This window comes from Cryptomeria japonica, chromosome 7 (genome assembly GCF_030272615.1).
Source record: "Cryptomeria japonica chromosome 7, Sugi_1.0, whole genome shotgun sequence".
In the NCBI taxonomy this organism is placed as follows: Eukaryota; Viridiplantae; Streptophyta; class Pinopsida; order Cupressales; family Cupressaceae; genus Cryptomeria; species Cryptomeria japonica.
Window position 1 is genome coordinate 72474426 of NC_081411.1, and position 72089 is coordinate 72546514.

Sequence of the window (72089 nt, forward strand, 5' to 3'; positions counted from 1 at the left end):
CTAAGGAACCTAGTCGGTAAACCCTGAGGTTATCGTTGTCGGTTAATGAAGGCAGAATGTCTATCGAGTGAAGTTTAGTATTCACCGAGTTACAACCAAGCTATAACAGAATGCATTAAACGTTTACATTTGATATTTAATGAAAGAAGCTGATGAGCTAGAGCGGATCAATGATTGGTAAGCCATGGAAGAAGTTTGTTAATGAATCTAAGGAAATGGAAAGTCGGCATGAAGATCTACAGCTCAGATTGAACCGCATTACCCTAACACAAGTTCCAAGGTGAATGTGCAAGTTCCAAGGCGGGGTAAAATGTTTTCAAATTGAAAGATACAATGAACCTGGACAAGATTAAAGATCTGATGGCTATGATTGATCATGGGAAATGTGATCAAGGAGATTAAGAGGTTAGAAGATTGTTTATAAATAGGAAACTATTGTTAAACAATGTATGCACAGGGATGCTACATAGTGATTACCGAGCACAGAAGCGTGAAGACCTGTTAGTATAACAGAGTATTGATGCCCAATAGATAGACAAGATTAGTTCTATGTCTAGATTGTATTGAACAAATAGGAATCTACTTTAGCATTTTAGATGTGAAGTTGTAGATAGATTTTTATTACTGTTATTTTGTGAAAGTGACAGGAAATCTCTTAACCGAGTGGACTTAACAGTCTTATATGTAAATCCTCTAGCAAGGTGACATTCTGATTGAGTGTTTGAAATCCTTTGACAAGGTCACTTCTAACAAAGTGAAGATCCTAACAAATCTGAGGGAAATCCCTTAACCGGGTCACATCTAGCAATGTGTTTGTAATCTTTAACAGGATTTGCTTTTAACTGAGCATACTCTAGAAGAGTATATTTCTTAGTGGGTCTGAAATCCCACAGTGGTTTTTCCCTATTTGGGTTTCCACGTTAAATTTGGTGTTATGAGGTTTATATTGTTCATATGCTTTTGAGTTTGCATGTTTGACAGTTTTTTTTTGGTTATATGACTGATATATATGTTACCGAGGTTGAATCTAATGTTTTTATGGATGATTAAGTTTGTATGATTCACCCCCCCCCCCTCTCATCTTGTTGGCTATTGGATTTGTACTTATATTAAGTATCAGAACTATCAGCTGTAAGATTATTTCTTGCCTATGCTACTTATAAAAACTACAAAGGTTATCAGATGGATGCTAAATATGCATTATTAAATGGGGATATTGATGAGGAATTTTATATTGAGAAACCTGATGGTTTTTCACTATCAGATGATACTAATATGGTTTGCAAGTTAAGGAAAGCTTTATATGGATTGAAACAAGCACCTAGAGCTTTGTATGCAAGGCTGGATAAATATCTTTTGAAGCTTGGCTTTTCTAAGGGTAGTGCTAATAGTAACTTACATTATAAAATCACTGATGATGATATACTGATTGTTGAAGTATTGGTTGATGACATTATTTTTGGAGGTGAAGACAAATTATGCTTAAAATTTTCTAAGAATATGGAAAAAGAATTTGAGATGTCTATGATTGGTGAGATGAAATTTTTCTTAGGTTTGTAGATTAGGCATTTTTATTTGTCGAACTAAATATCCTAAGGAATTATTGAAGAAATTTGGTATGGGAGATTCTAAACTGGTAAGTACACCTATGGTTACAAGTGAGAAATTGACAAGAAAAGATGTTTCTGCATCGGTAAATCCTACAAGATACAAATCTATGATTGGAGGTCTACTCTATTTGACTCAAACTAAACCTAACATTATGAATGTTGTTTGTATTGTTTCAAGATTTTAGAGTGATCCTAGAGAAAATCATGAGATGTCGATGAAAAGGATTTTTAGATACTTGCAAGGTACATCAGAATATGGTTTATGGTACCCTAAGGATGATAAATTCACTTTATGTGTATATACAGATGTTGATTGGGCTGGAGATGTTGATGAATGGAAAAGTACTTCCGGTGGAGCTTTCTTTCTTGGAAAGAAGTTGGTTTCATGGATCAGGAAGAAATAGTCATGTACTTCTCTATCTCCCGATGAAGCTGAGTATGTTGTTGCTACTACCAACTGTACACAAGTTTTATGGATGAAGCAAATGTGATATAAAAGTGGATTGTGATGCACTGGTAGTTATTCACTGTGATAACTCTACTACTATTGGTATATCAAAGAATCTGATATTTCATTCTAAGAGAAAGCACATATCTAGCAAGTATAACTTTTTGAAGGAGAAGGTGGAAGAAAATAAAGTCAAACTGGTTTATGGGAACACTAAAGAGAAGATTGTAGATATTTTCACTAAACCTTTATCCAAGGAATCATTTGAGTACCTGAGAGACAAATTAGGGGTTTGTGCCCCTCTGACAGAGACTTGATTGATGTGGTTTGGCATCAGTTTGGTATGCATTATCAAAGATACTATTCATTCTAGCACTGATGTGGGATGCTACAACTCAGGGGGAGTAGTAAGCTTTTGAGATTCAGAGGTTTATAGTTTTGCTTTGATATTTCTGTTAGATTTCTAGCATTGATGTCAAAGGAGGAGAGATAGTGATGTGAAAAAGATAAAGATAAATTCAGAGCTTTACAGAGATATTATTCAAAGGGGGAGAGATATTGATATTCAGATCTATCTACGGGAGATGATTGTTGGTTGTCTTCCACAGGGGGAGACTTGTTTGGCATTTCTTGGTACTTAGATGTTTTTCACATCTAGTGTTGCCATCAATGCCAAAGGGGGAGATTGTTGGCCATTTGGAGGAATTTATTATGTATTGCATTGATGTTTTATCATTGATGTCAACACTATATGTTTGGATGCTTTACTGGCACCCTTCTAGTCCTAGTAGGTTGAGTGGGTTTTTGGTTAACTTGGATCAGGCATGATCCGCTAGACTCTGGTATAATCTAGAGATGGAATTGGCTTGTTCATGATACTTATATTCATATCTAGTCATTTGGTTTTCATCTGGTGATTGGATGTTGACCTGCTTGCTTAGAAGCTTGGTTTCTAGTTCCAGCGAGGGTTTCACCGACAGAGCTTTTGGTGGAGATCTTTGATGAATTGCTTAAGTGGTGTTGGTGCAGCTTTTGATGAAGTTTCAAGATGTTGTTGGTGATCATGTTCGAGACTTGGCATTTGGAGATCATTGCTGAAGCATGCGGACCTATACTTGGTCCCAGTTGATCTAGGTTATGGACCGACATTGATGTAACGTGTGGATAGGACCTATTGTTGTATTTTTGGGATGCCTTATGTGTTTGTTATTATTTGTTTGGCCTAAGGTTGACATGGTTTGTAATTATGTAATTGGTTTATTGTCTGGTGGCTGACCTAATTGTTTATGGTCGAGGGTTTGTATATATGGATGTAAGATCTCATTGTAGATCATCATGGTTAATGTAAGAGGTCATGGTCAAGGAATGTAATGTGCAAATAATGTAATATCATTCAAGTAAAGGAGCTGGGAGATCATTGGAGATCAAATTGGGTGTATGAGGATTTAGTCCTCTAGTATTGAGCTTTAACTAGAACCATACTCTAGCATAGGAGATTCTATCTTTCACAGTTCAACTCTTCTCTAGATTGTAGTCTAGATTTGTATGTAGTCAGTGCGACTCCTTTTGTGATGAGCAATGTGCTCTAGGTTGTTGGCCTTCCTGCAAGTGCATGCCCCTTCATTGTAATTAACATACTTATTGCAGAAGTATTATCTGACTATGGGTAAGCTTCCCACCGTGGTTTTTCCCTTTACCGGGTTTTCCATGTACAAATCTTGGTGTTGTGTGAATGGATTTTATTCTGTGATTATTGTTTATGCTTAATTGGATTAACTGATATTCTGGTATTATTATTTTTAGTTCCTGTATTAATGTTTAAATTACTTAATACTTCCAGTAATCTATGACAACTGATTCAACCCTCCCCCCTCTAATTTGCCTTCCGATTACCAGAATTGTCTAATAATCAGTAGATAGAAAAATGACTAGACTTTAACCAATCTTTGAAACAACCTCTCAAGTCAAACTCAGAACTAACTGGTTCAAACACTGAACTGTCAAATGTAATATCACTATCAAGTAAACCAGTTGACTGTCATAACAGAATAATAGTAAAACTACTCTGAAACTCTCAAAAAAATTTAACCAAAACATTCAAATACTTTACTAACAAAAGTAAAATCACATTTCAGATTGTTGTTGATCATCATATCATACCTAAGTGGATTTAGTAGTTAAGCAATTTAACCATAGCAAACATAACCATAGAACATTCGCCACTTGACACAATGATTTTGACGTGGAAACCCAAATCGGAAAAACCATGGTGGGGATGAATACCCACAAGTATTCTGAACTCTTCTGAAGTTTGCCCTAGTAGGAGCCAAACCTGTTAAAGCTTTTACAAAAGTCCTATTAAGAACAGATCATGTTAGGGACCACTTGGTTAAGGGATTGACTATAATGCCCTATTAGAAGAAATACTCTATTAGGAGTAACCTTGATAGAGGATTTAAAATCCAAGCTAATGGATCACCTGGTTAGAGGATTTAGATAACACTAAGCCCATTAGAGCTTACCCGGTTAGGGGATTTGAATATTGTAATTGTTAGAGAACAACAAGGGTTTGTTAATCTAGTGAATAACACTACTCTGCTTGATTAGATCCTTTTCATGCTCCTATCTACCTTTTCACATATTGTAGATACATCATCAAGTTCGGAAACCACTCACTCTTACACTTAACCAAAATTGCCAACACTACAACAAAACAACTCATCGACCTTATAAACAAAACAATAGGTCGATAACACATCACAAACCTAAGATCTCATAGAGATTACCAAAAAACTAGTTCAAGTATGACCATTGGACTACATAGAAATCATTGCACAGCATTCAAGACAACCTCGACCGCTCCTTGATCACCACTTCATCAAACTCTATAAGTCATCACATGATTTCCACTTCATGCAATGAACTTGCTCATTCCCAAGATAAAACTATTATCTCTATGCATCAAAAACCATTTGAAACTCTTCTCATACAATATACATATGTGGCATAATCATTATTATTCATCATTTGATCATAAACCACGACAACTGATTCACCAAGCTCCATCGGTTAGGGTTTGGCACATCAACAGGTAGGATTACTGATTGATCTCACTATTTCTTAGGTAATACCGGCTTCCTTCACAAGATCACCTACTAGTTGCAGTTCCCTTCACTAGCTCTTCCTACTAGTTGCAAACAACATCATAACAATATCATTACCGGTTATAATTCACATCAATGACAACACAAAAGTTCATCAATGCAATCTCCATGCAAATGCCAACATGCTCTTCTCTTGCATACTTGGATGATCCAAAGAATTAAAAAAGTATGGAGAAATCTATAGTTTCTAGGGGGTTCTTATTTCTCTCTTTCCAATTGAAATTTTTTTAGAGCTTCCTGGAGACATTTGGAACTTACCATTAAGTTCAGAGAAGTTGAGAAAGTCAAGTTTGGCTTTCATTTCATCCAATTTGAAGATTTTTTGAAATAGTTGCAGATCAAAGGTTTTAAGCTCATATCCAGTGTAGTTTTTTTTTTTTTGGGGTGTTTTCATGGAAAATAGACTTCACCATTGAGTCCAAAAGACCTCAAAAGCCCCATTTTCATATAAAGATTATCCATATTTGGACATCAGAGCCTCACAGTTTTTTTTTTTTAATTTTTGTTTTCTTCTGGAGGGGCATTTTAATCTTCACAACATTATTTTCAATCATTTTTTGGTGTATTATTGTTGGTTGTAGCCTCAAATGGCTGCCCCATATCCCTCCTATGACCCAGGGATCTTTTTGCTAGTTTTATTGACTGTTTTTGGCTTATATAAGGCACTATAATATGGTGTTTTTTTGTCTAAGCATGAATATTTGAGGTTTTATTTGCCCTCTTTTCACGTGTAGAAGATGAAGAGTGAGTCCTGAGTTGGTAGGAGACCAATTCCCCCTGACACAAATCACACCATTGGAATCTATATTATGTTAATATTCAAATGAGTGGTTGGAAGACCATTTTTGTTACTAGCAAAATGGAATTTTTATTGATTAAAATGTTGATGTATTAAAATAGACCATTTTATGAGAATTTGTTTTAGTTCTAACTTTTGATCAATAACTTGGAATTGAATGTTATATTTTGTAAAAGTGCATATTTTTTCATTTCCCATCTAATGGTCCTATTTTTAATTATAAATGCACTAACTTATAAAGTGTTAAATTTGGGGGTAGGGGGATCTTTGATTGAGTTAAAAGGGGGGTCTCTTGGTGTGATAGTGCTTGTGCTTTGCTTTTTTCTCATACTCTCCTTTCATTTCACAAATGGGTAATGTTAAGTTTTCATTTCTAATGCCATACAAATATAACACATGGCAACAAAATGCATGAAACTTCTTAATGCCACAAGGTTATATACCATAACAAAATATAAGTGAACCCACATGTGCAAAGGATAAAATACTTTGGATGATTAAATAAACAAAAGGTCTAGGTTTTCATAGGAGTTTATTGTCCCTTGATATAATGTTTCAACTTGATGGTTGTAATAATTCACGTGATGCATGGGACAAATTAAAAACTTTGTATGGGACAATTGATGAAGTTAGGGGATCTCAACTTGATAATCAACTAATGACACTTGGTTCTAAGTTTTTTGACAACATCCAGGATTTTGTAACAAAAGTTAATCATTTGAGAGCACAATGAAAACCCTGTGACATAGAAAAAAGGGACATTCAACATGGCTTGAGTACTCTTAATTAGTTTAGACCTAAATATGTTGCTTTTGTTTCTAGTTTTCATACTCATAGATTGAATATGGGTGCTACTTATACAATGTCTTCATTTACTTCATTTTTTGAATTGTTGCAAGAATAAGATAAAATTTTGTCCATGGGGCTCCTGAAGTCATCTCAGTCTTAGGCATTGTTGGCTAGCCAATAAAAGGGACAGAAAGAGTCAAGAAAAGCTAACAAGAAATAGAAGAAGTCTAAGAAGAAGTCACAAAAAGATCAAGCACAGTCACTATCTGCTCCAAAAGAAGACACCAACTCCTCTTCTTCAAAGGGGAATTCTCAGAAGAAGTATAAACCAACTTCTTGTTACCGTAAGGAAGTTGGTCAAGAGGAAAAATTTTGTCATAAGGAGTATATCAATGAACTAAAGCATCTTCTCACAAAGGTTCAACATTAATTTGCCTTCTTTTTTTGCTTTGCAATCTAAAACAACACCTTCTTCCGAATCAAGAAAAAGGAAAGCACCTACACTTATTTTTGTACTCCAAATTCTTCTAAACAGTGGATTCTTGACTCGAGTGGATCACATCACATGGGCTCTACTAGAGAATAGTTTTACTTGTTGGAGCCTTGTTTGGTGCCCCATATTATCATTAGGGATGACTCTCCTATTGAAGTCATTAGGAAAGGTTTTGTTGATGCTATCACTGATACACTTGAGGATGTCCTCTTTGTGCCTAATTTGTCAACCAACCTTCTCTTTGTCTATCGGATTGCCCAGAGTGGTAGAAAATTTGAGTTCACTTATGATTCCATGACCATTAGGAATCTTAAAGATAATGCATTTCTAGCAGTAGTTAAGGTTGATCATGAGTTTTAGGTGTATGTTTTTTATCATTTTGTACCTGATACTCATTTTTATTATGTAAGAAATATATGAAATGAGTGGTTTGGCCATCTCAACCTACGCTATCTTTAACAACTCAACAAGTAGAATATGGTCACATGTCTTCCTCGGATTAATTTTTCATATGGAGTTTGTTCAAGTTGTGCCTTGGGAAAACATCCCGAGGATAAGTTCGACAAAGGAAAGGCTTGTAGGGCTTAAGAAGTTCTTGAGTTAGTTCATAGTGATGTGGCAGGCCCATTTCCATCCTTGTCTTTTATCAAGCCTCGCTACTTGCTCACTTTCATTAATGACTTTTGAACTAGATTCACTTGGGTCTACTTTCTTTAGAAAAAAGGAGAAGCATTCAATAGATTCAAGGAGTTCAAGGCTAATACCGAGAAGCAATATGGAAAGTGTGTCAAGATTCTCCACACAGACAATGACAGAGAATATGTGAACCGCCACTTTGAAGAATGTTTCACTCTTGAAGGGATAGATCTCAAGCATACTGTTGCCTATACACCTCAACAGAATGGTGCGGCTGAGAGGGAAAATAGATCACTCAAAGAGATGGTTGGTTGCATGATCCATGCCCCCTCCCTTGCACATGAATATTGGGAAGAAGCAATCAATTGTGCTGATCACATCCAGAATAGATTTCCACATAAGGAATTGAATGGAATCGCTCCCTTTGAAGATTGATGTGGCAGTAAACCCATTGTGCGACACTTCAAAGTTTTTGGTTGTCTTGCATTGGCTCACATTCCTTTAGAGAAGCACAAGGCCTTGAAATCATAGAGTCGGTCTTGTATCTTTGTTGGTTATCTAGATGGTGTTAAAGGGTATCGACATATGGTAGTTGAGAAAATGAGCTCTTTATTGAGTAAAGTGTGCTATTTTTAAAAAGCTCTCCTAGCTCCTCTTATCATCTTCCTTTCTCCACCATGGAATTAGATAGCAACTCAAATGATTTTATTTTAGCTACCTCTACTCATAGAGTTGATCATGAGTCTTCATCTTTCTCTTCACGAAGTTTAAATTCTAAGGAAGAGGATATTCCTCCTTCATCTTCTCACAAACCTCTCTAGGCTTGTCAAACACTTGAGTCTCCAGGCACACTTGTTAGGGATCCATCAGATAATTGAAGAAATTGGTCACAACATCATGATAGTCAACATTCCTACATTGCCACAACTTAAAATCCATAATCTTTTCATGCAACATCAAGTATTGTTGAGTGGCATTTAGCAATGGAAGACGAGTACCACTCTTTGATTCAGAACAAAACTAATTGGGATCTTGTTTCACTTCCTAAGGGAAGAAAACTAGTTTGATATAATTGGATCTATCAGACAAAATTTTTAGTGGATGGATCAATTGACAAGTAAAAATAATGAATTCTAGCTAAATGTTTCTCTTAAGTTCTTGGTGCTGACTAAATTGAGATCTTTGCCCCCATAGCCAAGATGAACTCTATGTGCCTAATACTGGCTATTGTTGCAGCTCAAGGTTGGGGTGTACATCAGATTGATATGAAGAGTGCATTTCTTTATGGGGATATACATGAGGAGATTTACATGGAGTAGCCATAGAGATTTGTTCAGGAATCTTCATTGGTTTGTAGATTGAGGAAGTCTCTGTATGGCCTCAAACAGGTCCCACAAGCTTGGCATGCCAAGATGGACTCCTTTCTTCTTTCAATTGGATTCTCCACATGCCACTTAGATCCGAATGCCTAAATCTTGAGATATGAGGATGATTTTCTTTTCTTGTCTCTCTATGTTGATGACTTGATTGTCACTAGAAGCACTTCATCTTTCATAGCAAACATCAAGTCTACTTTGCATCACATGTTTTCTATGAATGACATGGATCTCTTGCACTACTTTCTTGAGATTGAGATCACTCGGACTTCTTTTAGGATCTCCCTTGCACATCCCAAGTATGCTCTTGATCTTTTGGGCTTTTTTTCACATTATTGATTGTAAGCCTACATCGAGTCCCTTTCTGTGTGGGGTCAAGCTTGAGGCAAAGTGTTCAACACCACTTGTTGATGCCACTTTGTATGATCAAATTTTTGGTAGCCTCATTTAATTGACTCATACTCGCCTTGACATTTCATTTGTAGTTGGCATTGTTTCATGCTTCATGATGAAGCCACATGAGATTCTTTGGAAGGCTGTCAAATGCATCTTGTACTACATTCAGTGTACTCATAGGTACATGATTCACTATGAAATAGAAACATGTTCAAATTTGGTTGGCTACATGGATTTTATTTGGTTTGTTCATCTTGATGATTGAAATTCCACATCTGGCTACAACCTTCACCTTAGTTTTAGTCCCATTTGTTGGCAGAGAAAGAAGCAACATGCCATTGCTCTTTCTTCGACTGAGCTTGAGTATCGGAGGGTTGTCAATGCCACCACTGAGGTAATTTGGATTATGAATTTTCTCACTAAACTTGGCATCACTTTACAAAATTAACCAGCCATTTGCCATGAAAATCATAGTGCCATCCAGATCTCGCAAAATCTGGTCCATCTTCAGTAGACCAAACACATTGAGTGGTGTAGGAGCACCTAAGTTGCCATCAAGCCTCCATGAGGCAAATTATGAATATTTTCTATTTTAAAGAGTTAAAGTGATAAATAATGTCTTATAAGGCCAAATTTGATGTAATAAGGTCAGTAAGACAATTTAATGTTAGATTAATTCCTAGTAGGGTCATGTTATCAATATTGCTAAAAAATTGTCAAATTGTCAAAAGTTGTCATTTTATGGGAAATAGGTCTCAATGGGTCAAAATTGTTGTTTTATGGTATGTAAGGGTCTTTTTGGACTATTTGTACCTATTTGGATCAATATTGAGTAATGGGAGCCATGGATCAAGTCTAGGTGCAATTTGGAACAAAATTGTCAAAATATTGTTAACATTGTCACAAGCAACTTTTGTGTTTGTAGGGGTAATTAGTTGTTGGTTTTTTAAAAAAATTGAAAATTCAGTTATACCCATTTAACCTAATTAAAATTATGTTTAAAAACCTCCCTTGGTCTAGGTTGATGGTTGTTGAAAGGGTATGTACATTTTGAATGAGAAAGTCAATAAATCTTGGAGTTTTTCTGCACATTTCTTGTAATTCTTAGACATATAGTCTGATCTTCTTCATCTTTCATTGTGATAAATTAATCATAAACCTTTCAAACTAATTGTACATGATTTAGGGATGAATATACTTCATTTATATCTTTTTGCATTTTATTTCATTGAGATTTGGCAAAGTTACGAGTTTATGTAAAAACTGTCAAAACCCTTCCTAGGGTTAACAGTGAGCCTAAAATAATGTAATACTTTATTTGTAAGCATTTAAAAACCATCAAAATAGGTTGGAACTTGTAATATATTATGTCTTTTTATATTTTGGCGCTTGCAGGGAACCATGAGGTATTTGGCACGTGTAAGTTCATGAAGACAACACACTGAAAATATGTGTCTAAGTCTGAGAACACAGTGATACTTGGTGTTTGGAAGGTGATATAGAAGTTGGTATTTTGGATATTTTGATATGGTTTTTTCATTGATTTCAACACTTGTCAACACTTATCAACACTTGAATATTTGGTTATGTTCATCGGCAAGTCGGTGACTTATGCACAGTCACCAGTATTTGGTTCACCGGCAGGTTATATTGTTCATCGACACTTGTAATGACTTGAAGACTACATGGTTATGTCTAAGACATTGTTTGGACACTTTTTTTTGGTGATTTGTTCATTGGTTTGATTGGGTTTGCATATTTGTTGTTACCGGCAAATAGGTCTAGGTTATGCACCGACAAGCATATCTATTCCAGATCAACATGACACATCATGAAGATGATTTGTTATTATTGTAAATGCATTGAGCCAACATCATGCATTGGATATTGATTCATTTGTAATTGATTTTATTGTAATATCTCTTAGTGAGCCGACCTACTCAATTGGTCTTAGGTTATGGTATAAATGTAAGATCTCATTTGTGAGATTGATATGGTTAAGGAAAAAAGATTGTAATAAGGTATATGCGAATATAAGCAGAGCTATACAGGCATACATCGTTCAAGATTGAAGGAAGGTTTGAAGAAGGCATATTAGAGCTAAACCAGTACTGAATCCAGCATATGAAGATGTTATTTTGAGCAGTACATTATCATTGGATTTAACCATCCAATTGTAGTCAGTGTGACTCCCATTTTGTGATTGAACAGTGAGCTCTAGGTAGTTGACCTTTCTGCATGTGCAGACTCAATATTGTACACACATACTATCTGCAGTAGTATCATCTAATTGTGGGTAAGGCTTCCCATCGTGGTTTTTTCCCTTGCAGGGTTTCCACGTACAAATATTTGTTTTATGTGTTGTGGATGTTATTTTCTTTCTGTTTCATGCATTAATCTTTACTAAAACTGCAATTAACTGATAAATTGTCCACCGACACAAAGTTTGGTTTACCAGTATTAAGCATTAAGTATAGGTTAAGTTAATTTTGGTTTGAATTTATTAGACAACTGATTCACCCCCTCGTCTCAGTTGCCTCTGGGACCTAACAATTGGTATCAGAGCCTAGTCCTCTTTTTGCAGAAGTTTAACAGCTTGAGGAGATCTAATGTCTTCTAACTATTTCAGGAAGGACAGTCCTAAACTTGATGGAACTAACTATGGCATATGGAAGATCAGGATGGAGACCCATTTGAACTACATTGGAAAGGACATATGGGAGGTTACAAAGAATGGTTATGTTGCTCCTACTCAAGGTCAACCTAATCCACCAACCTTAGGTAAAGATGAGGAAAATGATTGCAAAGCAAGAGAAGCACTTTTGAGTGCATTGTCAGATCAGCAAATCATGGGATTATCAGATAGATCTAATGCTAAAGCTATTTGAGACAAATTGGAAACATTGAATGAAGGATATTCCATAGTCAAAATTGCAAAACTTGAATGATTCTGGGTCAGGTATGAAAATCTGAAAATGGAAGAAGATGAAAGGATTTCTGCTTTTATGAAAAGAGTAAATGAAATTGTTTTGGGTATACAATGTTGTGGAGGAACCTTAAGTGAAGATGAAATTCTTTCAAAAATTTTAAGAGCATTGCCACCGGCATATAAAATGAAAGTAACTGCTATAAATGAATTGAGAACATTGCCTAATACATCAGTAACTAGAGACACTTTGGTTGGAAAACTTTCAGCTTTTGAACTTGAGGAATTTGGTCTTGTTGCTACTATAAAGACAGATTTAGCTTTCAAGGCATCAACATCATCTACATCATCATCATCATTTGACAAATTTGATTGGAAAGCCTTTTATGCAAGAGAACTTGAAGAAAGCAGGAGAGAAAATAAAGAATTGGAAAAACTTGAAGCACTATTTGCAAGGAAAATGCCTAAAGGTCCAATTGGAAGTAAGTGTGAAGGTAAAGCACCCTTTAAATGTTTTAACTGCAATAAGATTGGTCATATGACGTCTAGGTGTCCTGATAGACATGCAAGATTGAAAGAAGAAGCTAAAAGAACATACAAGCCTAACCTTGAATATCAAAGATACTGATTTAAGAAGAATAGAGACAAATCTTGTTACCTTGCTGATGAAGGAGTCACTGATGATTCTAATGAGGATCCGGAAAACAATGGATGGGTTTTTTTTGCTATAATAGAAGATCAACCGACACCTACTATTCACCCGGTAGAGCAGGCCCTGACAGCTAGAATTAAAGATAAGGATGAATGGATCATTGATTCAGGATGTTCACATCATATGACTGGTGATAAAAGTAAATTCTTAACCTTTCAGGAATACAATGGAGGTCTAGTGAGATTTGGAGATGATAAAGCTTGTTTGATCAAAGAAAAAGGCACTATATCTTTTGATGGTAAGCACAATACTGATAATGTTTACTATGTTGAAGGTTTGAAGCATAATCTTTTGAGTGTTGGTCAATTAGTTGAAAAAGGATTTTAGTTACAATTCAAGAATGGTAAATGCAAAATCATGAATAGAACTAGTTTGGAAATTGCAACCGGTAATCAGATTAGAGGTAATATTTTTCATTTGAACAACAGTGAAAAGACATGCTTGATTGCACATATTGATGAAAGTTGGTTATGGCATAAGAGACTTTGTCATGTAAATTTTGATTGCATTGTGAAAATCAGTACAACTAAGGCAGTAAGAGATTTACCTAAAATTGTCAAACCTCACAATCTGGTATGTAAGGAATGTCAATTTGGAAAGCAAGTTAGAGCATCTTTTAAGAGTATTCTAGAAAAGTCCAATAATGTTCTTGACTTAATTCATACTGATTTATATGGTCTAGTAAGAACTAGAAGTTTACAAGGAGATAGGTATTTTATGCTAATCATTGATGACTATTCTAGAATGTGTTGGTTACTTTTCTCAGGGAGAAATAAAAAACACTTGGGAAATTCAAGCTATTTAAGGTGATGGTAGAAAATGAAACCAGTAAGAAAATCAAATGTCTGAGATCAGATCAAGGACATGAATTCACATCTAAGGAATTTAATACATTCTATGACGTGAATGGAATCAGAAGACAACTATCAGCACCCTGAACACCCCAGTAGATTGGAGTTGTGGAAAGGAAAAATAGAACTATTTTGGATGCAGCTAGAAGTATGTTATCAGAAGCAAATCTACCTCATGTATATTGGAGAGAAGCAGTGAGTTCAACGGTTTACACATTCAACAAAGTTAACATCAAAGGTGAAATCGGTAAGACCCATCATGAACTATGGTTTGGTATTACTCCTACTCTTAAATATTTCAGAATATTTGAAAGTAATGCTATATTAGAAGAGATGAGTATATTGGCAAATTTGATGTTAGAAGTGATGAAGGAATATTTCTTGGTTATTCATCTAAGAGCAAGGCATATAGATGTTTTTACAAGAGATTGCAGAAAATTGTTGACAGTGCAAATGTGAAGATTGATGAACAATTTAGAGGAAATTCAAGGTACATGGACTCTGAACTGGCAACAGAGATAATATCAAATGAACCTACAATGAGTACACTGGTACATAATGATGATCCAGTCACACTGGCATCATCTGAAAATTCCACAGTAACTGAGGAACAACAACAAGCCAAGACACCTCGGTATATAAGACTGAACCACTCTGAAGATCAGATAATTGGGAACAAGTATCAAGGTGTTATGACTAGAGGAAGATTGGAAAATGAAGAGGTATGTCTTATTTCTCAAATTGAACCAACATCAGTTAATGAGGCATGTGAAGATAAACACTGGATTAAAGCCATGGAAGATGAATTGGAACAAATTGAAAAAAATAACACATGGACATTAGTTCCTCGGCCTAAAGACAAAAATGTAATTGGAACTAAATGGGTATTCAAAAACAAACTTAATGAAGATGGTAAGGTAATCATAAATAAAGCAAGATTAGTGTGTGAGGGATATTCACAGAAAGAAGGAGTTGACTATAATGAAACCTTTGCACCGGTAGCTAGAATTGAGGCAGTCAGATTATTCTTGGCTTTTGCAACTCACAAGAACTATAAAGTATATCAAATGGATATTAAATGTGCATTTCTAAATGGAGATCTTGAAGAAGAAGTTTATATTGAACAACCTGATGGATTTTCATTGATAGATGACAAAGATATGGTTTGCAGGTTAAGAAAAGCTTTGTATGGGCTAAAGCAAGCTCCTAGAGCTTGGCATGCTAGATTGGATAAATATCTTTTGAAGATTGGTTTCACTAAAGGTAATGCTTACAGCAACTTATATCACAAAGTGACTAATGATGATATCTTGGTTATAGAATTTTTTGTTGATGATATAATCTTTGGAGGAGAAGATGGATTATGTAAAGACTTTTCTAATGAAATGTAACAAGAATTTGAAATGTCTATGATTGGGGAGATAAAATTCTTTTTAGGATTGTAGATTTCACATACTGATAAAGGTATATTCTTAAGTCAATCTAAGTACTTGAAGGAATTACTAAAGAAATTTGGCATGGAAAACTCTAAACCGGTAAGCACACCTATGACTACAACTGATAAATTATCATTGAAGGATGAATCAACCTGTTAATCCGACTAGATACAAGTCTATGATAGGAGGTTTACTGTATTTGACACAAACAAGACCTGATATTATGAATAAAGTATGTATTATTTTAAGATTTCAGAGTAATCCTAAAGAAAATCATGAATCAACAGTAAAAAGGATTTTCCGGTACTTGCAAGGCACTACAAATCTTGGCTTATGGTATCCTAGAGATGAAAACTTTGATTTATGTGCATACATAGATGCAAATTGGGTAGGAGATGTAGATGACAGAAAAAGCACCACTACTGGAGCATTTTTTCTTGGTAGCAGATTAATTTCTTGGTTGAGCAAGAAACAAAGTTGCACATCTTTATCAACAGCAGAATGAGAATATGTTGCAGCAACAACTAATTGCACACAGGTATTATGGATTAAGCAAATGTTGAAGGACATAAAGGTAAAATGGAAGAAACCTATAACAATTTACTATGATAGTATGACATCAATTGATATATCTAAGAATCCGGTACTTCACTCAAAAACTAAACATGTTTCTATCAAATTAAATTTTCTAAAAAGAATGTTGAAGCAAAAGAAGTGAAATTGGTTTATGTAAATACTAAAGAGCAAATTGCAGATATTTTTACTAAGCCTTTGCCTAAAGAGACTTTTGAATATCTCAGAGAGCAGCTTGGGGTTATACCCCCACTGGTAGAGACTTAGACAGTTGATGTTTGTCATAAACTAGCAGAATTAACAGAGAAATCTTTTATTCCGGCTTTGATGAAGAGAGCTACTTCTCAAGGGGAGTAGTTGGTATTTTGTATTTGAAACTGGTTTTTGTTTTTCTTCAACATTTGATGTTAAAGGGGGAGAGATTGATATGGAAAAACACATTATCTTGGAGAGATTATTGGGGAGAGATATCTTGGAAAGACTATTACTTTGGGGAGAAAATGTTACTCTTTGTATCTGTATTTTGGTTTCTGGTAAATGATCTCTTTGGGAGATTGTTGGTTTTTGATGTTTGGCATTTTTGTTTTGGCACTTTGATGGTTTTTCCATCTTGTGTTGCCATCAATGCCAAAGGGGGAGATTGTTGGTATTTTGGATATGTTGATACAGTTTTGTCATTGATGTCAACACTTGTCAATACTTATCAACACTTGAAGATCTGGTTATGTTCACTGGCACGTTAGTGACTTATGCACAGTCACCGATATTTGGTTCACCAATAGGTTATATTGTTCATCGGCACTTGGAATGACTCGAAGACTACTTGGTTATGTCTAAGACATTGTTTGGACACTTTGTTTTGGTGATTTGTTCATTGGTTTGATCGGGTTTGTATATTTGTTGTTACTGACAAATAGATCCAAGTTATGCATTGACAAGTATATCTATTCTAGATCAGCACGACGCATCATGAAGATGATTTGTTATTATTGTAAATGCATTGAGCCGACATCATGCATCGGATATTGATTCATTTGTAATTGATTTTATTGTAATATCTCCTAGTGAGCCGACCTACTCAATTGGTCTTAGGTTATGGTATAAATGTAAGATCTCATTTGTGAGATTGATATGGTTAAGGAAAAATGATTGTAATAAGGTATATGCGAATATAAGCAGAGCTATACATGCAGACATCATTCAAGATTGAAGGAAGGTTTGAAGAAGGCATATCAGAGCTGTCATGCCCAAAATTTAGGGCAAAAAATGGGATGATTTTTTTTTTTTTTAAATACTAATTAATTAACAAATTTCGCTAACCCGACATGCATTAACATGTTTGCCATATCAATATTCGAGCTAACTCTGATACTAAACTAAGTAACGAAATTAATTAAAATTTATTTGCAAAAAACTAAATGATTTAATTTATTTTCTCATCAAACATAGTCAATAGTTTAATTAAATTCAACTCATTAAAAATAGTAGATGAAGATAAATTTTATCTCCAATAAGACTATAAAGTCTAAAATCCAGTTTTAAATCAATAATTAAAATAATCGATTACAGTGTCATTTAGTTTAGATAATTAATTTACACGGGCAAAATTAATTACGGGTAGCTATTAATCGACTTTAGAAAGCTAATTAAAAATTATTTTTCTAGCATCCATTCTAACCTCAAAATGAAAGGTGCTTAAATTAATCCCTCTTAAATCCAAACTTAAAAGTAAATACTCTAATTAGATTAACTAAGGCACAATTAAGTATTTATCAAACTAAACAAATTTTAAAATATAAGGTTAGGCTTTATTCTTTAAATTTTCCCCAACTTCCTATTAAATATCATATATGGGTATTTAAATATTTGTATCTACAAATAATTACTTACCCAAATATATATATATATATATATTAGCCTTCATAAAAGATTTCCCAGCTTAATAGCAATTAAGCCCTTCAAACCTTAATTAGGGATTTTCAATTATAAAATGGCCCTAATCTAAATGAGTTACCATTTTATTTGATTTATTTATTACCCTAGCCCTACCTGGGCTAGGGTTTAATATATATATTTTTTTATTGACACTTTGAAGCAGGGCCGAAACCCATCGAGTGGTGGCCATGGTAAATTTCGCAGGTTAAAGGGGGCGACGGGAGCACCACTATGTGTCCACACAGTGGTGGCGCGGCACCACTGTGTGTCCACACAGTGGCGGCGCTGCACCACTGTGTGTCCACACAATGGAAGCCACGGCCCACACTGTGTGTTCACACAGTGGAAGTCGTGAGGCCGACCACTGTGTGTACACAGTGGGGTCCGTGGCCATACAAAAAAAACCCCCCCTTTTTTTTAAAAAAAAGTTATAAATATTTTTATTTCTTTTATATATATTTTTAAAAATATATATATATATTGATATACATCTCTTTTTTTATTTTTATATTTAGATATATTTATATTTATATATATATACAACACATTTTATTTTATTTTATTTTTCTTAAAACATAGTTATAATGATATACATGCAAACTGCCTTAATACTATATTTGTATGAATTTATAAATTCCATGAGGCATCCAATTAAAATAAATAGGCTCTAGTATTTTGATTTAGATGAAGAGGATATAGATGGGTTAATGATTTTCAAAACTTCATTCTACTATATTGCTTTTACAGGAAACAAAAATAATTAATTAATTTTTTTTTTGATATACAATATGCATGCAAATCTAGTTGATGCCTTTCCTATTTATTTTTATTTTAAATACCTAAAAATGGAATAAATTTCCTGCTAAACTATTTATCATAGCACATCGAATAAACTTTATTTCTGAACTTAGGGAATACTAATTTAGGAATACCTTATTCTTTTCTGCAATAAATATATTTACTGATTTTGCAATTTCTACAACAACTTACTAGATATTTTTATTAAAATCTAACAACAACTACAACTCATATTTTTTGCAATTAAAATGAAGACAAATTCACAAATGAAAGAAAATCACAGAATTAAATAAAACTAATTTTCATATTACAATGACTATTGCATGCAATTCAAAAGTAATTCTTTTCAAATAGAAATAGGAATATATCTAGATTTTTACAATATTAAAGATATTCTACAAAGTTTACAAGATGTTTCTTTATTTAAATACAATCACAAATCTCATGTCTATATTTCGAATTTACAATTAGCCTCTCATTCCAATGAATAAGGGTCTATTTCTCCTTTTAAAACTAATAAATACAAATGCAATTAGATTTCTGCAACAACAATCTTCTGCAACTTTTCACTTGTCCTATTCTTTTCTCTCGACAATCCTGCATAATAAATCACAAATATGACCATGGAGTGCTCGCCTCCAGCCTAGGCTAACTGGTAGCCACCCCCGAGCTCGGAGAACCAAGCCCTAGATGGGTAACAAACATGCAAACACATAGAAGACAGAAAACACACAGATTTCAAACACACTCCCAACTTGGCTACACTGCACCACACTTTGGTGATGACCTTTTCAAGGGTGGTAGTGGACCAATACCCTGAGGAGATTTGCAAGTATGGAAAACATTTAGCCACCTCATGGCACAACAAATACATCAAGAATTTCAACCCCTTATTCCTTATGCCCCCCAAGGCATTCTAGCTTTATATCCCTCCTTATGACCCCCATTGCACAAACAGGCCATGCAGCAAGGGTCACACAAAAATCCCTTGTGATCGCTCTCAAACAAGAGTCTCTCACTCGAGGGTTGTCACTGCTACCACCCACAAGATCCTCCTCTCTCCCAAGAGTAAGGGTCTTGAAAAACTCCCAAAAACATAGACAAAACATAATGCAAAATACCAAATGAAATTCCCAAAAAGGACATACAAGAAAACAGATTTCTTACACCAACATACTTTCAAACACATGCAAAAAGAAGTCATTTAAAGAAGAATGTAACCAACCTTAATCTGCCCAAAGGTAGGATAGTATTTGAGGAAGAGCTGCCCAAATCCACGGATCTTCTTCTTCTACCCTTAGCCAAATTTTCTATTCAAATCTATTCTTTTCTTTTCAAAAATTCTCTTGTCTCCCAAAAAAGGAGAGTGGGTGATTACCCTCAAATTTTCAAATTCTTGCTTAAGAAGCTCATTCTCTCAGTTCTCACAAGTTTCCAAAAACTAAAGAGGAAGGTAAGACAAAATGGGAAAGAGAACTCTCATTCGAATAGGAAAGTCTACAACTAGGTTCAAACTTCTAATTTCAATTTTCGCACAACTTAGAAAAGCCAAATTTTAGAGTGTCAAAAAGGTCACTTAGGAGTAGAAACTTGCCTAAAATTACCCCTAACCCTTAGGTATACCTTATGGACTTTAGGAAACCCTATTAAACTACCCCTAGGTGTTCATTTAACCCATTTTAAACCCCTCTGAAGTTTATTTTCGGGTCAAACATATGTTGACCTCTCCAAAGATTCTTTTCCCAAGGTATTTATGACATCACGTTACATTAATTGAAAAAGCTATAGTTGAACACTTTCCCACCAAGAGACAAAAATAAAACATTTAAATTTAAATCCACACGTGTCAAGTGACATAAATAAAACACTTTTACAATTTAAAACATGAAATTGTCTCTTGTGGAGTTTACACAATAAATTTAAATAACACTTAACACACATGCAGCATATACTATTACGAATAAAATACAACACAAATGGGGTGTTGTCTCTCCAAATAGACAACCCCTGGCTTATGAACATACATAAGTCTAGGTTTGGTTCTCCGTAATATTTCCATGGTCACATGGATAACTTCTTGCTCATCTCAATTTACATATGAGTACTTTCAAGTATCCACATATAATATAATTCAATGGAATAACAATACACATCATCACTTGCATACAATTTACATCTGCACAGATTAAATACATCTTTTATCAAGCAATTTCACATAAGCAATTTCATCCTAATTCACATAAACTTAACCATACATCATAGTTCTATTATCATAGTAAAGTCCTGCAAATTCAATAACGACATCTATCATTGCAATATCATCTTATCTAACAATCATGTAGTGTTCTATCTCATAAGGCATATAAGTAAATCATCAAAATATAGCAATGTTATCCAAATTTTGAAATCATATAAGTTCTAAGTTTCAAAATGCATCAAAATAAAATATCCATAATAGTCTAAATATAAAATCCATTGAAATGTCAGACTGAGTCAAGGTGAGGCCTCACAAGAGCTAAACCAGTACTGAATCCAACATATGAAGATGCTATTTTGAGCAGTACATTATCATTGGATTTAACCATCCAATTGTAGTAATTGTGACTCCCCTTTTGTGATTGAACAATGAGCTCTAGGTAGTTGGCCTTTCTACATGTGCAGACTCCATATTGTACACACATACTATCTGCAGTAGTATCATCTGATTGTGGGTAAGGCTTCCTACCGTGGTTTTTCCCCTTACAGGGTTTCCACGTACAAATATTTGTGTTATGTGTTGTGGATGTTATTGTCTTTCTGTTTCATGCATTAATCTTTACTGGTACTGCAATTAACTGATAAACTGTCTACCAGCACAAAGTTTGGTTTATCGGTATTAAACATTAAGTTTTGGTTAAGTTAATTTTGGTTTGAATTTATTGGACAACTAATTCACCCCCCCACCCCCCTCTCAGTTGTCTTCGGTACCTAACAATATAGAAGCAAATAGGGCTTGGGAAGGTTGGTGAAGGAGTTGAAGGGTGTGGGGAAGTGTTCCAAACATAAACCAAGTGATGGAAACCAAAAGAAGCAATCAAAATGACCATAGTTCATGATTGTCCTAAAATCCATATTGACTGTCACAATTTGGCAACACTTTGAATCATGGCACTTGGCAAGGTTGAAGAGAGGGTTGGTAGTTTTTATTGATGTTAGGAAAGAGAGTGGAAATAGTCATAATAATTTTTATAAGCACTTGGAATGTTAGGAAGGGGGGTATGACCCATATAAGTGGGATTGTCTCAAGCATACATACCTGTCATAAAAGATAGTGTTGCAACAATAGAGTATTTATGACCTTTTGGGTGGTTGGGGGAGTAGAGAACCATGGTGGTATGTGTTGCGAGGTCCTTGCAAGATTGATAGGGAGTACATTGGTTTGTGGATGTCTATTATAGGTTGTGAGTTGAGTCTTGGTGGAGATTGGAAGTCCTAAAAGGGGAGTGGTCTGGAGTGAGTAGACACAAAGGGATGCTTTGAGTGTTCTAATGTTGGAGAGTTGGGATTGGGACTTAGATATGTTAATTGGTCCTATTTGGATGTGGGTTGATGATTGGGTGATGATTGATCAATAAGGGCATGCCTTTGGGATATGAAACCTTGTGAGTACTATTTACCTTGTGAGGGGTTCTGTGGGGTTTTAGAGGGTTATCACCTAATTGGATAGGTGAGTTGGGAGAAAGATCTCCCTTATTTGGTTGAGTTGTGTATGCTTTGCATCATTGAGATCCACATGCATTATCTCTAGGAGCTGATTCAAGATCATGTTCATCAATTTGTAGCACTATCCTACAACTGAGTAGGTTGCAGATATCTTCACTAAACCTTAATTGAGAGCATGCATGTCCATCTTAGGTCTCTCTTGGGGGTGCATGAAATTTCTTCTAGGGGGGTCACTTAGGCCTTCTTGCTTCATCCTCTCATTGGGGGCACTTTTTTCGCACTAGGATTTCTTCTTCCTTTTTTGTTGAGGGGATCTTTTGTACATGGGCACCTCATTACACTTAGTTGTTGGGACTCATCTTTACCTTTTTGTCTACATTTATCCCTAAGTTGCACTTAAGGGGGAGTGTTAGTTTGAATAGGGCTATTTAGCCTTCTAGTTCTTTATTTGCTAGTTCTCCACTATAGCTCTCTTCACACTTAGTTAAACTTACTTAGGGAATTTTTCACTTTATCCTACATTAGTTGTGTTTTTAGTCTCTTGGGTGGTAAGTGTGTTGGTATTATGGATGTGTTGCATTAGTTTTGTCATTGATGTCAACACTTATCCTTCTAGAGATCTATGGTTATGTTGAACCAACACATTATTGTTCATCGACATGTTCAGTGACTTATGCACAGTCACCGGTATATTGTTCACTGACACCAAGGATGACTTGTTATCATCTGGAGATCACTTGGTTATGTCAAAGACATGGTTTGGATATTTGGTTCTGGTATTTTGGTTATTGGTCTAATTTGGTTGACATATTTGCTGTTACCGACAAATAGGTCTAGGTTATGGACCGATATGCATTATCTATTCCAGATCAGCATGACATGTTATGGAGATGATTTATTGATTGGATATTATTGTAAATGTATTGAGCCAACATGATGTATCACATCTTGACTTATTTAATTATAATATTCTTAGTGAGCCGACCTACACATTTGGTCTTAGGTTTTGGTATATATGCAAGATCTCATTTGTGAGATGAATGTAATATGTAATAGGAATGTAACGGTATATGGTATATGGTTTTATAACATGGTATGTGTGAATATTGAAGATCATCTGAGCAGACCATAGAGAAGGTTCAAGGAAGGTTTGAAGGTGATTATCAGAGCTTAATCGGTATTGAATCCAGCATTGGAGATGCTACTTTGAGCTCAGTACATTATCATTGGATTTAACCATCCAATTGTAGTCAGTGTGACTCCTATCTTGTGATTGAGCAGTGAGCTCTAGGCGATTGGCCTTTCTGCATGTGCAGACCCCATTTGTATACAGATACTATTTGCAATAGTATCATCTGATTGTGGGTAAGGTTTCCCATCGTGGTTTTTCCCCTTACAGGGTTTCCAGGTACAAATATGTGTGTTATGAGTTGTGGATATTGTTTCTCTTTTTGTTTCATGCATTAAGTTTCACCGGTATTAATATTAACTGCTAATCTGTCAACCAACATTAAGTTTGGTTTACCGGTATTATGCATCAAGTTTAATTAAGCTATATTTGGGTTGAAATTAATAGAAAACTTATTCACCCCCCTCTCAGTTACCTCTTGGGTCCTAACAAAGTGCTATATATACTCACTCATCCCTCTCATATGAGTATCTTATTTTAATTGTATGCTTTGCATTCTCTTGAGTTGAATACAATTTATTTGGCTCATTTCTAATTTCTTTATTTTCTCTCCTTCATTCATTCGCATCCTTGGGTTGAAATCTTACAATCCTTGAGTTTGTGGTTGGTATGTAAAGCGTGAAATCATTGTGGAGAGAAATAGATAAGTAGTGTGTGTTGTGTGGAGTTCATGTGAATATAGTGGTCCATAAGTGTTACATAGCAGATTTGGGTGAAAGTAGAATTAAGTGCAAGAAAGTAAAAGAAAAGATCACCTATCTAAGAATCTACTTGATGAAGGAAGAAAGGTTATTGATAATATTGAAACAAAGCTACACGATGACCTACCACCTCGATCCTGATAATTTTGCCCAATCTTTCAACAGTGGATCCCGTGCGCCTTCCTAATCCCAAAAATAACCCACTTGCTTGTCGACGAATTATAGGACCAAGACGACCTACCACCCTAGTCTTGACAATTTAATCAAAATTTTTAGCTATAGGTTCTTATCCTATTCTTCTTCTCAAATCACTATCTGTAGCTTTGTTTGACATTTGTAGCACTCTCTTATTACTGTTTTGGTTCAATTATCCATTGCTTTACCTTAAACTTTACAATTCAAATCCAATTTCAACTCAAAAAAGGAGAACAACCTACAGGTAAATTTAATTGATATCTCAACCCTTTTCCCTACTCTTTTTAATGTGTTAATTAATATGGCATGATTAGTGGTTTTATTATCTTAATTGGTGAAACCCTAATTTCCCCTTCAATACATCATCTTTAAATTTTAAATTTTTTTATATAAATTTTTATTATGAGTCTTGAATAAGAAACTAGGGGAGAGGGGCTAGAAGTGGAGAAGTGGAGCAAGGACTCAAAGTGGGAAAACCTGTGGAGGGTTATGGGCCCCATAACTGAAAAGTCAAGTTGTCAATACATGTCAAAAAAAGATGAGAATGAGTGATTAAATGGATCACACATTGTACACATAAACAAATGTTTTATAATATGAAATAATTTGTCAAAATTAAGTGGAAGTGAGTACAATTTTGCAAGTTAGACCATATTCAATTAACAACTGTCAGAACCCAAACTGCATCGACTATGGTATGGAAATGGCCACAATATCGAAATAACACCTTCATGTAAGTCAAAAAAAGGGTATAATGTGCAAGAGACACGAGCCTTAGCTGCTCAGTTTTTTAACACCTCTTAAAAATAATAGAGTAGAGTAAACAAATAATTTAAAACATATTAAAAAACAACATAATATTATTTTATCTCTATATATGTATTTTTTTAATAAAAAAATTGATGGTTTAACAACATCTCTCTAATGCTCAAATGCACATTTGACATATTTATTAATTCTAATTAAAATAATTGCACGTTGGAAAAAAAACACTCCATACAATTAAAAATTGATTAAAGAGGCTAAAGTTTTGTTAAAGGAGGTATACTTGGAGTTGTACTCCAAGCATTTTGGAAATAATATTCACCTTATACATATCCCAAAATTACAAGTACTCAATTAACTTAGAATCTTTAAACACACAATCCAATAGACAATAAGTACATTCTAAAAATTAAAATAATAAGAGATGAGATCATAGTTCTAAATTTCAATTCAATTTAGAATTTTTAAGCACACAATCCAATAGATAAGAATTACATTCTAAAAAATAAAATAATAAGAAATAAGATCATAGCTCTAAATTTCATCAAAGAATAGAATTATTTAGATGATTCAATTTAAAAATCAGATCAATCTAATTTTGTCATTGACATAATAACATTCTAAACAATAAACATTGAATAATGACTAATATCTCTTTGAAAATTTTTTTAGAGAACACTACACAAATAATTTAAAGCATATTAAAAATTAAAAAATATTTTATTATTATTTTGATTAAAAATTAGCACGTAGATTTAAATAATATTACTAATTATGAATGATTGAAAGTGTTTCTAAATACCACTTTTTTTTTTCAAGGATAAGGATAAGAAGGAATATAAAATAAAAATATAAAATAATGTTTTCTAATATACTAATATAATATACTTTTATTATCTATAATATTAATTTTGTAAATAAAAAAAATGGTTAAACAACATCTAACTAATATTAACAAATATACTTTTGACTATATTTTTTAATTAGAATTAAAGTAATTGTATTTTTCAGAAAAATATTCTATTCAATAAAAAATTGCTCAAAGGAATATACATTTGTTATTTTTGACTTTTGTTTGAGGCCGCATACCTCAATCCAATCACTCTAGGTGAATTTGAGTGAATTTGAGTTCGAATTTGAATTCTTTTATTGAATGTTAGACTTCAGAAAAATCCATGTTGTGAGCATCTAGATAATAGAGATTGGACTTAAAAGACATGGGACTTGAAATCCACGCCGACTAGATGAAGTTTGACTTCAAATCTTCTAGAATGAAAAAATAAAATAAAAGGAAATGATAGGATGGAAAAAAAGCGAATAAGTATATTTTCCACCTCATCTAATGAAAACGAAAAAATACTTTCCACGCAGGCATTAAATCTATTTCCACAATTTTTGAAGCGCACTCGGATCCCCTTTAAATGGACAGAGACTGCCTGTCTGAGTACGATAAGTTATGTTAATCGTTGCAGTGTATGTGGGTTATTTCCTGGTCTTCACAGACAAATCAGCGGCAGATCAAAATACCTCAAATGCCCTACACGGCTGTACCAGTTACAATCCCCTAAACGCTAGTGTTTACAAGGCAAATCTTGATCCAGTCTTGAATTCGCTTGCCAAAGACATCTCAACTTCTCGTTTTGGGAATAAATCGCAGGGAACCGGCGGCGATGAAGTGTATGGCCTTGCTCAGTGCAGGGCCGACTTCCCTCTCTCTCACTGTGTCCAATGTTTTCAAGAGGCACGGGACCAGCTTGCCCTGTTTTGCCCTACACAAAATGGAGGCCGAGTGTATGTCGACGGATGTTTCCTGCGCTACGCGAATGCTACATTTTTTGCCCAGCCTTACGACACCGGCTCCTCTAATTGTAGCTCTTCCTCCAACAGCAGCGCCGAGAAATTTTCAGAGAAAACGCTGAAATTGATTACCGACACCGTTGGCAGAGCTCCTGCAAATAACAGTTTTGCAATTGCTTGGACAGATGATTCGACTTCCTCCACAAATATATATGCTCTTGCTGAATGTTGGGAGTCTCTTGCTTCTGACGGCTGCCAAACATGTCTGGAGCAGGCTCAGAATCAGATAGGCAACTGTCTTCCATCCACGCAAGGTCAAGTGCTCGAAGCCGGCTGCTATTTGCGATACGACACGAATTCTTTCTTTTCTCTCAACGGGCTTGCAGGTAAAATAGCTTGTAACGAAATCTGAAAGAGGGATCATTTAATTCCATCGTTTCTTGCTCGAATTGTAACGTTTGCCTGTTAAACTTGGCAGCGACAAACACAGACCAAGGTGGAGGATCAAAATCGAAGACTGTGGGGATTAGTGTCGGAATTACAGGGGGAGCAGTTCTCGTAATAGTGGCCGCTTTCTTTGCCTATTTCAAATTCAGACAACCCACTTTTGGGAGTGAACGGCTTGACATATATCAGCCAGGTGATTTCCGTTGTCAATTCGCAGGCGAGGAATCAAATTTTGGGGAAAAAGCTGTGAGGTTTGATTACGAACAACTTAGAGAGGCAACTGACAGTTTCGATGACAAGAATAAGATTGGGGAAGGGGGATTCGGCCAGGTTTATAAGGTACCAAACCATCTTTTTGCTCTGTTAATGATAATTTAACCTGCACGTTGAAATATTTGAGAGCTACCCAACAATCTTTTGCTCTTATGATATCAATTTAACCTGAAAATTGAAATATTTGATAGTTACCCAACAATCTTTAGCTCCGATGATGTGAATTTAACCTGAAAGTTGAATTATTTGAGAGGTTACAGGGAACACTGCAGAGCGGGAGGCAGATAGCTGTAAAGAGGCTGCTTGCAAGCGAGTCGGAAAGAGTCACAAACGAATTCTGGACAGAAATTGAGGTTATCAGCAGTGTCTCTCATAGGAATCTGGTTACGTTGCTGGGATGCTGTACGCTACAAGACCAAAGGTTTCTCGTGTTAGAATACATGGCAAATCGAAGCCTCGACAAACATCTCTTTGGTATGGATCTCAGATAGCATTAAATTTAGTCTTCATGCCCCTTTTTCTTCAAAGCAGTTAGCAGGTATTAGAAATAAAAAAGTAATCACGTTTTTATGAAGTTCAACAGGCCTGCATGTTAAAATCTTGTTTCTGCTTTTATCGCCGGCATTCCAATCGGGAGGAATCTCGAGTTAACAAATAAGAATTTACTTCATATCGCAGGTAAGAGAAAAACTAGCCTAAGTTGGGAAGCACGATTCGACATCATATTGGGCACAGCGAGAGGTTTGGCTTACATCCATGAGCTCCATGAGCATTCTCATGTACGCATTGTGCACAGAGACATTAAAGCTGCCAATATTCTGTTAGATGACAAATTCCAGCCCAAAATTGCAGATTTTGGATTGGCAAGGCTCTTTCCTCACGACAGAACCCATCTCACTACAAGGGTTGGGGGAACACTGTAAGAATATTTAGTTCTTTATGACCCCTGTTTTTTTCCAGGTGATTTATATCTAATAATCTTCATTTTTTCTCAATATTCTGTATTGCAGAGGTTATACGGCTCCAGAATATGCAGTCCATGGTCAGTTAACAGAAAAAGCCGATGTGTACAGCTATGGAGTGGTCGTTCTGGAGATTATTAGCGGTCGAAAGTCTATCCAGACGGGACTTCCATGTGATACGCAGCATCTACTACCCTGGGTACACCTCTAATTATAGTTTCTTTTTTACATTAAAAGTACGAGTGTGGCCGTTCTAAAGAAATGTATTATTGCAGACGTGGAGACTATATCAAAGAAATGAAGGGTTGAGTATTGTGGATCCAAGGTTGGAAGGAAAGTTCGGTGCAGAACAGGTGTTGAAAGTAATGAATATTGCCCTTGCGTGCACGCATGACTCTCCATCAAAAAGACCGTCAATGTCAAATGTTGTATCAATGCTTGCCCCAGTGTCAGTGGAGGCAAGACCAGTAAAACCTACGTTTATGGAGATTGATAGTGATGCGCAGCACATGTTATCTGGCTCCACATCACAGTTGGGATCCTCCTCAGCAGCAGGGCCATCCAATTCCTCTGCATCTATCACCCACTCTTTACAGGCTCGCTGAAAATAGAAGTGTCAAACAGGTAAAAACATTTTTGGGGTATTCGACATCTATATATGAATTCTTGGATAGTTCATAATGCACGTTCAACAAGAAATTTAGCTGAGTGAGGTTGTTTCTTGCAGAAAACTGTGTGTAGCATCAATCTAAAAATAATATAGTTTTTTTCCAGAATGTTTTCCCTAAATTTTTAATGGAATGTCAAAACCTCTTGCCAAGTAAATGGAGAGTGAAAGCTTCATGTTTGTTAAAAAAATTAGCTGATGTAATTGTACTGTTTTCCCGTGTCTATTGAGAAATGCTGTTGAAAAACTTTCAAACCGAAGACACCCAAATCATTGTCTCCTCAAAGAGACCAGATTTTTCACATTGAGCTCGCTAGAATGTTCAGGCCTGGCACAGATTAGAATTCAATATATAGCTGATAAAAAACTTTTCTTTTTGGAATGTTGGAATGGCTTATCGTGCGTACATCTCATACAATACTAGAGGGGTTCGATACCTCCTTGCCTCCATATAATAATAACACATGTTTACGCCAATAAGCTTTCCCCTGTGAAGCGAGGCAAGCTCCTATACAATGCCAGTCTGGAATTAATGGTCTCCCTCCTAGCATGGGTATAATATGATTATCAAAATGATCTAAACCACTCATGTCAATACCAGTAACAGTGTTAACATCAAATTGCAGCAGTAGCAAGTCAGTTGTTTGTGTAGTAGTTAAGCAAGGTGGTTATGATCTCATTTTTGCCAGTTTCGATGTTTCCTTGGCTAGGGAGTGGTTTTTGGCTCCTACAGAGGATGATGACCATGGTCACAGTATTGAATTTATGGCTAGAATTGATTAGGGGATTGCCTGAAAACAACTTTTTTCTTGGCCCAAGTTCATTTTCCTTAGGGAAGCGTGCAATTATGGAGAGTGGGATTTTCCCTTTTAAAGCAGATCTGTGAATGGAAGGCAGCTCTGATTCACCTATTTTCGGCTACAAAGGTACCTTCTTCGTCTCCTACTGCTGTATGTGTCCTGTGGTGAAGTGGCTGGTCTGCAGCCTAGGCATTAATCTGGTAGTTTTTGTACTTGATGCGGAGGAGGAAGGGCTGAGTAGGGATATTCACAAGACCTTGGCTTACATGATGGGTGGAGGTATTGGTAGAGGAGAAGAAAAGGTGTCGGCACCTGTACTGCCTGTGTTTGTCAAAGGGAAGCTGCTTGGCGACCTTGATTGCCTCATGGCCATGCATATTGGTAGAAATCTTGTGCCCAGCCTTAAAGAAGCGGGGGCCTTGTGGCTCTAAAGTTTCTTCTATTCATATCTGCTTTTGGTTTTCAGTTTATGTGCTTTGTTAGGGATCTAGTTGTAAGAACCCAGAAAATCTTGTATCTTGTTATTTGAATTTCTTTTTTGGAATTCTGCTTTGATGTATTATAAGTGATAAATTCTTCACTGGTTTCTTAATTAAGAAAAGAAAAAAGAAAGAAAATGTTTTGATGGGCCTTGGGACTCTAAAAGTTTCTTCTATTCATACTCATATCTGCTTTTGGCTTTTGGTTTACGGGCTTTGTTAGGGTTCTGGTTGAAAGAACCTGGAAATCTTGTATCATGTTATTTCCTTTTTGGAATTCTGCTTTGATGTATAAGCGACATATTCTTCACTGGTTTCTTTATTAAGAAATGAAAAAAAGAAAGAAAAACAGTTTTGTTAGGGTTCTGGTTCAAAGAACCTGTATAATCTTGTGTCCTGTGTTTCTTTTTTTTGGAATTCTGTTTTGATGTATAAGCAATAAATTTTTCACTGGTTTCTTAATTGAGAAAAGAAAAAGAAACTGTTTTGGTGGTATTTTAAAATAGAATTCTGATATGTTAAATAGACGATATGATGTATGTACCCTTGAAACTCTCTAAAACGCACTCCAAACTCATTAAATAAATTTACACCTTACACGTCCCTATATTTGAACTCCTTTAATGAACAACATGAAATGATAAAATTAAAGAATAAAACTTCAAAGAAATTGAACTTGCACCTTGCACAACTGTAGCATTGAATTCCTTAAGTGAAAGTCATAAAATAGAAGAATAGAAACTTTCTAGTATTTTAGTTTGACTAGGCACTATACAACAATGTTTGAAACGTTTTCAGTCAGGACCTGACAGAAATGGAAAACCTGGGCAGTGTTTGACAGCTATATTTTTCACAGCTATTTGCATCCAGCTTCTTTAATTTCTAGAATAAAAAGTGGTTGAAATTGAATGGTGTTTTATTATGGAATGTGTAGTGTATGAGGATATCTGTATTGACTTTGTTAGGGCTCTGGTTTAAAGAACATGGGAAATCTTTTTTCCTGTTTTTTCATGTTTAGAATTTTGATGTATAAGCAACGAATTCTCCACTGGAAAGAAAATGTTTTGGTGGTATTTTGAAACAGAATTCTAATATGCTAAATAGACAATATGATGTATGTACACTCCAAACTCTGTAGAATGCACTCCAAACTCCGAAATAAATTTACACTTTACACGTTTGTATATTTTGACTCCTTCAATGAACAGCATAAAATGATAAAATTAAAGAACAATAATTTATAGAAAATGAATTTGCATCTTATGTTGAGAATGTGAAGTCGAATGATCACCTGACCTTTGGCCTTCTTCCAACTTTTCATTTGATAGCTGTATATGTAGCCTTTAATAATGAACCATGTAATAAAATAAAAGAAAAAAAATATTCAAAGAAAATGAATTTGCACATTATATATCTGTAAATTTGAATTCCTTGAGTGGAAGTCATTAAATAAAATAATAGAAACTTTCTAGTATTTTAGTTTGACTAGGCACTACAAAGCCATGTTTGAAGCGTTTTCAGTCAGGACCTGACAGAAACGGAAATCCTGGGCAGCGTTTGACAGCTATATTTTTCACAGGTATTTGGAGTCAAAGTGGGCATGCATCCCACTTCTTTAGTTTTTAGAATAAAAGATGGTTGAAATTGAATGGCATTTTATTATAGAATGTGTAGTGTATGAGAATATCTGTATTCAGTATGAAAACATTTGAAAATAGACAATCTAAAAATAAATTGTTTGAAGAGACAAGAATCATAAAAAACTAATTTCTTGATCAAGATTCATGATAGAAAAATTTACGTTAAATTTTTTTTAAGATGTCACTCAATCTTTTCGACTATTTATCTTCTGAACATCATTAAAATTCTTCCATTACATTTCATATTACATTTCATTTTACACTGATACCCTGTGAATGGACGAACTCAGCCCACCCCCATACAATCAATTATATTAATTGTTGCAGTGTATGTAACTCTATTCCTGGCCTTCACAGATGAAGCAATGGCAGATCAAAATACCTTAAATGTCATCTGCAGCTGTAGCCCTTACAATTTCCTAAACGCTACTATTTTCAAAACAAATCTTGATCTAGTCATGAGGTCGCTTGCCCAAACAATCATAACCACTCATTTAGGAAAGGAATCCCAGGGAACAGGTGGGATAAAGTGTATGGCCTTCCTCAGTGCAGGACTAAATTCCCTCTCCCTCTCTCACTGTGTCCTATGCTTTCAAGAGGCACGGAACCAACATGTCCTGTTTTCTTAATTAAGAAAAGAAAAAGAAAGAAAATGTTTTGGATTTTGAAACAGAATTCTTTTGTCTTTAAAAATAAAAAAATGTTTATGATGTGTGATGCATTTATATGGCATGCTGAATTCAACCCATCTCTTTTGTTTTAATATTCATAAATTGGATAACAGAGCATTGCAAAATTCTGCAGAGCAACATTTGTGGTCCTAGCAGTGCTATTGCAGAAGAGGGCTGATCTTTTGTTTCAACTCGCAACAACATTAAAGACTGTACCACAGCTTCAGGGCCAGTACAAAGTGTACACGATTGTGTTGGTTATCAGACAGGTTGGTTTTATTCACATAACCCTTTTAGTCAATGCACCTTGTTTGTGCTTCAAATTGCTTTTCTTTATGGCCATTATTGAAAGTTATCTATTGCTTACAATGCTATTCTACTATTAAGAATAACACGCTATTTTCTTTTTCCTAGGCATGCTAAAGTGATCTTGTAATTGGAATGTCATTATGGGTTCAGAATCTGCTACCATTAAGTGTTGGTAAAACAAGTACACCTCTTTCCAGGGAATTAACTTTTCAATGGATAGATAGGTTGATTACTTCCCTGGGCTTCTAATTGAAAACTTAAATTACTTGGTCGTGCTGTTTAGCAATATCATTTAATTTGAAATTTGAAGTCATGCCTGCCTTTGGAATATGTCAGTTATTTTTGGTTAATGCATACATGATATGTTTAGGATCTTACGAATGTACTTTAATCTTTCACTTTATAAATTGGTTGCGAGTTGCATACAACGATTGCTATAGATAGGTTTTTTGAAACTGTTGAAATTATTATATTTGTAAACTGTGCCTGTTCAGTTGTATCCTAGAAAACATGAAGAAATCTTGGCCGATTTTATTACACAATCCCATCAGAAAGGGAGAGCGGTTGCTTTCGTCATCTGCACTAAATATTTTTATGCATTTGGCGTTTCCATCTGATTCTGCCTGAACAAAGGTCAGACATCTTTAGAACATCTAGTTGGCTCAAAGAATCAATTTTTTTCTCCGCCCAAGTTACTTAGGAACTAGCTTAGAGAATCAATTGTTGCAACTTATATTTTGATAGTTTTGTGAGGGTTACTTCAAGATTTGTTGTAATTGTCAGATATTTTGGATTAATTATTTGATGCAGGTAACTGAAAAGTTAAACATGTACAAAAAAATAATACATTAAAGGCTAGGTCAAATATAATGACCGAAATAGTATCATCTAAGTTCTTCTTATGTCATCAACTGTTAAATCCCATCTAAATGTACGTTAGTACTAATGTTAAATTAATTTTAAATAAAATGCATCATGAAATAATTATAAGTTTGATCTATACAAAAGATTGACCTTGCTCTTCTCTAGCCTTGATGGCTCTCCTATTGTTTTTTTCCTCTGATGCCTCTGCATATATTCTAGACTTTGTTGGCTTATCTTGTTAAGAGGTCATATGATGGATATCATATTTAGATGTGTTTAGGGGTGGCTTTCTAGTCTCTCCAAGAGGACCTAAACACAAATGATTGCATATAGGCAATGATGAGGCACACAATATGTGTAGACGAGGACGGTCCACCAACATCAACTGATCAACTAGGAGCATCAATCTCACGTGGTTGGGCAAATTGAGAAGTCCGTGTAATCAAATAGCTAGTCAAAGATTGTATGGAATTGAGGCTCTAAATTGTTGCATCTAAAAACATCGTTTGGGTGTGCTATTGGAGGTGGGGAAATAATAGGAGGAGGAGTATTTGGACCTTACACTTGTTGCATTGCCCCAAGTCTATCTTGAGGCATTCCTCTATCTACTCCTTGGAAATCTCTAAAGTCAGTATAGTTCACATGCTTGCCTAAAACAAGTTTTACAATAATTTGTGGATTAAATATAGAGGGACATCAAGATTGTTGTTGGGTGGTTTATCAAAAACCATCCACCAACGATCCCAAAACTTTCTTGTGATACCCTTAGGTGTGGATAAAATATACAAGGGCATCAAGATTGTTGCTGGGTGGTTTATCAAAAACCATCCACCAAGGATCTCAAAAGTTTCTTATGATATCCTAATGTGTGCACCGTTTGATGGAAAATTTGGACTTATGCACATCAATAGGTTGTTTAGTTTTGTAATTCACAAGATGTTGTGCTAATTGGGCTTGGATATTTCTAATTCTTTGACTTGATCACAAGACAAGCCATTAGAGTATTGTTGCCCCTTGGTATCTCGCCTCTTTCGAAATGACATGTTCGTTTGTGAGGGTTTTCACATAAACAATAATTCCCACTAAGGTGGGTATCATTGTAGACAATCGAGGGTGCCAATAATATACTTCAATTCAATAATGTTTCTATCAATTAGCTCTTGAATTGAAAGAGGTTTTGCTAGGGGAGGGTTTGTTTGGTCAGGTTTTTATTTATAAATTTTAGTAATTAGTTAATTTTCTCATTAATTTTTAAGTTTTCAATTCCAAATATCTTTAAATGGCATAAGTTGAAAGCCTGAATCCTCCCCTAACAAATCCTCCCTTGGCAATCCATCCCCACCAAACCCTCCTTCAATTCAAGAGTTAATTGATAGAAACATTACTGAATTGAAGAACACTGTTGAAATATACTATCAACACCCTCACGTGTCTACAATGACACCCACCTTAGTGGGAATTATTGTTCATGCGAAAACCTTCACAAGCCAACATGAGTCATTTAAGGAGTGGTGAGAATCCAAGATGCAACAATGCTCTTAGGGCTTGTCTTATGATCAAGTCAAAAAATTAAAAATATACAAAGGCCGATTAGTACAACAATTTGTGAATCCCAAAACTAGACAACTTGTTGATGTACATAAACCCAAATTTTCCATCAAATGATGTACATATGAGAGTATTACAAGAAATTTTTGGGATCATTGGTGGATGGTGTTGTGATGTATTCACACATCGCCCCATTGCAAATGGGGACCCCCACTTTTTTCTGCTTTCTAGGATAGTGTTAGAGTCCTTAGCTATTAGCCTCTGCATTGGAGGGATATAATTGGTTAAGAGGCCAAGAGTCAAGAGGATAACCCTTTTTGTGAGGGCTAAAATGAAGTGATTTTGAGGGAAAAAGAGGTTTGACATAGGAGCTCTCAAAGAACAAGTTTAATCAATAATGCAAACACTTCTTTCATCATTCGAGTAACTTATATGTATCCGAATGAGAGATGATCTTTAGGAGCGAAATGGACTTCTTGATCAACATTTGAGGGAAATGTGTGAGTTGATAAGTCTTTAATAACATTTTGATCATAGAGGAAGTGAAGTCTATCATGAATTCAACCAAGGAGTGAAGAGGGATTGCTAGTAAGGGTTACTTCAAGTGCTCCTCTTTTGGATTTGGAGCGAAATTCACTTCAAGTGCCCCTCTTAGAGCGAGTTTCACTTCTATTGCCCCAGATTGAAGGCGAAGTCACATTCAATGTGAGTTTTAAAGACTTTTGATGTATAGAGGCATAAACTAAGGCATGAAGTGATAAGATTCAACTCAAAAGTGCATTTTCAAGCTACTTCGAGTGCTCAAGGTTGAGAGCGAAATTCACTTCAAGTGCATCCCTTGTAGAGCGAACTTCACGAGCTCAAGGCTCAGAGCGAAATTCCTCCTAAGACGTCATGTTGAGCATGCTATGACATATTGAAGTTGGGAAAGCGAGTGTAAGTGAGCAAAGGGGAGGTAGAGTGTTGATTTTAAATGAACTTCAAGTGCTCCTTCTTTGGAGCGAATTTCACTTCATGTGCTCTTTGATATGAGCGAAATTTCCTTTTAGGCATTCCATGAGGTGAGTTTGACATGTTTTCATGAATGAATGTTTAAAAAACCCAAGGTTTGAGTTGATGAAGCAAGTAAAATGATTGAGAGCAAGTTTATTTTGATTTGAAATTCACTTCAAGTGCATAAGATTTGGAGCGAACTTCAAGTGCATCCACTTTGGAGTTCATGTGCATCCACTCTGGAGCAAACTTCATATGCATCCACTCTGGAGTGAACTTCATGTGCATCCACTCAGGAGTGAACTTCAAGTGCACAGCCTCAGGAGAAAACTTCATGTGCACACCTTCAAGAGTGAGCTTCATGTGCATCCCACTTGAAGCGAATTTTACTTCATGTGCTCCACTCTCAAAGAGAAATTCCTCTAGAGGTCTTCCCTAAGGTTAGTTCGTCATGTTTTCATTAATAAGTGGTTGAAAGACTCAATGTTAGAATCCATAGAATGAAGGGAAATGAGTGAAAGCAAGTTCAATGATAAATTTGAAGATCACTTCAAGTGCATCAAGATTGGAGCGAACTTCAAGTGCTCCCTAGTTGGAGCGAAATTTACTTCATGCACCCAAGATCAGGAGCGAAAATGCTTGTAGATCCGTCTTCCAAGTTAATTTGACACCTCCACTTGCATGAATGACAAAGTATTCAAACCTGATGTGATTAGGGGTAAAATTGGACTAGGTTTGAGAGAACTTCCATTGCCCACCCTTAGGAGCAACCTCCTCTTATTAAACTTGCAAATCACATATCATATCAAATTAAGAGATTATAGAGGCTATATATCATGTATGTTTGGAGGAGGATCAAAACAAGTGTTCTAAGGAGGAAATTTCAATGTTAGGGTCAAGAAGACATCATCAAGAGAAAAAATTCAACAACAAATTAAAAAAAAACATCAATTATGGTGATTGCAAGCAAAAGGGGGAAGATTGTAAGATCTACACCACTATGCAAAGGAGAAAACTTCATTGACAAGCACAAAATGCCCAAGAGGAATCTCAACTCTCATTGCACCATGGAGACATGAAGAGATCAAAGGAGTGCGGAGGAGAAATCATACGATCACCCCAAGGCAAGCAAGCAAGGATGAAGGAATGAATCGACTACATCAATACTTCCCATCATCATCATATTGAGCAAGTGATTAATGTTGAGTATCAAGAGATATCTCTCAACATCCGTTCATGATAATCTACCAAGTACGAGAGCAAGTTGAGGTGGCATCCTAGTCACTACCTCCACCAATAAAAAAAGTTCCACATCAACATGTCTAGATGCAAAGTACCTGACTCGTCCATGATGATACAAACTCCGAGGCACCTACCCCTATTATCTATTGGTCGAATATTCCAGAGATGACATGTGTCAAAATGTTGAAATTATTTCATTGGCCAAAATTGAGTTTGTTGTAACAAACCCTAATTAGGGTTTTCATTGTAAAATCTTGGCCATTGATGGAGATGTGATCCTAGTTGTTCATTGAAATGAGCTCTTTATATAAAGCCCAAGCTCTTCATTTGTAAAGATTAATAGATAGTTTTAGAAGAGAATAGAAATAGAATAGAGGAATAGAATAACGAATAGTAATGAGAATAGAAGTCAGATTAGGAGAAGGCAAAGATTGTTGCCAAACGTTGTTGTAAAGAACAATTGATTTCATTGAAGTTATGGTGAATTTGATTTGTTACTTCAACAACTTGCATGGTCTTTACTTCTCAACTTACTTTCATGTTGATTAGATGGAGTGGAAGAAATTGTTGAATACATTTGTGTGAAATCAGTTTAGTCCATACCTCTAGCCTCTTGCTGATTGTAAGTGTGCCTTGTGCGGTCAACTGGAATGATATGAACTTAACTTCGAATTGTTATACGTCCATTGTTTGTGCATTAACTTGAATGGTAATCAATGTTTGATGGTAATGATTTGAATATTTTTAAATTATCCCTTAGACGATTGCACTGAGCTTGTATCAAATTGTTCAAGTTGATGGGGAGACCTCACCCAGTAGGATTCCATCGAATCATTCACCCATTTTCTTGCATTCTTAAGATTAGAATAGGCTTCTTAAACCCTTTCCTTTTGTCCTTTTTTTCAACTCAAGCTAGTTTAGGATAAAAATCATCAAAAGATTGCAACATCAGATGATCAAGTTCCAATGATTCAAGCATTCAACAATTCAACGTAAGTCCCCTGTGTGATTCCAGTATAATCACATCAAACCATTGATCTTATCCACATGTCGTGACCCGACATACCAAAACCTTGGAGTTATCTCAAGTGACCCTTAAGCTAATCTTCAGCATTTGAGTAACTTTGTTCAAGAGAGGATAATATACTTTTTGGTAAATTTCATTTTGTGTTCGCATGTGCCTAAAAAACACATCAACATATGGTTTTTGATAAATGACCCAACAACAATCTTGACACTCCTCTATATTTTATCCTCAAATTATATGTAGAGTTTGTTTTAAGCAAGCATGTGAACTATTTTGACTCTAGAGCTTTCAAAGAAATAGGTAGAGAAATGCATCAAGATAGACCTGGGGCAATGTGGAAAGTGCAAGGTCCATATATTCCCCTTCCTATTCCTTCCCTACCTCTAATATCATACCTAGATGTTACAAATGCAACAATTCAGAGCCTCAATGCCATACACTCTTTGATTGGCCATTTGATTAGCCATTTGATTACACAAACTTCTTAATTGCCTAGCTACATGAGATTGATGCTCCTGGTCAATTGGTTGATGATGGTGGACCCTCTTTGCCTACACATATTTGTATGCTTTATCATTCCACTGTGTAATCATTTGTATTTAGGTCCTCTCACAGAGACTAGTGAGCCACTCCTAAACAAAGACATAAGAGGTGTGAACATATGCAGAGACATCATAGGTAAGAACACAAAAAGAGCCATCAAGGGTTAGAGAAGAGGAGCTAGGTCAATCTTTTGTACAAGTAGAACTTATAGTTATTTCATAGTGCATTCCATTTAAAATTAATATAATAGATATTAGTACTAATGCAAGAACTTAGAGAAGTTCATCATGGTACTATTTTAGCGATTGAATTAGATCTGTAAAGGAGTTGGTCCTTATAGGGACTCAAAAAAGTAAAGCAATTAGACCAGCATCACAACATATTTTATCTTTGAGCCTAACTGCAATAAGTGAGGGTATGTTGGAGACACTTTTCTAGTAACTGCCACAAATAGTATCTTTATTTCCTAACTCCAATTACGATTTATGGACATAAAGTTTACTTCAGATATGAGATTCCCTCTTGTAGAATGCTCTGTGCATTTCACATTTAAATTTCAAATAAACTAGGTGTTTATTTTGATCTATACGTTAAAACTTATTAACATCAATGGTAGAGAACTTGCTCTGAACAAACAAAGTTGCGGGTATCTTTATTTGGTGCCTGAGTCAGAATTTAGATTGTTATTAGCAGTGGGTATGTTAAGTACCATAATTTGGTGACATATAAAATATTTTAATCATAAATAGGTTTGATGACCTAAGAAAGTGGAAAATAGGAAAAACAAACTTTGTGGTTTGTTGATTACTCTCTATAGACTTTGCGTGTGATTTTAGGCTTTTGATAACAATATGTTTTCAATTATTTGACTATAAAAATTACATTTTGAACACATGGAGGCCAACACAATTATATTGAAGAAGGTAATTTCTGATTGGAAGAGTGTCTGAAGGCTTTGTCCAATTGAGGATTTGAAGAAAACCCTTTAAGTCTTTAAGATCAAAATTATATAGTAATATATTTTTGCTAGGCAATTTTTTTTCTCCTTTTAGAAATGAGAGCACTTTAGTATGGACGGATTTACGATAGTGATGGCATGTTCTAGAATCATTTCTTTTAAGTTTACTCAACATTTAACTTTTATATTAGTCTTTAATAGCATCAACATGCTTTGCAGAGTGAAGAGGGAGATGCTAAACTGGAAAATTCTGTGAAAGTCTGCTAACAAATGTTGCAACACAATTTTGGGATGTTTCTCATGTACAACTGCATGCACTAAGGTAATGTTGAGACCTTTTCACACATCGCCCCATTGCTAACAGGGACCCCCTCTTTTCTGGCTTTCTGCGTTGTTAGGTTAGGGTTTTGGCTACTTAGTGGGAAATTTTGCATTTCCCGTGCTCGAGTCTCAGAGTTTTGATCATGCCTAGTGCCATGTAGGGTTTTTGAAGTTATAGGATCAAGTTGCTAAGTTTGATATTTTAATGATCCTAAATTTTGCTTAAGTGTTGACCTTTTGAGCGTTAACGTGTTTTTAAACACGTGCATTAGTGATTTTAAAGTGCCAAGGTATTTCAAGACCTTTTGGAGTTGTTTTCTCGCTCCTAAGGTATTATTTAAATTGATTTCGCACTTTATTCCAATATTTTCCTAGCGTTTCGCTCATATTTTTGGAAAATTTGCCTAAGTCCAGTCTAAATTTAAAGTTTCGAAGTGATTTTGAGTGGTTAAAATGATAAAATCCTAAGGGAAATCCATATTCCAAGGGTTAGAGGGTCAGATTCCATGCTAGAGGTGCTTTTCCCCTCATATTCTAGACTACCCAACCCATTCCCCCACTCAAAATCCATACTACACATGGGTTTCCCCTGAAATCCATACTGGCTATTATTTTCCACCATTGTTTATCCATACCTGGGTCGTTTTCCCCCCGGAAGTGCTAAAATTTGGCTAAGTGTCAGGATTTATCCAGACTGCCATCAATTTTCCACCAAGAGTGCGGACTATAGTGTAGACAACGTTGAGGATGATTCCATGCTTGGGTCGATTTTCCACTAGGATGTTTTGTGACAAGTTAGTGCGGACTTTTGTCTGGATTTTCATCCAGACAGAGGTCGATTTTCCACTGAGACCATTTTAATGAATTTTGAGTCTGGGTTTTCAATCCACACTGAGGTCGATTTTCCACCAAGGAGTGATTTTTGCAAGTGAAGTGAGTTTGGAGTGTGGATTTTCAATCCAGACTGCCATCAATTTTCCCTTATGGGAATTTTTCGACAACTTTAATGATTTTTAAAGAGATTTTTTAATCCCAACCCCAGTCGATTTTCCCCTCGAGGCTTAATTTGGATTTAAATTGCAATATTTTAATAAGTAAGCCCCATTTTAATTGCTTTTAAATAATTATTAATGAATATTTAAAATTAAAAAAATACAATTAAATAACTTGCAATAAACATTTAATATTTAAACCTTCTAGAAGCAAGTTAGTTTTTTACCAAATAAGTATTTAAGCAAGTGTTTTATCCCACGTTGCTTGTGTGGTGAAAGTGAGGTAAAAACAAGTATAAGAGAGGAGCCTTAGCATTATTTTATTATTAAATCTGCCAAGTGTCTCCATAAAACGCAGTTTTTCTCCAAGTTGTGTGAATTTTAGCATGTGATTGAAGTGAAGTGTTGGGTTGAAGATTATTTCCTCCTCCATTTTTCCCAGCTTGCCAATCCATTCCCCTTGCTGCCATTGAAGACCATTTCCAGATTTTCGATTTTCCAAGTTTGTCGATTTTTTGCAAATTTGGTGATTTTTGGTGAAGGGTGGCGATTTTGTGTTTGGAGACTTGGGCGATATTTTCCTCCATTTTTTGGCTTGTTGTTCTAGACCTCCATTGTTGCAGATCCGGGCTGCCATTGATGATATTTTTAGAATTTTAGTTTGGCGCCATAGTTGGGAAAATTTCGATTTTGTTTGGAGAAGAGGTTTGGTGCCACATTTTGGTGATTTTCATGCATATTTGGTGGCTGCCATTGTTCCCAGCTTGCTGATTCGCTTCAGATCTGAGGTTTGCTTCAGATTTGACCTCCATTAATGGCTGCCCATTAATTTTTAGACTTCAATTTTAGTTGTCCAACCAATTCTAACGTAGGCGATTTGCATTTGGAAGTGTTTTATGGAGTTTTCTGTGCATTTTCAAACCACCTTATCGCTGTTGTAGGTCTGAAAACTCCATTGTTAGGCGGTTGTATTCAGAAATTTTCAGTTCCAACCTCCTAACCACTTTGGCGATTTTGTTTGGAGCTGATTCTTTAGCTATTTTCCACCACTTTCAGGGATTTTTAACTACTTTGCAAGGTGCTGATAAGTCTGAAGTAATCAATTTTCAGACTTGTCCTCATAAATTTATTTTTTACCAGCCACACTTACATTCCTGAATATGAAAACTAATTTTTATCGAGTTTATACACATTTTTGAAGATTACAACATGTTTTAAAAGTCTGATTTTTAGGTTGTCTTCAGAATTGTTGATTGCGAAAGGTGTCTTCAGACATACTTTGTGAAAACACAACCTTTCACACCTTTCCTTAGTCATCATTAATTCGATATACTCCTTTGCATTTTATCTTGCATATTTTCTAAGCATAAGGAGGTATTAATGAATTTATAGAGGGTTTCCATGCCTTAGTGTTGTCACACTTTGAACTTAATTGCTAAAATTTACCAAGTGTATGGATTATTTTCTTGACTCCATGCTCTAATTAGCTAAGATTTTTAGAAAGTCAGGAATTTTATTAAGAGCATTATTTATTTTCCTAAGTCTAACTTCGAGCTTCGTATAGGTGCAATGTCAATGTCTGGATATAAGGAAAGAAAAGAACTATTGAAGATGCTGGAGATTGGATTTTATCCAGAGCTCAAGATTTCATCGAGATGGAAGGAGATCACGGATACAAACATGCATTTCTTAGACTTTGACCAAATGCATCGTCAGATGTTCGGAGTTGGAGATCAAGTTCCTTCCCCAGCATATGCGAATATTATGAAGAGTGGCATTTTCCATGCTGCTAGATTTCCACAGTCCATACAGTGAGCTTATCCTGGAGTGTGCATAATTTTACGATCTACTCACAATAATGATCAAGACTCCTAAGGGCATTGTCATTGCCTACCTTCTTGAGGATGCTATTACAGAAGTGTTCAAAATTCCACGCGGAACAAACATGAAGGATGTGACCAAGGATGAATATGGAGAAAGAAACACAAAGAAGATGGGTGTATGCAAGAATTTGATTAACAAAGAGTGGATGATTGAGCCTAGGTCTCATCATTCCAAGGCTCCCAAGACACTCATGTGTGTAGACTTCAAGGAGGAGTTTAGTGATTTGATATTCCTAATCAACAGAGTGATGGGGATGCCGCAGGGAGCAATATTCGATGGATGGATGTTCTATTTGATCTTGGATTGTCTTAGAGGAACATTAGTAAATTGGTCCAAGATTATAAGTGACAATCTAGACTTTCAACTAAGGAATGTAGAGTGTAGAGTGGTCTAAGTCATTTGCCGAGACTTCTTACTTGGTATACCTACTTGCACGATTTGTTTCATACAAAAGATTAATATGTAATGGTGAAATTGGGAATGGGCAAGGACAATTCTGGAGTCATGAGTGCTACCCCCAACTGAGCATGTATAGAATTGAGGACTATAATAGAGTGAATGATGCATTCACTATGTATCACACCGATGCTGCAAGGCGGAATCCACAAAAGATTGTCCAAGGAGGCAACAAAGTTGTATGCAGGAAAAGCGGTTCAATGAAGCTCAATATGTGAAAATATTCAAAAGACTTGCCCACACACCCATGGGACTCTTGGTGCAAGTTATGGAGTCATGAGGAATGACTCAACTTCCCAAGGTGGGTTCCATGGTTCTCTATCTCACAAGTTCCCTCAAGCCAATGCCTTTGCTCTCAGATCACTGAGAAAAGTGACTTAGGGATGATGAATGCAAGAACAAGGGATGCTTTAGATTAATTTTAACATGAATGCATCCTATTTATGCATGATTCTACAAATGAATTAAACTAGATTATAAGATGACAAGATTAGTAATAATACTATCCTAACATGATATACTAGTTATATGATTTAAGCTAATGATAATAGAAATGCTCTAAAATGCTTATTAGATCAATTCCTATTACAAAGAGAGGCTAGATGCATGCTAAAATTGAGCATAAGTGTGATGCTAAAAACTTGGATCTCTCAAAATGGAGGAATGAGAGCTATATTTATAGGGAAAATAGGGCAATGGATGGTCAGGATTGAAGGATATAATCAAAGGCCAGGATTGAAAGTTATCAATCCATGTTTACAATTTCCACCAATGAAATGGTGACAATTGTCAATATAAGACTGCTTGAGAGGAGAGGTAAGAAGCATTAAATGCTTGAGAAGACCTCATGGTTACCTTAGAAGGTAAGGGTTAAGGTTAGGTTAGGGTTATCCAATGGATAAAGCTTTTACCCAAGGGGTAAACTCTTGTGCAAAGGTTAAAGGGATAACCATGGTCAAAGCAATGAATGCTTGATAAGACCCTTGGGTTAGAAAAGGGTTGAGTTAGACAAAAAGTCTCTAACCAGGCCACTAAGGGTTAGTTAACCATTAATGGTTTGAAGACTTTGGGGACAAATTTGTAAGAGTCCTTCCAAATTTGGGGGTTTTCAACAAGTTAGCTTGTTGAAGGCATAAAGGCTTTAATGCTTTTGGAAGACTTTCCCCCAACTTTGAGAAGTGACATCCTCAAATTTAGGGAAAGGGGATAATTGAAGGGTTTAGGCTAATTGATTAGGATTAGATGGGCTCTAGAAGAATTTAGGAAGAGGGTTAGGAGGCAAGTGAGAGATGTAGGATTTTGCAAGTGGATGAGGGATAATAGGATTTAATTGCTTTATTTCAATTTGGTTGCAAGTTGGGGATTTAAGTAAATTAGATTTATTTAATTGGGGTAAACTAATTAATTAAAAAGTAGAGAGAAGGGATTTAATTAAATAAAATGATTTATTCAATTAAATGATATAACGGACTTAAGTGAATTTAAATAAATAAATAGAATAATTTATTTAATTAAATAGAAGAATGTGGATGATTTAATTAAATTAGATTTAACTAAATAGATGAATGAGAATAAAATGAACATTAAATATTCATTTAGGAATATGGTCATTTTTATAGGTCTACAAGAGTTAATAGAGAGATATGGATCGTGGTATATTCAGTTTCCCACTTTCACATACCTTAGGATTCATGGGTTTCAATCTAAACCCTACATACTTCCTAGGTATCCGACTGATAGAATGATCTTGTTGGAAGTGGTGAGACAACTTCTAGAGTTCGATGTTATTCAAAGAGAGAAGCACAAGACATGCATGCCATTCCCTATTTAGTTGGGAAGACATCAGAGGTTTGCCAGTCCGCCATAGCCACTAACATTGCGAGTGAGGAGCTTGCATTCTATCGATTTGCTACATATAAGAAAAGAGAAAGATTTGATCCAGACAAGAAAGTAGGAATGATCAGGGGAGAGAAGCTCATTCACAAAATTGACATAGAAGATTATTGGGCCACCCTGAAGGATGAGCAAGCAGCAAAAAGAAGAATGTGGTCCAGAATGTCAGTGGATTTTGTGAGGAAGTGTGGAATTTTCCTTATTTCTGATCAGGTGTTAGATGACAAAGATCGTACACATCCACAGTATGAGAGTGAAATGAAGAAGGCAATCCTATTGCCAAATTGGTTAGAGTTAGTGGAGATTGACCTGAATATATTGATGACAAAGGTCTTGAGTTTCTCTTGTGCATGGGTAGATATATAGATGAGTAAGTTAGTTGATATGGTTGTTCCCTTCACTTATAAAAGGATGAAGCTGGAAGAGTCTACTTCCAAGGATGATCAGAGGACTTTCAGTGATGTCAGGATTCATGCAGACAAAGAGAGTTAAGCTCCGAAGAGAAGGAAGAACACACCAAGAGAAGTCAAGGCCAGAGGGAAGAAGATTGAGGAGGTGAAGAATAAACATAAGATTATCATTCCTCCACTTATCATTCCTTCACCCCCTCCCAGTGTCTCATCAATCGAAGTGATTAAAGTAACATAACAAAACTAGGAGACTTAGTAGTGTTCCAACACAGTGATACTACTAGGGAATACTCAGGAATCTCACACCACAACAACATCTGCACCTCCGAATGAGAATGATGATCAACCGAGATCCCTTCCTCTCTTTTTGGAAGTTAGTTTGAGAAATAAGGTATATGATTGGACCAGGAATAATCTTGATGATAATGATGATGTTATCTCGGTATTGAGAGGACTTGATCGAGAAATATGTCTCGATGATGGTATGGAGATGGCCGCTATTCCTAAATGGTTGATGAAAAGTATGGAGAAAAGGAAACAAATGATAGAGGTATGGCCTATTAACGATATTGATGACTACCTAGCTAGGAGTGCTAAGGAGAAAGAGCCCAAGAGAGCGGAGATTTTGTCGCACATAGCTAGAGATGAGACCGGAATGTGGATTGCACAGATTGTTGTTCCTATTGCAGGCGTGACAACATATATTGCTACTCTTATGGATTTATAGATCACTTCAGTTGCCCTTGGTCGTACATCTAGAAAGCAAGAATTTCAGAAGGTTGGTGAAAACCTCAAGGTAATCAATGCAAGGTTAGACAGAGAGATTGCAAAGAAAGAAAGGTACAGAGAAGAGAATATCAGACTTAGAGAGTATATTGTAGGGATAAGGCGTGAAGATCCCACCCTTATTTCCCCTATTGCAATTGAAAATGGAATGCATTCACACTGTGAGGCAACGAGAGGCACACTCTCGGAGGTGGAAAAATGGATTGAGAGCACAAGAAAGCAGGCAGATGACTTCCTTACTCAGTTTATCCATGCATATGATAGGACAACATGGCTCACATTTAGAATCTAGTATTTGGAGGGAGTTTGAGAAGAATTTCGGCCTATTCAAGACAAGACTATTCCACACCTCCAAGCTTTGAAGAAGATTCCTAATTCCACCTTGGTCAGCAAGAATATTGTGCACAATGGAGACATATATGATTTCCATGGCTGGTATTGTTCATTAGCTGTGAAGAAATCAACTAATGAGAATGCCCAATCGAGTTGTATGGAGATGGAAGGATTAATTCAGGACATTCAGATGAAGATCCTTTCCTCGATTGAGGAATTATTGGGTGTTGATGTTAGTGATGCTAGTGGTTTACACTTAGGCGATTTAAGAGACAAGATGAAATTTATGTATTTTTTGCCAGTTGGACTCTTTGAAGAAGAGTCAAATAGACGACTTGGTCTCTTTGTTGATTTATGTTTATAGTTCGCTGAAGCTCATGCCAGAATGGGAGAACATTTTGGATGCTTGCTCAGATTCACTGGACTTGATTGATTTACAACATGATAGCTTGCCTATCATTTCCATGGAGGAGTTAGTTTCAGTATTGGCTAGATTCTTGGAGTATGCTAGGAGAGAGAGAGATGTAGGGAGGAATCTTCTGGAAGATTCCCTATTTGATGACTAGGTATATTTTTATTGGGCGATATGTTGGTGGCACCATTTTGATGTAAACCTAATTAGGGCAATTCTAGGGTTTTGTTGGCATGATCTCGATTGTTGATCTTGGATCAATCTTGGCCATGCATTTTGTAAGAGACTCTATATATGCCTCCTTGTCTCTTATTTGTAAGAGAGTTTTTGTAGAATTTTTGGTATATGCTGCAGCTATTTGAATCATAATCATTGTTCAATTGTTGGTGATTTTGCTCTTCAAGTGTTGTATTTGCATTCATGGTTCTCAATTCCTCCAAGTTAGATTAGATTTTAGTTTAGAATTTATTTTCATGTATGTTAAATTGAGTGGAAGATTTGTTGAGTATATTTGTGTGGAATCCTTAATCCATACCACTAGCCTCTTGCCGCTGGTAAGTGTGCCTTGTGTGGTCAACTGAAATTTGAGTAATCTTAACTTCAACTATTACGCGTCCCTTGACAAGCATCAACTTGGATGGTGATAGCCTGTAATTGTTTAAATATACCTTAGATGATTGCACTAAGCTTGTGTCAATACCTGATTGTGAGACCTTGCCTGGTTTGATTCCACTAAATCTATTCATCATTTCCTACATTCCTAGGCTTAGAATAGATTTACGGAACCCTATTCCTTTTGCCCATTTTTTAGTAAGAAGTAAAATCCAGAGCCATATTGATAAATCTTAGGTCGTCATCACACCTATTCTGCATCAGTCATGATAATCCAAACATTTGCGTAGGTCCCCAAGTGAAACACAAAAATTCACATCTACCGTTGAGTTACCCACTCGTCAAGACCTGACATGTAGAAACCTTGGAATCATTTTAGTTGATCTTATTCTTAGCATCTGAGGTGATTTTGTTCAAGAGGGTAAAATATCTTGGTAATTTATTTTGTAATGTTCTGTGCATAAAAAATACATCAACAAAGAATTGGCGCTAGAAGGAGGGCATGATCGCGATATATGTTTGAACAACTAATCCTATCAATCCACAAGGAGTTATCCAGGACTTTTTGTCCCTCCTCTCGCGCTCAAAAAAGAATTGGCGTTAGGAGGGAATGATCGCAATATATGTTTGAACAACTAATCCTATCAATCCGCAAGGAGTTATCCAAGACTTTTTGTCCCTACTCCCGCGCTCAACAAAGAATTGGCGCTAGAAGGAGGGCTTGAGCATTAAGATGCTTAGCATTATCATGCTATGAGCAACTGGACTGCAGATACTATCAATTCATATTTCAAAGGAGTTTTCGCGCTCAACGTGATTTGTAGTCATTCGAAGATTATGTTCCGGAATGGTGTTGTCTAAAGAAGAACTTATCCAAGGTGAACAAAGAGATATCATTTCACAATTCAACACTCTTGCTTGGAGGAACCAAAGTAGTCACACTGAATTCAGACAAGTGAGAAAAATGATAGACAAAGAAGAGCAGTTGGGAAACTTGCCTCCGATTATCATTGTTCCTGGAGTAGTTGATCGTGAGAACCATTCTACCAATCAACCTGGAAGAAATTGAACTTGTTGAAGATTTCAAGTTAGTATGAAATACAATGGTGCTTCCTGATCTTGATAGAATGAACGAGCTTGAATCGAACGAACTTGAGTTCAAGCAACCGAACTTGGGAGACGAAAGAAAGATTATATCCAGTTTGAACAACTTTGCTTGGGAAGTGAAAACAAGTGCACCACAATACATCGAAGTTTCTTTTGTCTTGGACGAAGAAGAAGAGATAGCTGAATTAATTGATGAACAAATTGAGGAGCAGATTGAAAGAGATTTACTTGCTCAAAGATTACAACAAGTCCAGATTGATCCTAGATAGATCACGCTGGATCACATCAATTCCTTTTCACCCGAGAGACTTCAGAGAATTCTAACATCTACTCCTGGAGAACGAAGACATTGCGAGTTGAGGACTCCTCGCAAATCCAGATTTGGAAGGCGGGAGGCTTCACCGAGTTCAGATATAGCAGATAGAGATAGATTATTTAATCAAAGGGACGTGCTGAGAGAAGATGATACTTTTTCAGATCCTCCATATCCAAATCAAGATGAAGCTCAACAGTTTTCAACAACAAGACCAAGAGATGGCCGAGAATCAAGGACCACCTCCAAATGGTGCTACCTAGTTGGTTAGCAACCCGTCACTGCTCACTTTCGAGGATATTCATGAGATGCCGAAGAATCGAGAGAATTTTTGTTTGAAGTACAATGCTAGTGACTCAAGCCAGATGACGCAAGATCACATCAAGATGTTTGAAGATCATTTGAGAAATAGACCAATTATGTATGGAGATGTGGCTTGCAGAATTGTTTCCTATTCCTTGGGAGAAGAAGCGTATCATTGGTTCATCCATTTACCTGCAGGATCCATCACTTCATGGGAAGAATTGAAAGAGACATTGATTGGAAAGTTTGGAATCCAAATTTCCCCATTGGAGTTGCATAGACAGTTTGTTGAGTGTAAAAGACAAGAAAAATGAACCTATCAATTCATTCAACAACTGATTCCAGAAAGCTTACACAAGGTTGTAGACTCCTTATCTCATTCTAGATGCTCGAGAGATATACTATCATGCTTTAGATCCACTTACATCTATGTTTGTGCGAACTCATCCCTCTCCAGCAAATTTGAACAAAGCATATGTGAAGGCGATAGAAGTTAGTAAAATATCACATCAGAATCTTAGTGGACCTTTGCTCAATTTGGGGTCGCCCGCGACCACAAATCAAATTCAGAATTTAACCAAGCTTTGGTGCATCATACACCAATAATGAATCAAGTTCCACAGTCAATGTATCTAGTTGCTCAGCCATCAAATCAGTTGGTACTCCATCCTGGAGCACCCATTTCTCAAGCTCCGCAGATGCATCCAGTGTACCTGCAAAATCCTGTGACATCCACAAGGACACTGGAGGAGAAAGAAGAAATGAAAGAGTTAATAGACCAAGTAAAGAAATTATCTACAAAGGTTACTCATTTGAGGAACCAGAACAATCAGCTCTATAGTATGCATAGAAATTATCAAGTTGGTAATCAAAACAACAATCAAGGTTACCAAAGTAACAATCAGAATTATCAAAACAACAATCGGAATAACCAAGGATATCGTGGCAATAATTAGAACTATCAGAAGAGAACGTGGAGTATTGCGCCCAACAATAGAAATGTGCCATCACCTCTTGACAATCCGCCAGCTTCGGAAAGTCAACCGATTGACAGAGTCTTCCTCGCAGAGGCTACCTTATCAAATTGGTGCAGATTACACAACACTAGTCAACATTCAGAATTGCATTATCCCGAATTCAAGGTTGCTACTGACATTTTTCAGCAGGCAGTGCAAAATAATGAAGTATTAGAAAGCATTCCAACAACGAGATATGAATTGTCCCGACTACAAGATATTACCAAGCATTAATCATTGAGGATTTCAAGTTTCCTCTAGTTTATGAAGAAAGTCTAATGTGCGAACAAGGTGGAAGATTCCCTCCAGAGTCGGCAAATGGACCTATGGCTCTGCCTAATTCACAGTTCCCACCTGCTTCAGCCAATGGACCTATTGAAGATCCAGACTACTATTTCCCACCATTGAATAACAATGTTTTAGTTGAAGGAATTAAAGAAGTGTTTCATCAGTTGTCAGGAAACACTGGACCAAGAGTTTATCAAAGGAATCAGGAGCCTTTAACTACTTCCGTTCCTTCGAACAATTTTGCTACGCCACCAAATCCAAGTGCTAGCAATACACCAAACTATCCACAAGATTCACCTGAGTATAGATAGAAGTACATCCCCCCTGCAAGAGAGGAGTTGAAGTGGCTGAGTCTGTGTGTGTTAGAAGAATTCAAGAAAGTCAAGGTAAGCCTACCATTGTTTGAACTAATGAAGGTACCTGATATCAGAGATACATTAATGCATGGACTAAATGAGAATACTGCCTAGAGAGCATCAAATCAAACTAGTTCCAACATTCAGAGAGGTTCAAGTGTTCCTCAAGTGAGCATAAATGTTGTTCAAGATGAACCACATAGTCAACAGTCATCAGAAGAGGCATGTGCAGTTCAAGATTCATCTAATATGCCCAACAAAGAAGAATTAGTAAAGATGACAAATGTGCTTCTGTCGAAAGTGCGGTTAAAAAAGATGAAATTTCCAAAGAAAGTTTGAAATCAGAAGAGAGCTTGCAAGTCCATAGGAATAAGCCAGCAGTGAATTATCAAGATGAGCTAGCCCAGTTCTTGCTTTCAGTAAGGATATTCGGCAAGCTATTGCATAATTGTCTAGTGGATTCCGGAGCTTCAAGTAATGTAATGCCAAAGGCTATATGCAAGAAATTGGGTCTCATTCCCATACACACTAGTAAAAGAGTTACACAATTAGAGAAGACAGAGGTACCTGTGATTGGAGAGTTGAACAATATTCATATGCAGTTGGCTGCAGATCCAAGAGTCCAACACTTCATAGATATATCATTTGTAGACATTCCAGATGGATATGACATGCTCCTGAGTCGACATTGGTCACGAAGACTGAATGGTTACTTTTCAACCGATTTCTCTCACATGTGGCTGCCATGGAGAGGTGTACCAAACCGGATCAAGATAGATAGTACCCCAAGATTAAGATTGATGGTAACAGAATATGGGGAAAACAATGAAATTCTTTCCTAGAAACGGATCTAGGAAATTAGAGACCAAAAGTTGCAGTGGTTTTGATGCTTCAAAACCCAATTGAAAAGTTAGAAGAAAGTCATGAGATTATGAATTCCACAGAAGTTGTAGTAGAAAGTGATCATGATATAGATGAGGAAATTGATTTGTTTGAAAGTTTTAGACGATTTGTATTCAAGAATATCCAGCAGGGAGTTGAGTTAGGCAACCGTGCTCGCATTCAAGATTTATTGTTGCCTAATTGGTGCCAAATTCACAATACTGCTCATTTTGAATTCTCTTGCGTGATGTGCAAGGTAGCTTTGAATCAAATACAGGAGAATTCCTGAAATTTTGACACTTGAAGAAATTAGAGAGGCCTCTCCTAGGCCAGATGAAGAAATTATAGATAAAATTAAAGAAGAAATACATGATGAAGATCAAGTTTGGACATTGAGATTTGATGGTTCAAAGTCGAAGAAAGGATCAGGAGCCGGATTTGAATTAATCAGTTCCTCAAGGGAAACTTATTTGGCCTCCCATAGATTACAATTTCCATGTACGAACAATATTGCCGAGTATGAATCCTTAGTTCATGGATTGTTGTTAGGCATTCAGAAGAAAGTGAAGATTTTACATGTGTTTGGAGATTCAGAGATTGTAGTAAGACAAGTGCGGAAGCAGTATGTCTGCCATGACAAAAGATTGACAAAATACCGCAAGAGGATATGGGATCTCATCGAGAGCTTTGACGCTTTCAATATCAAATCAATATACAGATCACATAATCAAGTGGCAAATGCGCTTGCGCAAGCTGCTAGTTCCTTGGCACCCATCGCCATGGAAGGATTAAAGAAGTTTACAGTGGAATTCGCATCAGTTCCATCCGTACCAGATAACGTCACCAATTTCCAAGTTTTTGAAGATGATAAGCTTATATTGGATTTTCTGACAAATACATATATTTTCTTTAGTCAGGTTATTGTTGAAGAGGAAGCCGAAGAAGAAAAATATGATTCAGATGGTATCCTAGATTTGAAGACAAACTTTATTCTTAAGGGAATGATAGAGCTAGAAAGAATATTTGATAGAGATAAAATGAAGATAGAAAGATTGCATGACTCAAGTGGAAGTGCCTGTGAGATGATGAATTTGGGGAATGACAAAGAAGTTAAGAATGTATTCATAGGGAAAACATGCATGCCCATTGAAAGGGAAGGCATATTGAAGAACAAGAGAGATTTTCCCGATGTGATTGCATGGGGATATGATGATTTGAAGACATATGATACAGCAATCTGTTGCTATTTACTAAGTTGTCATTAGTTTTATGCCCAAAGTCATCCTATATACACTAGTCAGTTTATGCTACCGAAAAGTCCAGTTGGTAAATACCAAGGTTATCGGTGTCGGTTACAGAAGAGAGACAAGTCACCGAGATGATATACACCGAGCTATGAACCGAGACGAATACAAAATGTTTACCGAGTAAAGTTCATATGTCTACCGAGCAGCAAAGAAAGTATACCGAGTTAATCTGAACCGAGTGGAAACGTGTTACCAGATTGAATGAACCTAGACACACATGTGAAACGTGTTACACGATTCGAGAAGATGAAACCGTTATTTCATAGGAAATTGCATTTAAATTTTTTTTATGATTTTGAGGAAGCATATCCAATGAAATAATTTCTATGTTTATTCATTCAATAAAACATGTTTGTATGATCGAAGCATGAACAGATCACTGTCTCAGAGATCTATATAAACAGAATGATTTGAGTATTTGAGACATGACATGACATGACATGACAATCAAGAGAGAAGATACGAAGTGATGATATAGTTAAGTGTAAAGAAAAAAGATTGACAAAGATATTCAGAGGTTACTGAGAAGGTTTCAGAGAACAGTTTAATGGACAAAGTATACAGAAGTGGTTACCGAGTTTATTTATCAATTACCGAGGAATGCTATGAGCAAGGTAATTTTATATTGAGCACATAGAGTCTGCTATAACATTTCAGATGTGAAGTTGCAGATATTTTGTAAAGTTTTTGATTGAATTATTAAGTTGTGTTAGAAACCTTTAACAGGGTAAAGGACTCTAATAAAGTCTAGAAATTGTAAAGCCTTTAACCAGGTACAACATTTTGTAGAAGTGTTTGTAAAATCCTTTAGCAAGGTAGATCTAAAGATCTTTATACTCCTAACAGGGTAAGCTATCAGAAATAGCTAAACATGTAGCTCTAATCGAGCAATCTTGATTACTGCAGTAGTGAAGTTGTGGGTGCCATCCCCACCGCAGTTTTTCTCTCTAACCAAGAGTTTCTGCGTGACCAAAAATCTTTGTGTTATGGAGTGAAATTTTGATGGATGTTATTTCTATGATTATGTTTCAGTATTATATATTTTTGAGATCAACAACACTTAGTTTGTGTTTATCAATAAAATTGTTTTTGAAGAAAAGTTTTGAAGTACTGATTCACCCCTCCCCTCTCAGTACATTAGCTTTCCTAGTCAGACCTAACAATTGGTATAAGAGCTTGATTCTTGGTAAAGGGACTAATAGCCTAAAGAGAAAGATCCTATCAATGGAAGGCTATAAACAATCACGCAGGATTGTGAATCTTCAAGAAGAATTGGATCATGCTAATCAAGTAATTGCAGATATGCAGAGGCAAATGCAAAGATCACTGAAAATCAGAAGAAGGTTGTTTGATGATTTATAGGACTCACAAAAGTTGGTGGAATAAATTGAGACATCATCTAAGAATAGCATATCAGAAGAATCTGAAGAAATGATTGCAGAATTGAAAGAAAAGAACAAAGCACTTAATGAACAACTAAAAGCAATGAGAAGGGAACATGAGTATTTCAGCACACAGATGACTGAAAATCTTGAAGCATTGAGAGCAGCTGAAGATAATAAGTGAAATTTAGGAGAAAAACAACAGCTAGAAGCAATGGTGTCTACAAAGAATGACGAAATATCAAGGATGATTGAAGTTCAACATAATTTGTCTGATCAATTGGATTATGCAAATCATGAAGCTACTCTAAAGGAAAATGAGATCCAAGCATTGAAACTTGAATTATCAAGATTGACCGATGAACTAGAAGCAGAAAAGAAGTCAAAAGAAACACTGAGGAAGAGCCATGAATCGTCAAGAATGTTGGATGAGAAACTAAATATGAGAACACCCAACAAAACTGTAGGACTTGGTTACAAAGGAAACAACTCTACCGAGAAAGGGATCAACACCACCGAGAAAGGAGAATCATCAAAGCAAGCTAGAAACAAAGAGAACATCAATAAGGACAAGAATCCTATTTGCAACTACTATGGAAAATGAGGACATACTGCCAACGTTTGCCGAAGTAGAAAAGGTAAGCAACCGAATGTTACTAGGTTTGATGGTTATTGTTACAAATACAATAAGTATGGTCACACATCTAAGCAATGTAGGACAAAGTCTGTTAACAATTATCAAAAGGAAAATTTTTGGGGATTTTGCAAAAATTGCAATAGATATGGACACAATACCGAGAAATGTTGGTTTAAGCAGAAAAACTATATGTGGACTCCACATCGAGCAAACACTAGAAGCTACCAAACTCACACAGATCTCAATCGACAATATACTTCAATACCATGGGATTACAATACAAGGATATGGTGTGAATGCTATTGAAGATACGGACATATAAGTGCAAACTATATGATAAGGTTTGGAATGAACAACTGGAGATCATGAAGAAATCCTGGAATGGCATGTTTTTATTGTCACAAAGTTGGACACGTGGCTAAAGACAACAAAGACCAACCTAGAGGAGTTACTGAAGAGATAAGAAGCAAATTACATAAATTTTGGAAAAAGAAGGAAAATGTGTCAACTAATGAAGGAAGCACCTTATCTACCGAGTTAGGTGCATCTACTTCGAATTAATCAATAAAGTTATGGAGGGACTGCATTCTCACAAGGTATGATCTTAACAGTTCCTATATAATCATGTACATAATTCCAAAATCTGCATAGCTAAGATGCTATATCAAGTTTGAAATTTTATCTAGTCTTTCGAATTACCAGAGAAGTCGACAAATGTATTAAACCTATCTAGTTGGTAAAAGCTAATAAGAGAGATAGTCGGTATAGTGGAACCGAGTGCATTTAATGCCTATTTTACCTAACCGCACGAAACCCGATAAGGTCAAAAAGATTTACTTAAAGTATTTTGCGCGGTCATTTTTCACTTACCAGTTTTCAAAGTGCAGAGCAAAGCGAATCGAAAGGCGATCAAACATTTCCAAGAGTGAATTCAAGGTATTTAGCATAATCTAAACTGCATTTTTAGCAGTTAACCGATCAAAGTCAAGTTGTGAATATTTGCGAAGTATTTACTAAGTTGGAAGCATTTTTTGGTTATTTGAAACCCTAAGCTATTTTCGTAAGTAGAATTTCAAGTTTGAAATGGCTCCCAAGGTACAAAAACCCGTTGTAGTAGAGAGCATTGAGAAGCCTACACTGAAATACACCTTACCTCCCAAAGTGCCATCCGAACTCGATGAGAAAACTGCATTCTCTCTTATTCTGAATAGGGTTCTGTCGATCGAAGATGTTAGATTTTATACCAAGTGCCGAGTTGATGATCTGGGTCATACTGAGATTAAGGATATGTATGACAAATTGTGCACCGATGGAAACCTAGATAGCAAGTTTGAGCATATCAAAGTTAAGGGATTGACTGAAGCCCTAACCTATCCTCGAGTCTTCAAACCCCAATGGGTCAAATTTGTCTTGAGCCGAGTGCATGATGATTTTATGTGGTTAGAGGATCAACCTTTCAAGATCACCAAGGAGATTATTCACATAATAACCAGATACCCTATATTTGACCATGTCCGAGCACAGAAGATGATTTCACAGAAGGAATTGATAACATTAACAGGTGTTGAGTCTGATAGTAGAGGTCTTAAGTTGAACAATGGGACTGATGCAAAACTAAATTTTTCTATTAGAGTTATTGGTTATTGTTTCTTCCAGTCTGCAAGAGAAAACATTGTACTGTGTGCAGCTGTAGATTTGGCTTATAAAATTGTTAAAAAGGGCATGCAAATTGATTTATGTGAAGTGTTATTGAAGAATCTTTTTGAAAATCTCAATACAATAAGGAAACCGAAGAAGAATAATACTGCAAACACACTAAAGTTTGGGTCACTCTTAGTGTATATGTTCTTCTATTTTCAGAAATTCTTTCCTTCATTTGGTAACATTGTTTGGGAATTACACCAACCTATCACCCATCAAATAAATGATTTCATCAATCAGCTAGGTGATAATTTCAATATGATAATGGATGATTACTTCAACAGATTCCAAGAAAAGATGCATAGTAGGTACATGATTCCACCTCAGCTAGTGGAAAAGTACAAGGATACTATATGTTTTGAATTGGATACTGACTACTGTTATGTCAATGCAGTAGAACCCAGGACTCAATCATTACCACCTATGGGTTATGAGATAGATTTTGACATTGCTCAACAATAGATAGATTCCTTTTTAGCACTTCCAAGGCATGCTACCGAGAAAAGATATGGCACCTATGAAGAGGTGAAAGAAAAAGTAAAAATGAGCATTGTAGTACTGAAGGCTGCCAGAAAAGCCACCAGAATGATCAAAGATTTAACTGAAAAGTTTGGAGAAGGTTCTACCTCCACACCTACTAAGCCAGCAAGAAGGAAGAGTGATCAACTTTCGATCAAGGAAGAATCTGAAGCTCAAGAAGTAGCAATTACACTAAGCATCGAGTTGCCAAAGGGCAAAGTTTTGAAAAGAAAGAAAAAGGATATAACCGAGGTGTCACTGACCAAGCCAGCAAAGCGACCGATCACTAGATCATCTGCTGCATCACCCGGTAAGAAGCAGAAGAATGTAGAAACACCTAAGGTTACAAAAACTTATAGAAAGAAGACCAGAAGACTAATTTTGGATAAAGAGGCAAGTGACACAGAGTCAGAAGATGTAAATAAATTTCAGGTTGTAAAAAGCACAAAGGAAGATGTACATAGTGTTGACAATTTTTGTGCAAAATTAAAGAAATATGGTGGATTTGGGTCGTTTAGATATGTAAAATATGATACAAGAACAGATGAAGAGAAGAGGCAAATAGAACAGACTGTAATTTGTGTACTTCTCAAGTTCCGAGTAGTTCCATTGGAAGTGGCTGGTTTTCTTCCAAAAGCATTATACTCACACATTGATAATAGATGGAAATATGCTATGGACTCGGAGAAGCAAATAAGAGAAAGAGTTTTGGTTCATCTCTTTCCAGATATGTTGGTAGATGACATAAGAGATCATTTCAAAAACTACCAGACAAATTTTCAAGTAAAACAAAGGGCCTTGAAAATGATGAATGGCCTATTTCTTGAAGTTGAAAAAGAAACTGAAGAAAAATGGAAGAAAATATTCAGGATTCAGGCTGAAGAACCAAAAGGTGAAGTAGAAATAATTGACATCACCAAGCAAGATCCTGCTTCCACTATTCAGTTAGATGAGGATGCAATGGACACTAGAGCACAAGAAGGAGAAATGATAGAAGGAAGCTCCTATGCCAAACTGATATCAAGTGAATCAGTTGTGGAATAGATTAAGTCCTATCCTCTGATCACCCAACAAGTTACAACCGAGAAACTTCAGGACACAAATCAAGGTACAGAGGATCAAAAGGTTAAACCAGATGAATCTACCTCTTAGGTCACCGACGAGCAAACTTCCCAAGTACCACCAAGCACTGAGACAATTGCCACTGAAACTCCAAACAAGGAAACACCGAAGGATACAATAGAGGCTACATGAATCGACAAAAGTGTTGCCTCTATCGAGAAACATACCGAGGAAGGACAAGCCTCAAAAGCCATTGTACCGATTCAACCAGAGAAGGCATCATCATCAAAGGAGAAGAAAGCAAAAAGACACAGTTTTAAGATAGATCTATCAAAGCCTATTGTGTTACCGAATGTTGACATTACAAAATTGAAAGGGCAAGCACTGATAGAATTTGGTGAGCTTTGTAAAGCAAAAGCAGAGCAGGAAAGACAAATAGCTATTCAACAGAAGAACCGAGTACTTCAGAAGGTCAAAACATTATTGACAGACATGATACCTGAAGCTACCATCAATAAAGATGCTACCATCCATGTGCAATTGGATGAACTACTCACTCAATTGGAGGAATTAGGAGTAGAAGCATCAGAATACCTTAGCAAATTGAAAGATAAAGAGCTAACTGCCAAGATGATTGAAGAAGTGCAGAAAGCAATTGCTATAGGTAAAATAAAGCTTATTGAATTCATTGATGAGTTGTCCCCTCAACTCAAGCAAATTATTTATTAATTCCAGAAGTTACGTACATTCTCATTCTTCATCAAAGATATCAAGAATAACACTAAAGTCATTGAAAAAGAGATTATCGATCTCTCAAATAAATTGACTACCGAGCCAGATTCTCTTCAGAATTTTTATACAAGGCTACAAACCCTTATGGCTCAATAGTTAGAACTTCGGAATGAAGAGCATAAAATAAGGATGGATATCATGACTCTTCAAACATTATTTATTCCCCATTTATCATCAATTCAAGAGCAGATCAACCGAGCTACCCAATTGTCAACTCAAGTAGAGGGAAGCACTTTAGATGGTTTGATCACACTGTCCGCTGATATTATAGCTCAGAATACAATACTGGAAAGTGTCAAGGATGCACTTACCAATGCTCTTACAGAAGCTCGTACAAAGTATAAATCTATTTTTTATCAGTTGCCCCCACCAAATGGTAACTAGTTTTGATGTTTTTCAAAAAGGGGGAGCGTACCGAGTATACAGAATTTATCATATATACCGAGTTTACAGTTGAAATTGACAGGGGGAGCATGAAACATCAAGAGCATGGAACATCAAGAGCATGGAATATAGAGTATGGAACATCAAGTTATGTATTGAATATTGATAAGGGGAGTATGTATTTCAGTTTATTTTGCAAGTATATAGATTTTGTGTTATGACTTTGAAAGGAGTTTTGTCAAACATACCAAACTAATGTCAAAAGGGGAGATTGTTGCTATTTACTAAGTTCTCCTTAGTTTTATGCCCAAAGTCATCCTATATACACTAGTCGATTTATACTACCGAAAAGTCCAGTCGGTAAATACCAAGGTTATCGGTGTCGGTTACAGAAGAGAGACAAGTCACCGAGATGATATACACCGAGCTATGAACTGAGACGAATACAGAATGTCTACCGAGTAAAGTTCATATGTCTACCGAGCAACAAAGAAGGTATACCGAGTTAATTTGAAGCGAGTGGAAACGTGTTACCAGATTCAATGAACCTGGACACACATGTGAAACGTGTGACAAGATTCGAGAAGATGAAACCGTTATTTCATAGGAAATTCCATTTAAAGATTTTGTATGATTTTGACGAAGCATATCCAATGAAATAATTTCTATGTTTATTCATTGAATAAAACATGTTTGTATGATCGAAGCATGAACTGATCACCGTCTCAGAGATCTATATAAACATAATGATTTGAGTATTTGAGACATGACATGACATGCCATGACAATCAAGAGAGAAGATACGAAGTGATGATATAGTTAAGTGTGAAGAAAGAAGATTGCTAGAACCTCTTATATATCAAGAAGTGAAGAAATTGTTATCACTAAGGATTATCTTTCCTGTGTGACACTCGAAGTGGGTCGCCAATTTGGTCCTAGTTAGAAAGAAGAGTGGAGAGATAAGGCTTTGTGTTGATTTCAGAAATTTGAATAAAGCATCAGAGAAAGATAACTACCCACTTCCATCATTGGATGAGGTTTTATAGATTGCGAATGGATCACATATGATGCCCTTTTTGGACGGATATTCAGGATACAATCAGGTGATGGTAGAATATGAAGATAGATTAAAGACCGCCTTCACCACAAAGTGGGGTACGTTTGCATACAAAAGGATGCCATTTGGCTTAATCGATGTTGAAACCACGTTCCAAAGAGCTATGGACATTGCATTTCAAGATTTGATTGGAAAATGCATCATTATTTACATAGATGACATTACAATTTTCTCAAGGAAAAGAGAAGATCATATTGAAGATTTGAGAAAAGCATTTCAAAGATGCAGAAAGTACGGGATATCTCTTAATCCCAAGAAATGCATGTTCAGGGTTACAGAAGATAAATTGTTAGGACATATTATCTCGAAGAAAGGAATCTCGATTGATCCAGAAAGAGTTGAGGCTATATCCATGATAAACCTTCCAAGCAGTAAGAAAGAATTAAAGTCCTTTGGTAAAATCAATTTTATAAGGAAATTTATCTCCAGATTTGCTGAGATAATGTGACCACTAAATGAGATGTTGAAGAAAGATGCTAAGATGGATTGGATGACAGAAGCAAAGAAAGCATTTGAAGAAATCAAGTCCACCATTGTTGAGGCTCTTGTTTTGGTCAGTCCTGATTATGCGAGACCTTTTTATGTGTATTCATTCACCTCAAAACATACTTGTGCTGCAATCCTTACACAGAAGAATGAAGATAAAGATGAACATCCCATAGCATTTATGAGCGCACCGTTGAAAGATGCGAAGCTGAGATATCCGAACGTAGAAAAACAAGCTTATGCTTTGGTGAAAGCAATAAAGAAATCCAGACATTACATTTTGAGGACAAAAGTTCATGCCATTGTCCCAGATGCTGCAGTTAAGACACTCCTTATGCAGAATGAATTAGGAGAAAGAAGAGGAAAGTGGGTCACTGTTGGCATATGCACACTCCAATGAGACATTGTAGGTGATTGAAGGTTTTGTCATTGATGGCAACTTTACAATCCTATGACACCAGCAAGGCTTTCCACCGGCACTAGCAAGATCAGACTCTACACCGACACATAGACCACCGGCACCGACAGTGAAAGGAAGCATACCAGCACAGAGACTAACATGATTTTTGTTGTAATATATTTTGTTTATTATTTGTAAAATCATTGTAAGTCGACTTGGAAATTTGTAAAATGACTCTTATATAAGAGAGATCATTGTAGAACATTTTGTGCAACGAAGAAGAAGGTAAATAGGCGAAATAAGGCAGACCTATTATGCGAATTATAGGTTAAGGGTTTATGTAAGAGGCAAAGCAGAAATCGATACTGGATCTGGCATTATAGATGCTATTTTGAAGCAGTACAAGACACTGGATTTATATAATCCATTTTGTAAGTCAGTGAGACTTCCTATTTTGTATTTGAGCAGTGAGCTCTAGGCAATTGGCCTTCCTGCATGTGCAGGCCCCTCTTGTAGTAGTAATATTCTCTTATTGGCTAGTAAGTGAATATTGTGGGTCACAAATCCCACCGAGGTTTTTCCCACATTGGGTTTCCTCGTTAAATCCTTGTGTTTTGGTGTGTTTTTCATGTGGTTGTTTTTATCTCTGTTTATTGCATTACTTTCTGCTTACTGGTACACTGTATTAATATGCTCTACATGTTTTAAGTTAAGAAAATCTATTAACCAGTTAGATACTGATTCACCCCCCCTCTCAGTATTTGTGGGAATCCTAACAATTGGTATCAAAGCTTGGTCCTCTATTTTCATAAGCCTAATAGCTTGAGGAAGATCTTGACACTGGTAGAGATGAAAAACTTGATGAAGCAATTTGAATGAGCTCTCTCAGATTATGATGCAGAAAAATTGAAAAATATCAAACTTGAAGATGATCTAAATGCTGCTTAGGATATTATTCAAGCACTTCAAGAAAATCTTACTATTTCAAGAAACAAGAGAAGAGAACTTTGTAAAAAGATGCAAAATGAGAATGATGAAAAAGAAACTCTTAATGATATGATAAACAAGCTGAAACAAGAGAACATGACAACAAAGAATGAGATGCAGGATATGACTATGAGATTTTGTAAAGAAATTGAAGATAGAAAGAAGAATGAAGAAGATTCGACTAGAAGACTAAGTGATGCTGCTAATGAGAACACAAGACTTAGCTATGAAAATGATTTGTTGAAGACAGATCTGATGCACACTCAGAATGACTCAAATGAATTGATGAGGCAGAAATAAGTCTTAGAAAGAGAACTAGATATTGCAAATCAACATAAAGAGAAATTCAAGAAACGCTCAGAAGAACTTGGAAACTTACTGAAGAATCAAAAACCTAAAGGTGACACTTGTGGAATTGGCTTTGAAGTTGGTGAAAGCTCCGGTATTGCAAACACATAGGATCATAGCAAACCGGTAAGACAACCTACTGCTTATAAATTCAATGGCAAATGCTTTAACTGTAATAAGTATGGTCATAGAGAAAATGAATGTAGATCTAGAAACTATCAAAATACCAATGCACCCACCGGTCAATGTTTAAAATGCAACAAAGTTGGTCATAACTCTGAGAATTACAGAATGAATGTGAGATGTTATGTTTGTGGAAGATTTGGACACTTATCTAATCAATGCAGAACACAAACCGACATAGGTTATGGAAAGGCTATTCAGAGAAATAATGTGACTTGTTATGCATGTAACAAAATTGGGCATATTGCTAAATTTTGTAGAAGCAAGTCCTCACCAGTAGACAACAAAGGTTCTAGTTTGAAAGGAAAAGAAAAAGTTGATGAAGTTAAGTAGGAATTCTCAAAACAATGGATCAGGAAATCAGAACTAAATGGTGTTGGGAATACTCTTCCATCGGTAGAACCAAGCAATACTCCACCGACAGAATAGAGTACCACTCTATCGGCAGGGGTCTCTTCATCAAATTGAAGAAATTTGTTTGAGGGTTTGGCAATCAATGAGACATATGCTATTATTCCCTCGGTTGATGGTAAGAAGCTGAAACTACTTCTATACTGGCAGTTATGTTAAGTAATTACTTAACCGACATGCATTAAATATGGTAGTTGGCAGATTGACATTATAAATTAATGTTTTTGGCTCCATTTCACTTCACCGAGCATTCAAACATTCGAAGAGCGTGAAATTTCCAAAGCTAAGGCATTTTGAGCAAAGAGGCAAAGCATTTTAGCGGTCAATCCTTCCAAAGGCAGAAAAATGTATTTATAATCATGGCATCCTCTTCTGTACTGGAATTCATAGCAAACCCTACTGTAGTCGAGGTAATCAAACGCCCTAGGCCCGTATTTCAGTTAGTTCCCAAGATAGCTAAAAAGGATGGCAATGTAGGTGCTTTTTCCCAAATTCCCAAAGGAGTTGTTTGTGCAGAAGACCCTAGAATTTATATCCATTGCCATATAGAAGAATTAGGAGATGAAGAAGTCAAAAACATGTACAAAACTGTCATATGTGATGACTCTGGAAATGTAAAACCTGAACACAAAATTGTTGAAACCCTAGGATTCACATAGATCCTCTGCATTCCGGAATTCCCCAAGGAAGTGATAAGGATAGTATTGAGTAGGGTACATGGAGAATTCTTTTGGCTAGATTCAATTCACAAAATTACCAAGGAAGTTGTGAAAGTTGTAATAGGGTTACCTTCCACCGGTAACAAACCAGACAAGACAAAGGTGGTCTCAAATGCCCTGGTAATAAACCTAACTGGTGCAACATCCGACAGAAGGTCTCTAAGGGTTAATGATGTGACCGACATAAATGTGAGATTTGTTAGCATGATTTTAGGTTACAAAGGAACACATGCAAACCGACTTAACTCAGTTTCCAGTTTATGCATAAAAAGTGCACATGATATGGTTAAGGATAATGTAAAAATTGATATATGTGAATGGTTAAAGGATGAATTGATTGACAATTTAGGGAAGATTAAGAAGGATAAGAAAGGAAAATTTAGATTTGGCAACTTACTTGTATGCTTAATGCTACACATAACCAAACAGGTGCCTAGTATAGGTATCAAGAACCTTGGATTTGACATACTGGTAGGGAAACAATTATCAGATTTGTTCAACAACATGGGTGAAAGCAAACAAAAGAATATTGATGAGTATTTTCAAGCACTAAAGGCCAGAATGAACAATAGAGTCAGATTGTCATAGGTAATTGTAAACAAAAACAAAGATGATATATGTTTTGTGATTAAAAAGGATGAGATCTGGATGGAAGTAGTTATCCCAGGAACAATTTGGGTTACTGAAATGGGCTATGAGATTGATGACCACATCATTGAAACATATGCTAAAACCCTTCTGGAAGCACCAAATGAACCTAAGGAAGAAATATTTGGTAGTGCTGAGACCATTGAAAGCCAAATTCAATCTAAGAAGAGAGTAAAGAAAGTAGAAGCAACAATGAGGAGAGGTTCAAGGCAGGTTAAGGCTATAAAAGAAGATGTACTGAAACAAACCGGTATCACTGAAGATGAGTTACATGCACAACAATCAGAAACTCACCTATCACCGGTAGCAACTTCTTCAGAGAATGACAAGCCAGTTGAATTTAAAAGAGTTGTAAGGAAAAGACAACCTTCACCGGTATCCACACCCTCGCCTAGAAGAACTAGACAAAAACAACATGCAGTGAGGTCTCCGGTAAAGAAGACAACCCCAAAGAAAATGCTAACACCTAAGAAGAAAAGGACTCAACATAATATTTCTCCGATTGACAGATTGTTGGATGAAATCACAGAACAAGGAAAACTCAAGAACATAGAAAAATTATATGATACACTATCAGCAGATGAGAAAGAGCAAGTTGAAAACAGTGTCATTTTACACTTGGATATCTATAAAAAGTTTTTGATGCAAGTTGTAGATGAACTACCAGATGAATTATTCAAGAGACTAGAAGCAAGAAGACAACCTGTTGTAGAACTTGACAAGAAAATCAAAATTGAAAAATTACTTACTGTCTACCCAATCAACTCTCCAAAAGAAATAGATGATCTAATTGCAAAGGCCAACCAGTCAGTATTCTCTACTGCACACCGACATATTGCACTAATGGTAGGAAGAGTAAAAGAGGTAACAAAAGAAACAAAAAATGGATGGGATATATTCCTTGTGGAGAAGGAAAAGCAGGAAGAGTACAGGAACCCCAAGCCTATCAAGGTCTATCAAAAGGACAAAGATAAGGGTAAAGGAAAGGTTGGTGGACCTCCTAGTATCAAAATAAAAGACAACTTATCCCCATCGCCTCTGATTACTCCACCGGTAACAACAATAGAAGACCAACCGACAGATGACAGTATGGATGTATCACAAGAGGATACTAATCCTAATTCAGAGATACTATACATAGTTGATGTTGATACTCAAAAGATCAACATTGTGGTAGATAAAGACACAACCGGTAAGACTGACATGGCTAGTGAGCCACCGACAACTGACAACATTGATAACACTGAAGGAAAAGTGGAAGATGATAGCATAGGGAAACAGACAAAGACTGGAACAAATCAATAGACAGAGAGATAAGCAGAGCAACAGGCTCCGGAACAAGAATAGGTTTATGTGGAAACAGTGCCACCGGCAACAAGAAAGAATCAAAAACCCTTGCTTAAGGAAATGGAAACACAGATTGACCTACCAGAGGTCACTACAAGCATGGTTAGTTCCTCCACCGACATAATTCAGAATGTTGGTTCCTCCTCAACAAATTACAAATCAACCAATGTAATTGAAGTTCTTTTAGATTCTTTGAAGAAAATAACTGATTGTAGTTCACAGACATATAAAGCTGTAGATGACACAATCCCAATTTTGAAGATGATAGCTCTTAAATGCAACATAGATAATAAGGATTCTTTGAGTCAACTTGACACTTTGTCGAAGTATATTACTAACAACATAGTGACAGTTGAACAAATAAAGGAACAAGCATTCAAAGACAGGTTGGAAATTGAAATACAAAAATTCTCTGAGGATCAAATAAAGAAGTGTACTAGGGAATTTGACACACTTCTACCAGAACTATGCAACTCATTGAAGGAATTTAAAACTCTATACAAAGATACTTGCAAGACAAACTTTTTAACAGTTGACATAGATAAGAAAATGAGCAAGGTGCAAGAAGAAATAAATAAACTTGCTGACAATTTTGTTAATTCACCTGATACATTATCAGTTTTTGAGCAAAAGATAACAGGTTTTGAGGAAGAGTTATTGAAGCTAGAGAGAGAAAAGGAGAGAATAATAAACAAGGCTAAAAATCTGAGACTAAGACTAAGTCCAAGACTGGACTATCTAGCATTCTTGAGGAAGGAAATATCTGAGGCATTAGTACAAGGACATAAAACACCGGTAGAGCATATGCAACACCTCACCGGTACAGTTCAAAGAACAAAGGCAGCAATAAAAGACAGTAAGATATTTATGGATAGCATAAATTTGGTTTTAGCGGATCTTTTTCAAATTGTAACCACCCAGTTACAAGGTTGAGACAGAAAAACTACAACTCTATTAACACCTTGACAACCTTTGTCATTGATGCCAAAGGGGGAGTAGTAGTATGAGAAAATAATCAATAAAAGACTTATTTGCTCAGGGGGGAGCTCATATATTTTTGGATTACAAGTTTTGGATACACTTTTGGAATTTTCTCATGAGTGTTGCCATCAATGCCAAAGGGGGAGATTGTTGGCATATGCACACTCCAATGAGACATTGTAGGTGATTGAAGGTTTTGTCATTGATGGAAACCTTACAATCCTATGACACGAGCAATGCATTCCACCGACACTAGCAAGATCAGACTCTACACCGGCACACAGACCACCGGCACCGATAGTGAAAGGAAGCATACCAACACAGAGGCCGACAAGATTTTTGTTGTAATATATTTTGTTTATTATTTGTAAAATCATTGTAAGCCGACTTGGCAAGTTGTAAAATGACTCTTATATAAGAGAGATCATTGTAGAACATTTTGTGTAACGAAGAAGAAGGTAATTAGGTGAAATAAGACAGACCTATTATGCAAATTATAGGTTAAGGGTTTATGTAAGAAGCAGAGCAAAAACCGGTACTGGATCTGGCATTATAGATGCTATTTTGAAGCAGTACAAGACACTGAATTTATATAATCCATTTTTGTAAGTCAGTGAGACTTCCTATTTTGTATTTGAGTAGTGAGCTCTAGGTAGTTGGCCTTCCTACATGTGCAGGCCTCTCTTGTAGTAGTAATATTCTCTTATTGGCTAGTAAGTGAATATTGTCGATCACAAATCCCGCCAAGGTTTTTCCCACACCGAGTTTCCTCGTTAAATCCTTGTGTTATGATGTGTTTTTCATGTGGTTGTTTTTATCTCTGTTTATTGCACTACTTTCTACTTACCAGTACACTGTATTAATATGCTCTACATGTTTTAAGTTAAGAAAATCTATTAACTGGTTAGATACTGATTCACCCGGCCCCTCTCAGTATCTGTGGGAATCCTAATAGTCACCACTATCCAGGAGTACGACATTGAGATCCAACCAATGAGACTTGTTTGAGGTCAAGCTTTAGTGCAGACTCTAGCAGTTGATGGACTTGGATTAGTCCAACAAGTCTATGCAATTGAGGATGTCACTCCAGATGAATGGTATAAAGATATTGTTTGCTATTTATTAAACCAGAGATGCCCCGCACATATGGGCCTTGCTTAGAAGAGAGCATTAAAATTGAAGTGTCAACATTTTATGTTACAAGGCTCGGTTTTATACCAAAGAAATCATGAAGGAATATATTTGAGATGTGTTGGAAAGAATGAAGCTAAACAGATTGTGGAACATTTTCACGACAAATTTGAGACAGATCATGGTGCAAGCTTGGCTACTGCGCACCAAATTTTGAGAGTAGGCTATTACTGGCCTACTTTGTTCCAAGATACTCATGAACATGTGAAAATGTGTCACACATGCCAGGTTGCTTCCATTCGAGAGAAGAATCCAGCCATGTTGGTGCAGCCCATGGTCGAGTCTAGACCTTTCGCTATGTGGGGTATCAACTTCATTGGTATGATCAATCCACCTTCCTCTGTGCAACATGGGTACATTGTAACCGCGACTGATTATTGTACTCGGTGGTCAGAAGCTCAATCTTTGAAGTTATGTAAAACTGACGCTGTGATTAAATTTGTAGAGGAGAACATCATTACCAAGTTTGGTTGTCCACATGCTATTGTTTGTGATAATGGTTTTGCCTTTACATCATTAAAATTTTCAAATTGGGCTTTTGAGTATGGTATAACCCTTAAGTTTTCATTGAATTATTATCCTCTGGGTAATGGGTCAGCCGAATCAACGAATAAGAATTTGCTGAGTGTGATTAAGAAATTGTTAGAGAAAAATCCAAAAGATTGCCACACACAATTGAGATTCGCCCTTTGGGTAGATAGAACAAGATTTAAGAATTCATTGGGGACATCCCCATATTTTCTGGTATATGGCCAAGATCCTGTCTTCCCCATATAACTGAGAATTCCTACACTGAGATTCATACAAGATTACATGGAGGGCGAAGACATAATGCAAATGAGACTGACACAGTTGATGAACTTAGAAGAAAAAAGAGATAAAGCATTAGAGAATTTCGCCAAACATTAAGGCGTAGTTAAGAGATGGTTTGATAGACAAGCACGGGTAAAAGCCTTTAGGATTTTTGACCTAGTGCTATATTGGGATAAAGCCCATGAAATAAGGGGAGATCACGACAAATTTGACAAATTTTGGAAAGCCCCCTATCAGATTGCTGAGATACTGGGAGAGAATGCATTCAAGCTGAGAAGCTTAACTGGTGAGGATATTTCGTTGCCCGTCAATGGACAATTCCTCAAGCATTACATTCAACCTTAAAGGGGTTAGATTAGGTTTGCTTTGGTTTGCCTTAGTTTCGTTTTGCTTCCGATTCTGCTTTAGGTTTTAGGTCATCTTTTCTTAGGTGTTAGTTCCGAGGGATATCCGCTTGTGATGTGGGAGTTGTTGTCAAGACACACTTTGCATTTCACCAGGTTTTGTTTAGTCCATTTCTTGAGCGGTACTTCATGAAGTTCTTTGAATTAGAGATTGTTTTTGTATCGTGTATCATAGGTTGAATCCGTATTTGACGGGATTGGAAAACTTTTATTGTTTTTTGACATTGACATCATTTGATTATTATATTTTACACATTAATTTATCCGAGTTATTATAAATTCTTAGGTGAAGCTGTGACTTGTGAAAAATCTTATATCCTGCTTCAGTGCCATTATAATTCTCAAACCCAAGTAAGTTTATTACTTACGAGCCAAATGAATTGACATAATTTGAAAGTATGCAAAAAGCAAAATATCAAAAGAAATGCAAAGAAATGAAATATCTAAATTGGCTAATGGGAGTATACGAGTAACTCCACCGGGGCTATAGACGCCTGGCTGGCAGTGGAGCAATATTCGTGAGATTATAATTGGTCGCTTGCAAAGTATGGACATCTTACGTAGCTAGTCTCACTAGATCCTTTGACTTTATAATATTCTCGTGAAGGTAATGAACGCAATTGCACACACTTGGATAATCAATGACTAGGTAAATTGATACAATTCTTGGATTCCATCTTTTCAAATGTGTTTTCTGACCTTTTGCTATGTTATGCAAGGATTAATTGAAGATTCTAAGTGTTAGATTGAGCTTTGTTCTTGAAATGTTTTAGAACATTTCCTCAGTGGAGTCGCCAGATGTTGTAGCCTTTTCACACATCGCCCGATTGCTAACGGGGACCCCCTCTTTTCCGGCTTCTACGTTGTTAGGTTAGGGTTTTGGCTACTTAGTGGGCAATTTTGCGTTTCCCGTGCTTGAGTCTTGAAATTTTGACAATGCCTAGTGCCATCTAGGGTTTTTTAAGTTATAGGATCAAGTTGCTAAAGTTGATATTTTAATGATCCTAAATTTTGCCTAAGTGTCGACCTTTTGAGCGTTAACGTGTTTTTAAACACGCGCATCAGTGATTTTAAAGTGCCAAGGTATTCCAAAACCTTTTGGAGTTGTTTTCTCGCTCCTAAGGTATTATTTAAATTGATTTTGCACTTTATTCTAATATTTTCCTAGTGTTTCGCTCATTTTTTTGGAAAA

At 36.1% G+C, this 72089-nt stretch overlaps 1 protein-coding gene across 5 annotated transcripts; it reads left to right on the forward strand.

Moving 5' to 3' along the window:
• The first annotated feature begins 26890 nt into the window (after positions 1–26890).
• LOC131045726 (cysteine-rich receptor-like protein kinase 2) lies at positions 26891–34089 on the forward strand. 5 transcript variants are annotated; one of them, XR_009105860.2, is made up of 9 exons: positions 26891–27677; positions 27770–28077; positions 28272–28485; positions 28690–28752; positions 28864–28930; positions 29022–29172; positions 29249–29597; positions 33364–33499; positions 33645–34089. XR_009105860.2 is itself a non-coding variant. In XM_059209159.1 (7 exons), the coding sequence occupies exons 1-6, from the start codon at positions 26951–26953 to the stop codon at positions 29576–29578; spliced, it is 1971 nt and encodes a 656-aa protein (XP_059065142.1). In that variant the 5' UTR covers positions 26892–26950; the 3' UTR covers positions 29579–29597; positions 30351–30987. The 5 variants fall into 5 exon arrangements, 2 of the variants coding, with proteins under 2 accessions (XP_059065142.1, XP_057835299.2); XR_009105856.2 differs by having other exon boundaries at positions 26892–27677; positions 28690–28930; positions 33344–33499; positions 33645–34087; XR_009105855.2 differs by having other exon boundaries at positions 26892–27677; positions 28690–28930; positions 33645–34086.
• The last annotated feature ends 38000 nt before the right edge of the window (positions 34090–72089 follow it).

Excerpts from the sequence above, each read along its gene's own strand:
- LOC131045726 (XM_057979316.2), top strand. The coding sequence starts at position 26,951 with ATGTTAATCGTTGCAGTGTATGTGGGTTATTTCCTGGTCTTCACAGAC. Across the intron at positions 27,678-27,769 it reads TTCTCTCAACGGGCTTGCAG|CGACAAACACAGACCAAGGT; the intron begins GTAAAATAGCTT and ends TAAACTTGGCAG. Across the intron at positions 29,173-29,248 it reads CGCAGCATCTACTACCCTGG|ACGTGGAGACTATATCAAAG; the intron begins GTACACCTCTAA and ends GTATTATTGCAG.